General features: G+C 46.3%; 5 protein-coding genes across 9 annotated transcripts; 2 read left to right on the top strand and 3 right to left on the bottom strand.

Moving 5' to 3' along the window:
- The first annotated feature begins 763 nt into the window (after positions 1-763).
- SP2 (Sp2 transcription factor) lies at positions 764-23295 on the top strand. 4 transcript variants are annotated; one of them, XM_036756793.1, is made up of 8 exons: positions 764-831; positions 2102-2211; positions 13713-13792; positions 14842-15816; positions 18734-19046; positions 20329-20503; positions 20763-20956; positions 21963-23295. In XM_036756793.1, exons 3-8 carry the CDS (start codon positions 13730-13732, stop codon positions 22061-22063), a joined length of 1821 nt encoding a protein of 606 aa, XP_036612688.1. In that variant the 5' UTR covers positions 764-831; positions 2102-2211; positions 13713-13729; the 3' UTR covers positions 22064-23295. The 4 variants fall into 4 exon arrangements, with proteins under 4 accessions (XP_036612688.1, XP_036612687.1, XP_036612689.1 ...); XM_036756794.1 differs by lacking the exon at positions 764-831 and adding an exon at positions 1502-1743; XM_036756792.1 differs by lacking the exon at positions 2102-2211 and having other exon boundaries at positions 777-831.
- A 1816-nt stretch (positions 23296-25111) lies between these two features.
- Positions 25112-32942, bottom strand: LOC118848079. The gene is made up of 7 exons (XM_036756812.1): positions 32873-32942; positions 32127-32378; positions 29049-29686; positions 28228-28298; positions 27358-27606; positions 26733-26979; positions 25112-25861 (listed from the first exon to the last, which is right to left on the bottom strand). The coding sequence occupies exons 2-7, from the start codon at positions 32339-32341 to the stop codon at positions 25752-25754; spliced, it is 1530 nt and encodes a 509-aa protein (XP_036612707.1). The 5' UTR covers positions 32342-32378; positions 32873-32942; the 3' UTR covers positions 25112-25751.
- A 130-nt stretch (positions 32943-33072) lies between these two features.
- On the top strand, positions 33073-41590 carry PNPO (pyridoxamine 5'-phosphate oxidase). Its single transcript, XM_036756757.1, has 7 exons — positions 33073-33452; positions 33601-33725; positions 38408-38507; positions 38908-38961; positions 39235-39363; positions 39551-39621; positions 39995-41590. Exons 1-7 carry the CDS (start codon positions 33291-33293, stop codon positions 40158-40160), a joined length of 807 nt encoding a protein of 268 aa, XP_036612652.1. The 5' UTR covers positions 33073-33290; the 3' UTR covers positions 40161-41590.
- LOC118848030 (E3 ubiquitin-protein ligase RNF34-like) lies at positions 34905-35978 on the bottom strand. The gene is given in 1 exon segment (XM_036756756.1): positions 34905-35978. A coding segment is annotated over 1 exon segment (1062 nt). The 5' UTR covers positions 35967-35978.
- Positions 41591-43681: 2091 nt separating the features above from the next.
- PRR15L (proline rich 15 like) lies at positions 43682-49801 on the bottom strand. Of its 2 annotated transcripts, none has more exons than XM_036756328.1 (2): positions 49701-49801; positions 43682-44886 (listed from the first exon to the last, which is right to left on the bottom strand). In XM_036756328.1, exons 1-2 carry the CDS (start codon positions 49799-49801, stop codon positions 44550-44552), a joined length of 438 nt encoding a protein of 145 aa, XP_036612223.1. In that variant the 3' UTR covers positions 43682-44549. The 2 variants fall into 2 exon arrangements, with proteins under 2 accessions (XP_036612223.1, XP_036612222.1); XM_036756327.1 differs by having other exon boundaries at positions 49482-49730.
- Between the last annotated feature and the right edge of the window lie 5547 nt (positions 49802-55348).

Consider the following 55348-nt stretch of genomic DNA (forward strand, 5'->3'; position numbering starts at 1 on the left):
TTAAGTGACTTTCCCAGGGTCACACCGCTAAGAAGTGTATTAGTCTGAGTTTGAACAGAGGTCTTCCTCCCTCTAGACCCAGGGCCCTATCCATTGCTCCACTCAGCCCCGCTCGGTTCTGCCGCCCCACTCCCCGGGGACCGCCCTATTCTTGGGGGCGGGTCAGAGTAGTGCATTAGTTGGGCTCACATTTCCCCCCAGTTAGGAGTCAGAAAGACAACGGCCCACGGCAGGCCCTAAAGGTTCCCGACCAGGCCGTACAAGCACACCGACTGCGTACAGCAAAATGCGGTCTTCAACACACATCTGTATTGTGTGTGCTGTGTTTGGCCGGACTACTTGGCTTATTTGTGTGGTTTACTCATAGGGCTTCTGATTGGCTTTAGAACAGGTCAATCCTCTGAACTCCGGGGTTAGAAGTGAGGAGAAGGGTCACACATAACCAATAAGAAAGCACTTGGAAGATAAGTTCCACCCTCTCAGGCTTCCTGTCGCCGTCCGTCAACCTCATTAGGGGTGGGACTTTGCCTAGTGGATCGTTGGTTAGCTTCTCTGTCACTCATTCTCGACCTGACTTCCGGTAGGCAGGGAAATCTGTCCATCAGTGAAATTTCATGCGTCGATTGGTAGATTTCAGCGTCGCTCTCTAAGACTTTTGGCGACTGGCTGTGAAGGCTGTCGGTCCCCTGTGGGTCCGGTTCTCATTGGTAGGAGCCGCCGTCGCTCGGGCGGTGGCGGGCACTGGGATTGGCGGGCCCGGGGCGGGCGGTGTCAGGCTCTCGGCGGCGGCGGAGGCGGCGGAGGCCAGGGAGGAAGATGTCGTAATGAGCGGTGGGTCCCGGCCGCTGCCGGAGGGGTCTGCCTGGCCCCCGTGGCCTGAGGAAGCGGCCGACGGCCTTGGGGAGGGCGGGTCGGGGCTGGAGACTCCCCCCAGGGGCTGGGCCCGACGCCGGGGCCCGGCCACAGGGGGGGGACGGGGGAGGGAGGATTCCCGCCCGGAGGAGGAGCGGGGCTGGCCGGCCGGGCGGAGGCACCCGGAAGGGGGCGTTCGACTCCCCGCCCCCTCGGAGCCCGCTGGGCGGGAGGGCGGCGCTTCCGGAGCGGGCACCCCCGGGTCCCCGGGGCGGGGCCGGAGCGTCCCCTCGGGGCGTGGGGGGCAGACTCCCGGTTCAAGCCTACCCGCGGGGGCTGTGGGCACCGGCGGAGCCATCTCCTCTGGAGAGGCGGGGCTGGGCGCCCGCGCCGCCTCAGGGCTCCGAGGCTCTCGCCAGGCTTCCCCGAAGGGTCTCCCCCCCCAGGCCCCCAGCGCGGCTGTGGGAGCGTCGAGGCCCAACGCCGGCCCAGCGCCTGGGGCGTTAGCTGGGAGGGGAGGGGAGGGGAGGAGTCTGGAAGGAAGCCTCCGGTAGGGGCGCTCCCAAGGGGGCCTCGAAAAAATAAAGATAAAGCGGATGGTGCCTTCCCTTCCCCGTCCTCGGTTTCCCTTCCCGACTCCCTTCTCATTTTAGTTTACAAAACAAACCACCACCAAAACCCCCAAACCTGTGTCTTCTCTGGCCCTCGAGAAGCCGCCCTGCTTGCATTCCTCGGATTCGATGTCAGTGTGCTGTCATGTTGAATCGTTCCTTAATTACCTCTCCAGGGGGGGCACAGTCGGGCTTTACGTAGCATGTGTTTCCTGAAGCTCATCTTTCTTGCGAGGTCACTTGTTGCTCCAGCAGGGTTGTTTCCCGGTGAAAGAGACAGGTAGTTCTGCTCTAAACAATACCCCCACCTCTTCCTCTTGATGGGCTTTATTGAAGGACGAAGGGAGGCGATTGATGGTCTCAGGGAGTGCTAGCGTGCAGCCGCGTTGCTCCCCTTAAGGGGCTGCATGTCCGCGGAGGGCCAAACGTGGAGTTGGTATTTTGGCTGATTGCAAGGCTTCTTCCAGGGCAAGAAAGTTTAGGTTGTCAAAGAGAGGCTTTGAAGGAAATGGTGGTAGAGCCCAGTCCAAGGGAACAATTGTGCTTAGAAAAAGCAAAGAAAGAAACGGTCTTTTCCTGGAATAATGAAGATAACTGCGGTATCTTGTTTTGTTTTTAAATTCTTGTGCGCAATGAAGGGGGCGAATCTGTCAGACAACCTACCAATTGGGCTGATGTGAATGTTCCAGTCGCTTCTAACAGGAGTTAATACCTGTTGGAAATGGATTCTCATTGGCTGGGGCGATTGGTAAGTTTTCTAATTCTTGTTCTTCCACTTGGTTGTGCAGATGCTTACTTATCCTCTTTGGTTTTTTTGTTTTTGTATTTTTCGTTTTTGTTTTTCCACTGGGTTGGTCTGACCCGAGAGCAGGCTATTTGACCGTTAAAGGCATACTTCTGGCCAAGGAGACACAGTTGGGCTAGTTCATCAGTTACCTCATCTGACTATTTGCCTCCTGGGGGGAGAAGCCAAATCATATAAAAAATTGGCTCCAAGAGGAAAAGTTTGGCATCTCTCCTGGCGGCCCTTAGACTGGCTCTTTCTTTTACTCTTTTATGGAGGTTTTGGTCCTATGGAGATCTTTCAGTAAAGACTGAAGGAATGTTGAGGTGAGGCAACCAATGTAGAGACAAGGATGCCTGATGACAGCAAGAATGTCATGTGGCATTTCATCATTTGGCATGTGTGAAGTGTCCACTTCCATTCTGTCTCGTAGCCTTCCTGATAACCAGCTTGCCATCCCACCCTTCCTTACAGGGTCAATGGTAGTCGAATAGCTATTTTTTTTTCTACTGGCCTGTCCTAAATGGTTCCTCCTTATGGACAAGTGACTATTGGCAAACTTGCTTTAAAGCAGTGTTTCCCAACCAGCATGTCACAACACTTTAGAGTGTTGTAAAAGGGTCCTAATATTATTTCAGCAAACCTGTGAATTCGAACATCCTTAGCTTGGGCACAGCTGTGTTCCCTTTTTCCCCCTTCTCTGGTTCTGTCACAATCACCCTAATCAAGCATATGCTTTTCAAAGGCCTGCTGAATTCCTTGCTTATTCCAGGAATGCACACACCCCTACCAGATTTCTGTGATTGAGATTTCTTCCAACCACAAGATGTCATGGAAAGTTAAAATTAAGAACTTTTTCTCTCTCCCCACCTCCCTTTTTATTGATGGGTGGAGAAGACCAGAATGGAAAAGGTTGGGAAGCATTGCTCTAAAGTCTCTGTAGAGTATGTTAATAGTTTGAGACTACAGTGATAGAGTAGTCAGCAATCTCTGTTTGTGCGAGTAGGTGGTGGGCAGGACAGACTGTACACTCTGAAGCCCTCTGGGCTACAGGCTGGAAGTTAAATACGTGCACAATAACTCCAATAATTGCTTCAGAGTTTGTAAGGAGACATAATCTGGGGCCTCTATTTTGGCTGGTTAAAGGATTTGTTCCAACCAACCTATGAATCAGGAAAGCCCAGCCTCCAGACACAAGCAGTGCTGGAAAACAAAAACGATTATGGTGTATCCTAAAAGATATGGATCTTTCCGTAATGCCTCTACATCTGATGTAGAAGCTCTTTTTCCCTTTACATTTTTTTCTTGAAGTCTCAGTTTCCTTCTCAAACAAGAGCTCTTTTTTCCTTTCTGTATTTGTTAGCAGACCTATGGAAGCCAGCCATTGCCTGTGGGCAAAGCTTACAAACCCTAGGGTAAAGAGAAAGGATCTTTTACCACAGGCTAGTGAGTGAATAGGATGGAGGGGGGAGAAAAAATGGATGTTTGTAGCTCCTGGCCCTCACCAATATAAATAAGGAAGGGAATGAGAAATGGTATGAGAAATCTGACTCTTTCTAGGAGGTATTCTCAGTGATGGGGATTTTAGTAGATCTGTTCCAATTGACAGGCTCGCAGGGCAGAAAATGGACTTCCCTTTGCTTCCCCAGGAGACTGCAAAAAAACCCACCTTCCCTTTTTATGATGCCTGTGGGATGGTCCTTCCCAGATCAGGCAAAGCCAAGCTCCTGCTGCCCTCTGTCGAAAATGGCCTAATAAAGGATTCCTTCCAAGAGATTCTCAGATACTTCTGACGTGGGTGTTTAAAGTCACCACAGGCCCTTGGGCAGGCTTGCCATTGGATGATGTGGTATGCTCAGGGCAAGGGGTTTTGAAGTTGCTGAGTGTCCGGTTTATTTGCCTCTCAGTTCACACCCAAAGGGGAGCTGGAAGCAGTGTTGAGGTGCCAGAATTGTTTGAGTCATGAGAAGATCATGCAAACATAGCTATTAAAATCCTCTTTTCAGTTGAGCTCATATCCTGCTCTCACTTTGTTTCCTTCGTTAGAATCATCTGTGTATTCTAAGCAGAAGCTTCACTGCTGTAATTCACACACCGTGCCACAGACACTTAACCCCAGGTGACTTGTCTTCTTTATGACAGCAAATAGGAGCCACCAGGCTCTGAGATTCCAACTTTCCACTATGCATTGGCTTCAGCTACCAGAGCTGTATTCACCACATCCCAGCCACAAAGTTATTTATATGGCCAAGGGGTGTGCATGCACCTAACTCTTCTTTCCAGATCTCCTATTTCTTCCTTCTTTCTCAGCTGGTTTTCTAGGTGTCATCCTTTCCATAGGCTTCTGTGTGAGTTGGAGTAGAGTATTGTTCTTATTAGATACCTGATTTTCCTAGTTCATCAAAATGTAAATGGTAAATTAGCACTGTCTTCTGAGTAGATAGAATCACCCCTCATGCAGCATAAACTGATTCTTGCCATAGGTAATTGGATGAGTGATTATTACAAATCTGGGCAGTGAGGTAGGGGAACTTGGAAAGCCCCTGCATAATCCTAGTCCTTAGGAAAGGACTCACTCCTGCCCCTCAAGGAAGAAACCCAGTGGAGGCTTCCTGTTTGTAGTTTCCCAACCCCTTTGAGGGAAATGTTTCTGTGAGTGCTAACCCACATCTCTGGCCCAGTTTCTACAGACTCTTCTCCAATATGAGCAAAACCCAGACATTGTTTAAACCCACAAATGAGAGACTCCCATTAGCTAGAAAGAAATGAATGAGGTGGGAACAGATCACCTATCAGGACTCCTTGCTCTTAACTTACCTGGAAAACAACTTTCCTAAAACATATATTAAATGGGGGAGAGTGAAATAGATTTTCTGCTGTGTGAAAATGAGGCATATGTTGTTTCTCTAGCAGTGGGGTTGGGTTGCATTGAGTCATTCAGTTGAGTTTGCAAACAATGTCATTTGTGAGAGGGACTGACTAGGATAAGGGGGCTATTCATTCTGGGCAGGGACAGAGCCCAGTTTAACTGAACTATGTGGAGAGACAATCTCAGATACTAGGTACTCTTAGCCAGCTGAGCCAACCACTTTAGTTAACAGGAACATGGCTAGATAAATCTATTTCATTCTGTTTTTTTCTTCCTTTTCTTAAAGGAAACCTATCTCCCTCCAGAAGTAGGGTCTCACTCCACGTGGGAAGGTTTGACTTTGGGTTGAAATGTATGTCATTTACGAATGGTCATGTGCAGGGTGGCGTTCTGTTCCTTATCTTTGCAAAGACAAGATCTTTGTTATTTATTTACCGTACTTTCTGGGCCTGCTGCACTGAAGGATCAAAGCCTCTGCATTCTTATGTTTGGTACTGTAGAGTCTCCCGTTTTAGCATTTGTTGAAGAGCTTCTTAACTGATTGTTAGATTGAGTATAAAGTTGTCTCTAAGAGGTGCATAAGCTTGGTTTGGAATCTAATTACTGGTCTGACTGTTCTTTCCATTTAACCAGCCCTATCGATCCATTTCTCAACAGCTTTGGTAGTCCAACTTTATTCTAAAGAACCAGCCAGAGCTTGGTTCTCCCCCATTAGCCATGAATCCCTTCAGTAAGAGTCACAAAGAAAGCCTGGACTGAGAAGCTGCTTTGCTGGCATCAGGCCTGGCCAAGCTGACCAAAATATCCTGCAGAATGAATGTTGCAAGCAGTTGAAATTCCTCCAGAGGAAATGTCACACATAGGCCTTCTCTCCTGGCCCCCAAGGCATAACCAGGGTGATCAGTATACATGAGGGGAGAAAATCCACTTTAGGGGTATGGGTGTGGATTTGACCCTCAAAAGCAAAGCTGAGATTCACAACTTGAATTTTTAAAAATTTCTCTTTTTTATTATTTTACCAACATGTTAAGTACAAATACTCAAGAAACAGGAAAAAAGAATTGTATATGAAACTGAACTTTTGTTACATAAATTTTTAAATTTTGTATTAAATTTAACACATTAGTAACAAAACTGCCCTGTTTGTCTGTGTCTCCTTCTGAACTTCCCTCTTCACTCTCCTGTGTACTTTTAATAATTCCTTAGTGCCCTTTTCTTTTTATTTTATATCACCATCACTGTCCCTCGGTTCCTCTTGCCTAATCCCCTCCAACAGAAGCACCCTCCCATTTAACAAATAATTGTAGTCAAGCATAACAAGCTATGTTTGAAATGTATGTCTCATTGTCTGTTCCAAGAGGTGGAAAGTGTGTATCATCAGCCTTTTGAGACTCTGGCTGACTGACCATTGTATTGATCAGAGTTTTGAAGTTGTTCAAAGTTGCTTTCCCTTACATCACTGTGGTCACTGCTTCTGCTCACTCGACTCTACATCAGTTTCCACAAACCTTCCCAGGTTTCTCTGAATTCGTAATATTGTGAGCAATAGCCACATTCACTGACGGTCACTCACTTTGCTCGCTGTTCTTTTCTACCACCAAAAAAAGTGCTTTTGTTAATGTTTTTGTATGTAGGGGACCTCACCAGTTTTGACCTTTGGGGGGGTATATGTTTAATATTGATATATCACTGGGCATCACAGTTTAGTAAATTTGGGAACATAGTTCCAAATTGCTTTCTGGAATAGTTGAACCCCTTCACAGTCCCTTCAGCAATGGCCATTTTCCTTTCTTTTGCCCTCTTTGCTGCGTTGATGGGTATGAGATAAAATCTGAGTTATTTTAATTAGCATTTCTCTTTTTAGTAATGATTTGGATAATTTTTTCAAGTGGTTGTTGATAGAGTACATTTGTTCTTTTGAAAATTGTCTGTTCATATCCTTTGGCCCTTTATCTACTGAGGGATCACTTTTGTTTTCATATATTTGTATCAATTCCTTTATCCGTCTTGGAGAATAGACCATTATCAGAGAAATTTGCTGCAAAGATTTTTTTTTCCCCCAGTTAACCCAAGGGGTAAATTTTCTTACCTTTCTAGGCAGGAAAAAGCCCTTTCTCACACAGTGCTTTTTTTGTTTGTTTCGCAGTGTTTCCCTCATGTCTCTTTCTCTCTTATTCCTAAGCATTTTTAGATTTGGTGCCAGAGAAGGTTTCAAGAATGGTTTGATGAAAATGAAGCCAAGAGAGAAGATCTTAAATGCTAAATCTTAGAATATAGTGCCCCTTTCTTGGACTCTGCTCTTTTCCCCCATTACCTGTGACTTAAATTGTCCTAGACTGTGTTCACGGAATTGAAACATTAGGACCTTCAGGAATCATAAAGAGAGGGAGCTTTTGATGGATTGAGAATTAAATTATTGCCTAGTCTAGGGAAAGGAGACTCCACGGGGATGTCCCAGGAGGTATCCATAGCCAGGTATCCATAGTTTGGCTGCTACCATATTTATAGCTTGACACATATCGGGCACTTAATAAGTGTTAATTGATCTTCTGCCCGCTCAGTTCAATTAAACAGAACTATACTGAGCAGCTACCATGTGTAAGGTGCTATACTCAAGGGTTCCATCTTTAAACCATGGAAGAAAATGTAGGAGACTTAGCACTGTATACATATAATAATGGAGAAAAGGCAAAAGTAAACCGGTGAACAGTCTCAACTGCAGAATTCTAAAAGAAAGGTACTTTTGTTATTTCAAGATATAAGCACTAGCACCACTAATCAACACTGCTAAATAAACCTCTTGCTGGACCTGTTTTAGTAACTAGATAAGACATTGGTAATAGCATATTAATTGTTTGTCAGAAAATAGGAAGACCTGGGTTCAAATACTGCTTTAGGTTCACTGTGTGACCTTGGAGAGGTCACTTAAGCTTTCAGTGTCCCCAAGCAACTCTGTAAGACTCTTAAATTGCAGATTATTGGTAGGAGGAGTTTCCTCACTCTCAGTTACCTCTGATGATAAAATCACAGGTATATGCCCCCTCCCCCGCCCACTGCAAAACAAATTAAATGGCTGCCCTTGAAAAGTTTTTTAAAAGCCAAAGATCTTTTCTGTAATCATTAGCACCGTCTTGAAAAACAAAGCTTACCCTAAGCCCTCCTCAGGTCCAAATCATCTTAAATTCCAATTTGGGATTTTACTACCTATTCAAATACTTTAAACTTCTTGTGTCTCTCTTGGACCTTTGTTTCTTTTCAAATATCTGCAGGGAATGCCTTATTTTCTTCCTGTGGAATTTCAGATTGTTCTGTTTCCCTGGCCCTAGCTTGTGGCCTTAGGGGCCCCAAATCCCTGGCTGACTTAGGGAAATACATTCACAAACATTTGTAGGGTTATTTCAACTCACCTGCAGCAATTCTTTAAAGAACAAATTGGGGAGGTAAGGAAACTACAATGAAACAGTACAGCCTTGAGAGTGAGCAATGGGAGTTTGGTATCCAAAGAAAATTCAGCTTTTCCCCTGATTTTAACCCAGTCTCCAAACATTTTTGAGCACTAACCTATAGTGATAGCTAAGCAAGAGCAAAATAGGAAAAGTGTAACTGGGGTGGCTCAGATTATTTCTCATTGTCTTTTGTACTCATAGGATCATAGGATCCAAACCCTCACTTTACAGATGGGGAAACTGAGACCCAAGGAGGTTAAGTGACTCGCCCTAGGTCATACAGGCAGTACATGCCAGAAAGAGGATTTGTATCCAGCACCAGTGGTCATTCCACTGTGCCTCCTGGGACTCCTCTTCCTTCCTTTAACTGGATAGGAAAAGCCCAGGCTGAATAATTCCCCATTATTAACAAAGCAAGCAAGCACTACCTTCTTGTTACTCCCCTGAAGGCCAGTACAGTTGGGGGGGGGGTATATGTGTGTGTGTGTGTGTGTGTGTGTGTGTGTGTGTGTGTGTGTGTGGTTTATTAATGACATAGAAGTTTAGTATTGAAGGCAGTCTTCAAGGACCTCATCTGATCCAGCTTCCTCCCATTGCATCCCTTCTATAGCATCCTTGAGAGATGGTCATCTAGCCTCTACTTGAATTCACAGGGTGCTTACTACCTCGCAAGGCTGCACATTCCATTTTTGGATAGCTCTTAATGTTTAAAGGTTCCCCCTCCTACTAAGTTAAAATCTGCCTCCCTATAAATTCTGCCCACAAATCCTAGTTCTCCCAGAGTTCCACAGAATAAGTTGAATCCTTTTACATAGCAATCTATTACATATTTGAAGACATAACATATCCTTCCAAGTCTTCTTCTCTTTTGGTTAAGCATCCTTAATTCTTTCAACTATTTCCTCTGTGACATGGTTTTAGAACCCGTTCACCAGCCGTTTGTTAGTGTTTCTTTAAAAATGTATCTGCACGTAATCTCTTGAGATGTGGTTTGGTCAGTATACAGAGCATGATTAATAGCACCCTCCTTGTTATATGCATTATATTTATGTTAACGTAGACTAAGACTGCATTCACTGTTTCCGCACTGTCACACTGTTGGCTCATATACCTACCTTTAAACACAGGACTTTGTGTAGATCCCTGCTGAAGTTCCTTTTTGCCTTGGCATGTTATTCCAGACTGTTGAGATGTAGTTGAGCTTCAGTTATGTCCTCCCACATGCTAGCTATTCCTTCCCACTTGATGTCACCTGTAAATTTTATAATCATGTTGTAGATATGGACTCTGAACAGGACAGGACTGCATCCTGAACCCTGGGACATCATGATTACTCACATTTCTTGAATACAGTTGTTTAGTCGGCAGTGAATCTAACCACTGTACTACACCTCTTCAACCTCTATCTTGTCCATAATAAGATCATGAAAAACTTTTGTCAGATGCCTTGCAAAAATTAAGATATAGTACATCCATGATGTTCTTCTGATTTACCAGACTAGTAAGCTTGTCTTGAGAGGAAATAAGACCAGTGTGGCATGACTCATTGTTAATGAAACAAACCCATGCTTCAAAGGGCTTACAAACCATCTCTTAGAGAATTCGTTCTAACATTTTCTTGGGAATTGACAAAAAGGTCACCAGTCTGCACACTGGGGAAATCTACCTTTATTTACTTTTTGAAAACATCTGCTCATCTTCAGCTTTCTGGCACCTCTCCTTTTCACCATAATTCCTTAACGATTACTGACAGTGTTTCCATGGTCACATCCAGAAACTTTTTCAATCCCCTGGGTTATGATTCATTTGGGCTTGGAATCTTAAACCTACTTAGAGCAGCCTGATCCTCTTTTACCATATTCTTTCCCACCTTGGGCTTTAATTCCCTCATAATTATATTTGTTTTACCCTTTTCTGATCATTCTCCTTGGTGGAGAAGATGAAAGCAAAATAGGAGTGAAGCAGTTGTTTTCTCAGTCATTGTTCACATGCTTTCTCACCCCCAAAACAGTGTAATCCTTACTTGTTCTTCATGTTTCTTCAACGAACCATTTTTATTACATGAAGTGCTTTTCATAAGCCTTATACTCCTCTTCAGTTTGTGCACTGTCTTGGATTTGACTTCTGGCAGGTGCCCAGCTTGTATTTTTTTTGTACCGTATCAATTTTGTGCCTTATAAATATCTCAGCTTGTCAGAAAAAGCTCTCTGGGAAGTGCTTTAGTTGCTACCCCTTTCTTTCTTATGAGGATAATTTGTACTGTCAAGGAACCTGTTCCCTCTCAAACCTTTTCCTTGCAGGGTCTTTGGCCACAGAACATAGCTTTCTGTCTTTTTCTTTAACTTTTCGAAATAATCCTTACTCTGCCCATCATCCCTAGTTCTGACACTTATAAACTGATATGATCGGTTTCTTTGAAGGTTTCTTCCGCTTCAGTTTTGCCAGTCAGTTCTTCTTTATAGGAATTAAATCAAATGTAGTAGCTTGCTAAGAGAGAAACCCTTTTCTTGGTCTGTTCTCCATTTTATGAGATACTCTACTTTTAGGGGGGTAACAGTACCCAGCGGACACTGTTGTCTGCCGTAGTCTTAATCACCTAGAGCATCTTGGTCTGGCAACCGCCTAGGCTGGGCAGGGAACCTCAAAGTCTTGTTGGATCAGCCGGCAGGGCAGTGGTGTTTTCAGTGAAGGTCAGCGGGGAAGGAAGGGGACCATGTCATCATTAGAATTTGCCAGGTTGGTTTGGGTTTGTTTTTTATTTTGTCTTGGTATTTTGTTTGCTTCTGTTTAATAATAAAGGGTCTCACATCCTGTGGTACTTAAAACAAACCTGACATGGTCCCACAACTATAGTTGGAGGGAGAAGAGAATCTCACAGTGTCCTCACCCCTGACCTGCTACAGAAGAAACTTAAAAACTGGCTGTAAAATATACCACATCTACTTCTTCACCCATAGCCATGTCTGCTGTCCCCAGGGCATCCCTATCCCCTTTCTATCCCTTTGTTTTTCTTCTCCCAGCAACACCATGTCATTCTTCCTTTGACTTCCCAGCCCAGCCTGGCTTCCAAGGGTTGCCCGTCATATGTTCCCTGCAGACCCTAACCAGGGTCCCCAGGGTAGAGCAGTAGCCTAAATCTCTCTTCTCCCACTCTACACCATTCCCTTTAGGGCTAGGGTCTCAGCGTACTTCTTAAGTTCTTACTATGTCCCTATACTGTGCTGGGTGCTGGGGGTGAAAAGAGAAGGAAGCAACTCTCCGGGAGCTTACTTTTCCTGGGGAGGAAATGTACGCACATAAATCATTTAAAAAGAAGTTCCAAGAGATTGGCAGGTGGGGGGGGGGGTGGGACGGGACGCAGTGAGTCAGGGTGGAGCACTCACAGCTGTGGACTGTGGGAATCCGGAAATGCTCTTGTAGAAGGGAGCACCTGGGTTGAGAGCAGGATGTGGACTGTCATGTATGGGAGACAAGTTTGACTGGAACACAGACTGCAGGAGGGAGAGGAGGGCAAACAAGTCTGAACTAGGAAGAGCTTTCGGTGCCTGACGAGGAGTTTGTATTTTATTCTTGAGGCCATAGGGAGCCCCTGAAGCTTCTTGAACAGGGACATCTCTGTGGATTGGAGAGGGGGATGGGCTAGTTGCAGCAGTAGTCCAGCTGAGAGGCAATCTGAGCTTGAAATAGCACTGTTTGTGGTGCGAGCGGAGAAAAGACAGGTTGTAGAGGTGAAATTAGCCAGACCGGGTTAAGTGAGAGCAAAGTCTTGAGAATGACTCCTAGGGTCTGAACCTGGAAGCAGGAAGAATGGAGGCCCCCTCGACAGAAACAGGGAGGTTAGCAAGAGGGGGCTTTATAGCGGTAACAAGTACTGTATTGGAATACTGTTGGAGTTGAGATAGCTCTGAGGCACCCACACGGAGATGTCCATCCAGCAGTGGATGATGCTAGAGGGGAGCTCAGGAAAGGAATGAGGGCTGGCCCCTCTCAGAGGTCAAGGAATGAGCACCATCTTAGGCACAGTGGTGATGAGGAAGCAGGGGAGACCAGGTCATCTGGCTTGGCTGTTAGGTTGTCTTTGAAGTCAGTCTGTCTCCTTCAGTGTCCAGCATAGTGCCATTGTATGTGGTAGATGCTTAATAAATATTAGTTGTACGAAGTCCCCCATCGCTGCTTGATCTTGTTTTCTGTGCCAGGGAGGCCTCATGGGATGTGGGAAAGAGGGCCGAACTTAAAGCACAGGACCAGAATGTGAAACCCACTTCTGCCGTTTACTACTTGTGGGGCCTGGGGAGGTGACCTCTGACCCCTAGAGCACCTTCTAATTTGAGTTGTGTGGTCCTATGATTCAGCTTTGTTGTCTTGTTTTAGGAAAATGTCGTCCACATGTGCCCTTTAGTGTACGCCTGTGGCAACAGCACTGATGTCTTTTTACTTTTATTCTATACCTCCTTCTGCAAAATGTGTCATTTTATGCTCTTCTCTCACCCTTACTATTAGATGCTTCTTTTTGAACAAGATATACTCTTCCATTCCTGTATTCTCATCTCAAGCCCCTGGGTGATACTTAGGAAACTTGGTGTCAAAATGGCAAATTCACTTTTTTGTTCCCTTTCTTTATGAACTGTATTCTGTGCCCCATGCTGCCCTTATGGTACCATACAGCCAGAGACAGCTGAAGGCCCTTGGTGCACTCTGCCCAGCAAGAATCTTGACAGCATGGTCCTCTGGTACTTGGCCTGGCAGCTAGAGCTGAAGTCAGGTTTAGCAGAGAAGCAGTTTCCTCTATCCCAGACAGGAGCCGCGCTTCTGCCATTGTCCAGCAGAGGGAGGCGATGTCTCTGGGTAACAGAGCTGATCTTACAGAAAGAACACTTGGGTGTCTCCACATTGTCCTGGAAATCTTGTGAATCCCCCACACGTCCAGCTGTCCATTGAGACACAGGTTTAGATGGCAGATTTTGATTAGAGGAGCATCAGGATGGCTAGGAGAAGTGTTTGAACTGTCAGTACTTGAAAGTGGGGTGTAGTGTGAAAGGGTAATAAACACTGTCATGATTTTGGGGTGGTCGATGTGGATGATGAGTGAAACACAAAGGTGAGAACCCTCTCAAGGCCCTCTTTTTCACTCTTCTTTCTATTCCTTGCAGAAGATCAACAGACCAGTATGGCTGCCACTGCTGCTGTCAGTCCCAGTGAATACCTGCAGCCTGCTGCCTCCACTGCCCAGGTGAGCGGGCTCTGCATGAGCCCAGACATTCTTATTATGACTAAAATGAAATCCTGCCTCAAAGGGCTCCTCTTGTGCAGGGTGTCCCAAGAAGCACCCTATGGAATAGGGTCCATTTTCACAGTATTCATAGATGAGAACAGGAGTAGGAACAATTATCTCCATGTATTAGATAAAGCAGTTGAGACCCAGAAAGATTAAGTGAGTCCCTTAAGGTTGTAGCCCATATGGTAAGTGAGGAGTGGAACCAGGATTAAAACTCCAAAGTCCACAAAGCCCCACTGCCTGTTATAGGAGAATAGATCCTGGAAAAGTCAGTCCCAGAAGATGACTGTTCACTATAGTATGGGAGAACTAGTTCTACTCACTGGTTTTTGGGAGCAGGGTCTCTCTTAGACATTAGTCAGGAAAAGGTTGATTTCTCCCTCCACCCTCACCTGTTCCCTCCTGTGGTGATATTACTGCCATCCCTAACAGAGCTGAAGAACTAAGAGTGATGAGTGACCCATGTTAGAGACGAAGGCAGGAGGTAGCAAGAGATGGAGGAAACTGGGGGTGAGAGGCTAAGTTAGTTTGTTCTGAATTATCTTACCCCTGTGGTACTTCTTTAGAAGGATCCCTTGGATCTCTGAAGGCATTTTCTCACTTGAAAAATCTAGAACAATAGTTTTGAGCTTCCATCCCAGTCTCCTTCCTGATGGATAGCCTTCACTGTTCTGATTGGGGAGAAGCCCAGAGAAGAGAGAGGAAGGGGCCCTGATGGACTCTGCCTACCCAGACTAGAGAGGGCTCTTGCCAGGGATGTAGCAAAGAAAGAGCAACCAAAGAAGAATAAAAGACAAGTCACTCCACCTCTCTAGGCCCTAGTTTCCTCATTTGTAAATTAAAGGGTTGAACTAGGTGACCCAAGGTCCCTTCTAGGACCTGTGCTTCTATGAGCCTAGGTAATAAGAGAGGCAAAGATCAAGGAACAAAAATGGGTAGAGGGAAGGAGGGAACAACAGTAAGCTTTTTATTCTCACTCCTTTTCTCCTCTTGGGTCTTTGCAGGACTCCCAGCCATCACCCTTAGCCCTCCTTGCTGCAACATGTAGCAAAATTGGTCCCCCTGCAGTAGAAGCTGCTGTAACACCTCCTGCACCCCCCCAACCCACACCACGGAAACTTGTTCCCATCAAACCTGCCCCCCTTCCCCTCAGCCCAGGCAAGAACAGTTTTGGGATCTTATCCTCGAAAGGGAACATACTCCAAGTCCAAGGTTCACAACTGGGCACATCCTATCCAGGCGGTCAACTCGTGTTTGCTATCCAGAACCCTACGATGATCAACAAAGGGGCCCGGTCCAGTGCCAACATTCAATACCAAGCAGTTCCTCAGATTCAAGCAGGCAATGGACAGACCATCCAAGTCCAGCCTAACCTCACCAACCAGATCCAGATCATCCCTGGCACCAACCAAGCCATAATCACTCCCTCCCCATCCAGCCACAAGCCTGTCCCAATCAAGCCCGCCCCCATCCAGAAGGCTGGCTCTGCAGCACCTCTGCAGAGCCCAGGTGGTGTGGTGAAGCTGACGGGTAGCGGTGGCAATGTGACCCTCACTCTGCCTGTCAACAACCTAGTGAGCACTCCGGACACGGGCACCCCAACCCAGCTGCTCACTGAGAGCACCACTACCCCGCTGGTCAAGCCAAATAAGAAGATGAGGAAAAAAGGTCTCCCGGCCTCCTCACAGCCGGCTGTGGCAGTAGCTGAACAAGTGGAGACCGTGCTGATTGAGACGACAGCGGACAACATCATCCAGGCAGGGAACAACCTCCTCATTGTGCAGAGTCCTGGAGGGGGCCAGCCTGCCATGGTACAGCAGGTGCAAGTGGTTCCCCCTAAGGCAGAGCAGCAGCAAGTGGTGCAGATTCCCCAACAAGCCCTTCGTGTGGTGCAGGCAGCCTCAGCTACACTCCCCACTGTCCCCCAGAAGCCCTCCCAAGACTTTCAGATCCAAACGTCTGACCCAACACCAACTCAGGTACCTTGCTGACGTTAGGCCATTTTTCTGCCCCCTTTCCTGCCTTTCTCACCTTTGACCTTCCCTAGGGAATGTCAGAGTTACTTTGTAGTTGGGGATTGAAAATACGAGGCACTTCCCTTTCCAGTTGGGCTTTTATGAGCACAGAGCATCAGCTTGACTTTTGGGAAGTGAGGCCACAGATGGTCAGAGTAGTCAGGCCTTGAGGTTTTGTTGTGATGGCCAAAAAGTTTAGAGGAAGTTTTCTAGTCCTTGGTCGGTGAAGGGAACTAGACAGGAAGAAGGGACATGACCTTAGAGTGGGAGGACTTGAGGTTAAATTGGGTTCAGTTCAACAAGTATTGAGTATCTACACTGTCCAACGAGTTCCTGGGTACTGTGCATGTATTTATTGGCAGGTTAGTTAAGGAAAAGTGTACATAGTTCTTACCTTCAAGGAGTTTACAGTCTAGTTGGATCACAGAGTGAGGCATTGAACAAGTGAGCAAAACTTGCTGCTGCTGCACATTGGCCATGTCTTTGTCCCTATCTCTGTTTCTGCTAGGAAGCAGCAGAGCAAGTCTCTGTTTTAATGAGGAGGGAGAATCCAATCCCAAAGGTCATTTTTATCACACCTTAAACTATGTTCCATTATATTTTTTGTAGCAGAATTGGCAGCCAGCATTAAAGTGCATTTACTTGGGGAATTTTATTTCAATGATTGACAGTCAAGGAAATGAATGAATGGGAGGTAAGGGGGAAACAGCCCTGAAATATGCTGGGGATTCGAAAATTGGTACAAATAGTTCACAAAGTGGAAAATCTGTAAGATGATCAGGAAGAGTTGACCATGTATGTCAAGATTAAGGCTGGTCTAATGTCTAGGAACAGGAAACAATGATAGGCAACAGCAAACATTTATTAATCATTTACATGTGCAAAGTACTAAGAAAACAGAGAAAGGCAGAAATGGTTCCTGTCTTCAAGGAACTTACATTCTAACGAGGGAGAGACAACATGTAAATAATTAGGTATCCACGAGATGCACACAGAGTAACTAGAAGGAGGTATGAGAAGAAAAAGGCTCCTGTAGAAGAGAGGATTTGAGGTGAGTCATAAAGGAAGCCAGAAAAGTTGTAAAGACTAATCTTTTGAGAATTCTCATTCTGTAAAATTATCAACAGAGGGATAGGATCCTGCTGATTTAAGAAGGTACTTAACACATACACTTGGAAAACTAACAAACAGTTCTTACTGACTGCACAAAAAAGGCTCTAGCTTCATGTTTATCCTTGACGACAGAAGGGTAAGCATGACTCTGAGACTCTGAGATATCAAGTCCAACAACTAATAAATGAACTTGCTAATGGTGGTTCCCTGACTACTCAGGTTGGGTCCTGATAGGGCATGCCACCTATAGCACCTTGACCTCACATGTTACCACTTGAACTGATTCCATTAATGCCTGTGGTTGTAAAAACACAACATGGCAAGTGGAGATCTCATTCCTGAAAATCCAAGGAATGATGATGTTTTCTCATAAAATTAGACCTGTACTAGCAATCCTGAGCTGAATGTTTTCCACCCTTTGTTGCATACTCAAGAATTTGAGACCATCTCGAGGAGGATAAGCTAAAGCCTTACTCTTGATTAACTGAAGATACGGACCCTGAGTGACTTGCTCAAATAAGATAGAACCTAGATAAAGGACATTTATGTTTTCAGCCCCTTCAGTTGTACTGTTGTATGTTTCAGCGTTTAAATATCAGTCTCCCAGGAGAGGATTTGTAGGTGTGCTGTATCATGTTTAAGTATCTACCAATTTGAATTTATAAGTCATTTGTGTTAGAAGCATTTATTTTGTGTGAGAATAAACTGCCATCCTATATATAAAAACATTAGACCTGTACTTCAGAAGGGCTTTCCTTTTTCAGAATAGAAAATTAGTTTTGTTTCTCAGTTGAAAATGAAAAAGACAAGATTTTAGAGTGTCAGTACTTGTAAATTTCAGCTCAGACTTGATTCTTTTGAAAAAAAATTTATTATCAAGAGGGTTTTTATTTTAAATTCTTAAACATCAGGGTTAGTGATCATAACAGCTGGTATGTTACACTAAATAGCATTTAATCCAACCACCCTATTCCCTGACCATCTGTGAGAGCACAGTAGCTCTGGTGCCGAGCAGGTGCTCACTTTGAAGTAAGATCTCACCTCTGACCCTTCCTGGCTGCATGGCCATGGGGGAGTCACTGCCCTTCTGGGAGCCCCAGTTTCCTCTTCCATAGTAACCCCCTCACACCTGGTTAGGGGAGGCTCAAATCAGCTCTCCCTCATAAGGTGCTAGGTGTGTATCTGTCATTACTCTATGTGGTTGATGTTCAACAGCGAGACATAAGCCTCCTATAAATTCACATGCACGCGTATGCACACAAACACCACCACCACCACCAACACACAAAAAAGAACACAAAAAATGCTCAGTTGGTGTAAACATGGCTCTCATACTGCCACTGGCTTGTGATGGTCTTAAATAAGCCTGCTAACCTCCTTTGGCTTCGGTTTTCTCATCTCTAATAATGAATAAGTTGGACAAAAGGACCTATAAGGCCCCTTTCAGCTGAAAAAGTTCTATAATTCTTTGATCTTTTGTTTCTGTTTTTTTTAATATTGATTAAGAACGTTAAGCTGTTCAGATCAACAGATAAATTGTTCACCTACAACATGCAAGGCAGTGTGCCAGGGACTGTTCACAGCAGAGAAGAGAGATTATGATTTCCATTGAATATTCACCATTAGCTAGGCTGAGGAACTTTTAAGGTATATGTCCATCTGTGAGCTAGTTCAAGAAAGGGACTTAGACTAGTCCTGTCCATGCCTCTGATTCTCAGTGGGTTCTGTGCTGGGGTGGCTGACCCTCTTTCCTCTCACCCCCACCCAGATCTATATCAGAATGCCTTCAGGGGAGCTGCAGACAGTCCTCCTACAAGAACCCCCTTCAGTGACGGTGCCTGCTGCCTCCACCACATCTTGTAGTAGTCCTGTAACCCGAGGCCCCCACTTGGGAGGCACCAGTAAAAAGCACTCTATTGCTGCTTCTCGAAAGGAACGGCCCCTGCCAAAGATTGCTCCTGCTGGAGGCATCATCAGCCTGAATGCAGCCCAGCTGGCAGCAGCTGCCCAAGCTATGCAGACCATTAATATCAATGGTGTCCAGGTCCAGGGTGTGCCTGTCACTATCACCAACACTGGAGGTAAGAGGATTCTGTCTGCCTTTCAGTCTGCCAACAGCACTGACCAGGTACTCTTTATGTGTAAAGTCCTGTCCTTGGTGCTATGAGTTTCTCCTTTGATGGAGGGATGAATGAATGAAAAATAATTTATTCAGCATTTACTATGTGCAGAGCACCATGCTAAGCACTGGAGATACAGAGAGAAAAGGGGAGACAGTCCCTCCTCTCAAGGAACTCACATTGGAGGAGACAACACATATGGGAAGGTTTCTGCTGTAAGGCCCTTGAAGTGCCGTGGCAAATATCGGGATTGAGGCAGGACACTTGAAAATCTTTAGAAACACTTCTACAGTAACACCCAGACCAAAGCAAATGCACGTGCTACAAAGTGAGGCTCTAAGTGCTGGGGAGAGCTGGGATAAAGGAGTCTGGTGAGGCTAATTAGCTGAATAGGACATTGGAGATGAAAGGGGACTCTTACTCAGCAGACAGGGTTTGGGCAAGGCCTAGCGCTGACAACTGCAAATAGGTTATCAACCTTGCAAATAAATCACTGCTATGTGATGACCCACTGGCCAGGACATTTTTGACTGTGTTCAGTAAACTAAGCAAAGAACTATTTTCAGGCTATGATAGCTTTTTCAGTCTCTCTACATTGTTTTAAGAAGTTTAGCTAGTGCATTTTAGTCTTCCCATCTGCCTGTGGAAAGGTGGAAAAGGGGCTATGCTTCCTTTTGTTCCTGATCAGTATGGCTGGTTCCCCCCAGCCCTAGGATGGTGCAGTTTCCACAAGGTCAATCAGTTCTTGCATCACTGCCTTAGAATCGTGGTGTCAAACTGAAATAGAAATGGGGTGGGGGGGGCACTAATCCGTACATAAGGATCCATGCCAGTGACATTAGTTTAGAATGTAATTGTATCTCTGTTTTATTATGTTTTTATTTCTTTAGTTAAATATTTCTCACTGACATTTTAATCTGGTTCAACTGCATTCAGGAGTATTGTGATACCTCTGCCTTAGAAATTCTTCCAAAGTGCCCTGATTGTTATAGCTTGTTTCTTACTTATATCCAGGGATATACATCCCTGAGGACTTTCCTGCAACTTGGGGGTGGTGTGTTGCTACAAAAGATCTATAGGATGGAAGCTCCTGGGAACCCATACATTGATGGCCTTTCAAGGTCCATATGGAGGGGTCTAGTGAAGTGGTTTCACTGTCGGAGGGTACCATTCTCTGAACCAGGCCTCTGTACCCACTTCCCATTTCCTTCACCCTGAGTCTTTTTTCCTTCCCTTCACTCAGGGCAGCAGCAGCTCACTGTACAGAATGTTTCTGGGAACAATCTGACTATCAGTGGCCTGAGCCCTACACAGATTCAGCTGCAGATGGAGCAGGCACTGGCCGGAGAGGTGCAACCAGGGGAGAAGAGGCGGCGCATGGCTTGTACTTGCCCCAACTGCAAGGACGGGGAGAAAAGGTGATCCTAAGATAAGAGGGCCTGTGTCCAGGAAGGCTATAGACCCATTGCCCTTTGTTGTACTACATTTTTTTCATCTTACTCCATTCTGCCTGGTGCAGGCCCTCTGCCTCATCTTTGTCCCCATTCTGTCCTCCTCTTCCTGCAGTTTTTCCCATCTCATCTTCTTCCACCCATTCCATGTTTCTCCTAACCCATCCTATCGTTGTCTCATTTTCTCTTCATTTCTTCTACTGCTCCCCTCCAAATCCATCTCTAGGTCTGGAGAGCAGGGTAAAAAGAAGCATGTGTGCCATATCCCTGACTGCGGAAAGACCTTCCGAAAGACATCACTGCTGCGTGCCCATGTGCGCCTGCACACCGGAGAGCGGCCCTTCGTCTGTAACTGGGTCTATTGTGGCAAGAGGTTTACACGTAGTGATGAACTCCAGCGGCATGCCCGGACCCACACAGGTCAGACCCCTGCCTAGCCAGTGCTCACCATTTCCATGCAACCCCAGGCTTAGTATGTGAGAACATCAAGTGAGAGCCAGAATCTTGGGAGGAAGGGTAGGACAGTGGACAGGGTGCAGGATCCAGGGTCCAGTCCCACCTCTGATCTCTGCCATTGTGACCTTGGACAAATCACTTACCTTCTGAGCCTCAGTTTCCTCTTCTGTAAAATGAAGGGGTTGGACTTGATGACCTCTAAGGCCCCTTCCAACTTTGACCTATGGTCTTGATTCACTTCCTGATTGGGGCTGGAACTCTGTAATTCATCCCTTTGTGCAGAGCACTGTTTTCTAGACCACAAAAAATGGGTGGTATGGTTCTTCTGCCCCAGTCCCGAAGGAATTCATTATCTTTGGGGTAAACAGAGCATCCCAGCCATTGGGGAGGGAAGGGCGCCATCATTGTTGGAGTGACAAAATGCACATTCATGAAACAACTTAAAAAAACCACTTGCACAACACCATGCCTAGAATTAGAGTAGCAGCCGAGTCTCTCAGTGCTGAAGAGATCAGAAAGGGCTGGCATCAAACTGGATACATTTTCCTCCTGTTTGGAAGGAAGAGATGTAGACTGGTAGGAAGCAGTTAATAGGGCATCATCTCGAGGGTAGAGAATAATACAAAAGCATGGAGTCAGAAATGAACAAATCATATACAAGGGAGTAGGGAACAGATGAATTTAGTGACCCCAAAAAATTGGGTTGGGGACTAATAAGAAAGGAGGCGAATTGAAGTGGCCTCGGTGTCTGGATTTGCTATGATAGGTGGTAGGGAACTGCAGGGAGTCTCTAAAGCCAGTTTAACATGTGGCCTGAGGTGGGACCTGATTAAAGTAGTGACATCTTCATTTGGGTGTTTGGTCCTTCTCCCTTCCTGCTTTTGGGGGATGAGTTCTTTTGAGCAGCTGAATGGCCAGGGTTGAATCTGGAACATAGGGTGCAGGGATGACAGACTTTTCCTCTCCCCAGGTGATAAGCGTTTCGAGTGTGCTCAGTGTCAGAAGCGCTTCATGAGGAGTGACCACCTAACCAAGCATTACAAGACCCATCTGGTCACAAAGAATTTGTAAAGCCTACAGCAGTTGGAGGCCCTGCAGATTCAACTCCAATTCAGCCTGGTGCCCCCAGAGTCAGAGGCACCATGGCTGACTCCTTGCCCCCTTATTCCCTGACTGTGGCCCTGCAGAGAGGGGCTTCAATAACCATGTTTCCTCCTTCCTAAGCCATTTGGCTGCCACAACAGCCCCTCTTCCCTCCACCATAAGTCCTGGCCCAGATCCTGGACATTGGCCATGTACAATGAGACGTTCTAAACCAGGACGAGTGGGAACCTTTATTTCCAAAGGAAAAACATGAATTTCACTCCGTCGAGGAGCCAAGTGAGTCCCCTTCCTTTCTCCTCCCCCATCCCATAGCACTGATGTGGCCCAGGGCAGGGGAACCAGAAAGGAGATGCATCCCCTTGTGCCACCCCCTCTCTTGTGGGCCTGTCATACCCTACTCCCACCTGAGGGCAGCATGGCAGCAACATAGCAAACACTTGGGACCCAGTCCCAGAGCCCCCATCCAAGGGCCACCCACAGAGGAAGTGGGAAGGACACCTGCCTCCCCTCCCCCCCAAAACAAAACACTTTCTTCCAGCACATTCCAACTTTATATTTTAAAAGTATATATAACCACAGACTCCTTCTGATCTTCCCTGTTTTTCTATGAAGAACGTTGCCTTATACTCTACTTCAGATAATGAACACTGTGTATTGTGTGCGCTTTTAAATAATTTTATTTAATTGCTTCCTTCTTCCTTTCCTTATCTTTCCCCTTCCCCCATTCCTCTTTTTCAGTTTGGGGTTGGGATTTTGTTTTTTGGACAATGATGAACAGAAAAACTTTTTTTTTTCCCCTCTCCAAAGACTTTTCACTTCTAAATAACGTAAAATTTCAGTTTGAATCCGGAATTTGATTTTTTTTTAAAGAACCTTCACACACACACACAAACATATTGTCCCTCTCCCCTTTTTTCTCATCCCATACCCCCACTCAGATCCCATTTGTGTATAGTGTATATTGTATAATAGACAATATTGTGTCTACTACATGTTTAAAAACATATTGCTTGTTATTTTTGAGGCTTTTAAATTAAAACAAAAATCCACTTTATTTTTAGTTGTAACTGCTTGAGGTATGTTTTTTGAATTAAGTGACAGATTTGTTATCCTTTATTAACAATGTACTTTGTTGGTCAGCACAGAGCTGACAAAGAATTTTTTCTTGCTAATAAATTTAGTTGCCTGAGGCAAAGTCAGCAGCTTGGCAATGAGGCTTCCTTTGTCTTTTACCCTGGAGAATTTTCACTGGGGAGGAAGCAAGGTGGGGATGGAGCCTTGAGCATCAGGATCTTGGAGAAGGACCCCAGGGGAAAGTAGGGCCCAGCCTCCTTTACCTTTCTTACCCTTAGCAGGGATTCCCAGCTGAACTTACAGAAAGTTGGGTATTCTCATTCATGCCTGTCCAATAGTGGCATAATCCCATAGGGGACCCATTTGGGTAGTTGCCCTCATTTTTTCCTCTGTAGGCCAGTTTTCCCAGAGGAGAAGCTGATGCCAGAGAACTAGACTCTCCACAAGCACTCTCATCAGCCACAGTGCTGGCAGAAGTGTGCCTCTGAGGAGTGCAAGTCTCCTCTTGGGTAGTTTATTTCCAATAGGTACTTGTGTGATAGGGTGAAGGTGGTGAAAATAAGGAGCAAGCATCTCTGCATTTCTTTCCCTAGGTATAGAGACGAAAGGGAGGGACACTGGGAAGAGGCCAAAGAAAACTCCTTTCAATGAACTCAGCTCCGTGATGGAGCAGGGAGGTGCTTAAGGAACTAGACTCAGGGTCAAGATACAAGGTGTTTTCCTTGTTGATAAGGAATTCTAATTTGCTGGAAGGACATGAGCCCTGAAGATGGGGATAGGTTATCCTGAGCCAGCCACGCTTTTGCTCTATTCCTTTCATTACCAGTATGTGCTAGACAGCATGGAGGCTAAATGGTATATAGCTGCTGAACTTGGAGTCAGCAGACGTAGGTTTGAATCCCAGCCTCCACTCCACTAGCCAAAGACAAGTCACTTTAACTCTCAGTTTCCTTATCTGTAAAATGAGGATAACACTTATCACTACCCTGTCTTGTAAGACTTAGTGTAAGGAAAGCGCTTTCTAAACATTAGGGCACTTCTGTTTGCAAAGCTAGGTGGCCCCCGGCACCTGTCCTCACGAGCTAGAGCAGTGCCCAGTCCTACAATATTTTGTATGGCAGAACGGAGAGGGTCCAAGCACACTGGCCGTGAGGTCTGATGCCAACTAAGGCAGGGTCCATGTCCTTCATCTCAATGCTTGCTTTATGACTAGCAGTGAAATCTACACTACAGCCACCTGGAGCTCAGGTCTTAAGAACAGGACGTTACCCAGACTCGGACAAAAGGGCAAAGAAAACTTTGGGGATTCAAACACCGGCAGACTCATAGGTTGTGTCTGGCAATTCAAAATGATAAGCTAGAGAGCAGCTGCCCATCTGTATTAAAAAAAGAGACTTTCCTCACTGGGAGCTCTCTACATTGATGCAAATCACAGGTCTTAACACCATTTCCCCAGCTCAAATAGGCTATATTGGCAAACAGTATTTTGTTTTAAACACTGCCAATCTCTAGCATTAATTAACAAATTAGCCTCTTTTCTGCATCAGCAGAAGGCCCCTGCTCCCATGTTTTTCTCCCAGGTAGCAAGAGTTTTTCCTTTTCCTGGCAACTGTTTCTAGGGAATGTTTCAAAGCTCTAAATGAGGACAATAACCAAGTATCTTCCTCTTCATTCCCCTAAGACAGGCACTCTTACCAAGAGGCAAAGGTTAACAGTAGCTCTGCATGTCCTCCACCTGTGTTCTGAAGGGCTACAGAGAACAGTCATGGCCAAGAGGCCACTCTGGTTTGCATCTTAACTCCTCTATTTAGCATAGCCCTCAGTTTCTCAATCTACACAAGGAGGTGCTTGGACTAGATTTCTCAAGTCCTTTCTAGCTCTAAAATCCCATGATCTAGAAAGAATGGAAGGATGTGGTGGTAATCAGCAGCAGTAATGAGCTTGGTTTAATCCAACCTTTATTTGAAATGTTTCGGCTTATGTACAAGAAAGTCTATGAAGTCTTTTGGTCATGAATTTTGATCTCCAAGAGGACTGCAGAAGTCCCCGCCTGCTCTACAGACGGAGCCCTCCTCTGGCAGGAGAGACCAACCTAGATGGAGCTGATCCTTCACTACCCCAAATCAACACTGCTTGCTACCTGGCTTCCAGAGTGTACATGGATATAAGAGCATGGAGTTGGAAAACAGCCAGAGCACTGTCCTAAAGTGGGGACGGTACAGTCTGTGGCCTCCTAGTCCTCAGCTCTGGTTGCCCTTTCCAAAGCCATCAGTGCCACAAGGAATGGGACAAGGAAATCATTCCCTAACTTTTTTTTTCCTCTTCTCTGCCCAGCTGACCCTGGACCCCATAGCTCACATGAGATCCTAGATACTAGGATTCAATCCTATAGCCCTCAGAACAGGAATATGCCCACAAAAACAAAGGTCAGGGGAAGGATTATCCATCCCCACTACTCTCCTGAAGACAGATCCTGATGGTACAGTGCTTGCTTGGAGGTGCTTTTTAAAAATATATAAATATATGTATGTATCTGCCAGCAGATTGTAGGACCTGGCCCACCCAACCCCCCTCACCCCACTCACTCCATCTTAACAATCATCTTCTTGACTGCCCTCCTTGAGGTCCCACACTTGCTGTTGATGACGGCATTAAAGTTACAGCCACGACCACACACCTTGGTGACATATTCTGGGGAAGACAGAAAGGGGGCTGCTCAGATCTAGCTCCAAGCTAGGAATGGGGGATGGGCAAGAGTGCACTCCCAAGCAGTACCGTTCTGATCTGAGTTTGCAAGGGAAAGATGGCATTCAGTCTCCCAGACCTTTGTCACTACCTATATCAAACCAAAATGCCTTGAGCCTCAGCCATGCCAAAAGCCAGAACTGTCAGGAGGCCACCAATCAGGGAGAACCAGCATACAAATGGAGAATTATGTCTCCTCCCTGTTCCCTAAGGCCTGGCCCAGGTCTCTCCATCATTACTAGAACCATAGATGGAGAAAAGAATCACGGTGGGGGGGTTAGGGAAGAGAGGTACATCGGGAAGACTGAAGAATGCTTTATAACCTTTCAATCCTACAGGGTCCCATCCCCTTCCTCCTAACCCTGTATGGACCATCAGGTTCCTATCCTTAAAAGATTTACATCTTTCATCTGTCATTCCTGATATTCCCATCAGCTATTCCTCAGCTTTCACCTCAATCTTTCCTGCTTCCTACCTCATTACACCTGATGCATCCCCTCAATGTAGTCAATGCCCCCTTTTAACAACTCATCACTGAACTAGAACTCTACCCACAATGCCCCTCAGCTTTTTCTTCTCTGAAAGCAGAATTGCACCTACTGCCAAAGCAAAGATCTTAAGAGTTACCATTTCAAAAAGAAAAAATGTTAGGGCTCAATAAAATAACCTTCCTGAAGCAAACTGACCTAAAAACCTAGGCCAGCCTTCAGGCCACTACCGTGTGGCCCCTTGCCAGAGAAAAGCCAACAGTGCATAGTACTTCATCCCTCCTGCCCCAGTCACAAAACACTGCCCTTGGGAATCTGCCCCTGGGTACCTTTGATGGCGTTGACCACGGCAACAGGCAACCGGATGGGCTTCTCCATGGTGGTGTTATTATGGGCAATTCGTTGACCAGTGGCAGAGGAGCGGGCCAGCGTCTCCCGAGAAAAGAAGTAATCCAACATACGCCTGGTCATCAGCTTGGGTTTGTCTGTTGACACCTGAGACAGGTCATCTAGCTGGTGGTGAGTAATGTAGACCCCTGAGTTGGGGATCAACTCCAGTTTGGGTCTCCCATTCTCCTGTGGAAGGGAAAAAGACACTGGCCATTAGCCTGCTCCTCATCAGCCAGCCCCTTCAACTTGATGCATCTTTTCAGGACCAGTGCCCCTAACGTGTCTGGTCCTAGACCAGACTCCTTCAAGGGCTCAAGGTTCATTTTTAGTACCTGGGGAAGCCAGAGCAGCAGATGTAACTTCTTTATTTATAAATTTCACCCCAAATTCCCTCCTCCTTATCCTTCTAGATGCCTTGGAGGCAGGTTTGGAACGAGTCTGCTAATCTAGAACTCTCTAATGGGCACTAGTTGACTATTCTCGCTCTCAACCCATTCATGAAGGCTGCAGGATTATTGGGGAACCAAGACTTACCCCTCCCACTGAGTTCTATGCAGCACCCACCTCCACTGGTGATGCCCATACAGGGGTTCCATCGGGTAGTGTATCCTGAACATTCTCCTCCCATAGACAGGTGGCCTCACTCAGTGTAGCAGGACTGCCCACCCCATCTTCAGAGTTCAACCATGCTGGAAAGCCACTGGGGAGTCCTGCTCGTAGCCTACGAACTGGTGGGGACCGTGGAGCCTCAGCAGGAGTTCCCTTGGGTTCCACAGGTGGTGATGTGGGAAGCGGTGCAGGAAGGCCATTCACCTGCAGAAGGAAGGGGGAGCAACTCTAAGCAAGGGAAGTGGCAGCATCTCAGCTTCCTGTGGTAGCCCTTACAGTGAAGGTTGGCAACTTCCTCCAAAGATACTGGAAATGTTCCTACCAGTGCCAGGCCATTGGTGACCCTCTCTCCTGTTAAAGGACAAACAAGGCAGGTAACCTTCCTGGGAACATGCCCCTGACTTCCCTGAGGTTATCCTACCCAAGGCTAATTCTAACTGACCCCTTTGCTTCCAATATAAGAGTTGTTGAATCATTCCCAAAGGGTTGGATGTTCCCCCCTTCCCTTGTGCCATATTCTCCATGTGTGGGCAACTGAAATCAAGAGTTTGTGGTGAAAGTGTGAGCTATATCTTCCTAGAGAGTAAGACCACCCCTGTCAACTCCAAAACCAGAATGGACAACACAGTCTATGTTCAATAAGCATACAGAAATGAAATGCATATGCTCTATTATACTGTATGTTTGGGTGTGGCCTTTGGGAATTCTAGGCATCTAGATAATTGTCTTTGTCAGAAGCCTGTCTTAGCATCCACGCACTGCCCAATCTCTGTCCACGTCCCTCTTCCTTGGTCCCTAGGAGCTACTAGGTTATCAGGGACCCACCTGTAGTGCCATGTTGCTCTCCAGTAGCCCCACCAGGCCCTTGAGGAACTGGACATTTCCTTCGTTGACATCTGAGGAGAGAGAGGCCATACCTATGGGGATAGCTAAATGTAGACAGAAATGTTTCCAGAAGGCTACAAGTGGATCTTGATGGGGCTATGCAGACCTCTTACACTCTGGACTTACTCTCCCCACTCCCCAGCACGAGTATCCATAAAATCCCTCCCCCTTTTCTAATCTCTCTCTGATGTTCCTTTTATTATTGGTCCTGGACCCACTGTAAGTGTTCCTCCTGTTTCTGGGAGCCCACTGCTGAGATATGCTAAGTCATGGGTTCTAGGGAAGAGAAGGGATAGCTGTTCATCAAGACAGAGCCACCAGAGGACCTTTGAGGCCAGGATGACAAAGGATTCTATATGATGGAATAGGGAGGAAGGATAGGAAAAGGTGGCAACTCTTGGATGAAGGGCTCCTTGGGGAGGATGGGCAGAGACTGAATCTGGGGAAGTGTAGTAATGAACAAGGGCCTGAATAAAAAGGAAAGAAAACCTGGGGTGAAAGGAAAAGGCAGAACTGGTCGGACAAAAATGGGTCTACAGAAAAGTTTGCTGCCCAAAGAGCTCCTGAGTAGGAGAGGGAAAATGATTGAAAGGGAACCAAAGGCAAAGCTGGCTGGAGATCACAAGTCATCTCCAAAGGCAACTGAGGAGGGGCCAGAACATCCCCCTGTGGACCCTGAGGGAAGCAGACAGCCCAACCCGAGGGATCCCCATCCAGCCACCTCCTGTCCATATCCCAGAGAGAAGGACAGTTCCCGTTACCAAGGCTACCGGTCCCAGAGCTGAGGCTGGTGTTGGGAGAGGATGTCTTGAGCCCTGCACCACCACGAGTGCTAGACAGAAGATCATTCTGTTCCTCTAGACTCCGAAGCTGACCCTTAAGCTGCTGATTCTCCAGTTCCAACTCCCGGATCCTCCTCTCTTGCCGTAGTGCTGCTTCTTCCCTGGAGACCAGCAGCCTCCGAAGCTCCGCCATCTGTAACTCCAACTCTTTCACCAGTTCGGCATACAACCCCGTTACTTTGCCCCCTCCTGTGGCCCACGGGCAGGCTCCTTCTGAGGCTAGGGGCTCTAGTGGCTCTGTGCTCAACCGGCTTAGAACAGGTGTGGGGTGGCACAGGCGGGCAGGAGTGGGGCGGGTAGCCCGCAAAGGTTCCTGTGTCCTTGGAAATCGAGGAGTGTCCTGGAGGCCCCCAGCTCGAACGTCCAGGCTGCTGGTGCCACCACTTGGCAAGAAAGGGGCAGCTGGTAGATCTGGGGCACTTAGCCCTCGTGGAAAGGGAGGACCAAGGTTTGGCCCATTGGTGGGCCATGGTCGCTTCCTGTTCTTGGCTTCTTCTTCTGGTGCCAGCAGTGGTGGGGCAGGCCTCCCCAGAGTCAGTATCCCCCGTGCCTGCACACTAGAAGCAAAACACAAACCTGAGCCACTGTTGTTTGCAAAGCCCCAGCCCAGGGAGAGAAGAATAGGAGGAAGTAGGGTGTGGTAGGGAACACCTCCATTGGCTATTTCCACCTCCGGATTTAACCCAAGCTAAAATAAGGTACCAAAGAGATGCTAGTTCTAGCTCCTGAGGCAGTTCCCCCAGGATTTCAGGAACCCAATGTAGGGTTAATGGAATATAAGATCTTCCCCATCCATTAATAGGCCTACATGACCACATGTGTCCCCTTTTTTCCTCTTAACAGGGGCCACGTTCCCAGGTCTAAAGGTACACAGGTATTTCAATCATGGACGTCTTTCTGGTTTGAGCTCTGGCCCAGTTCACAGCTCTGATACATCCTGATTCACATAGAGCCCTCTGGGGGAGGAACTTGCCTAAGGAGGGACTTGCCTAAGAGGAAGCTTCCTAAGGGGAAGCTTGCTTGCAGGAAGGCTTTCACACCTTCTGGCACTAAGCTAATTAGACCCTGAGTCATGAGGGTTGTGATGCCTTCTGGCTCTGAGCCTATTATACAAAAGTGTGTGTGTGTGTGTGTGTGTGTGTGTGTGTGTGTGTGTGTGTGTGTACTACCCTGAGGTGAGATTTTGCTTTGGGGGCTTGCTCGTGAGAAGGACCTTTGGATTTCCTGGATGACTCTGGGTAGCTTTTTGTTACAGAGCGCCCCCACCCCTTCCCCACTGCTCCCTGGTCTGGTGATGTATGTAAATGTTAAAAGTGTATACCTCAATTAGTAGAGAGTTGGAGCCCTATCTATTGGATCTTTGTGCTAATTTCTCCGCTTGTATTTTCTCCATGGTTATGGTGCTGACCTTTCCCCTGAACTGGTGAATGATGTAGTTTAATTAAAGTAGAATTGTTAACCCCTTTTGAGTTGTATTTCCTTTAGAAAAGCAGATCAAAGAACCTGTGCAGGCAAGCCATCCTGGATGTGCTAGGGGCTTGCCAATATACCCAGGTATCTGGAAACAGGTAGGATGTCCATATCTCTGACTCAGAAAACATATCTAAGCCTAATCTCTCCTGGTACAACTAAGAAGCTAGACCCTAGTAACAAGAAAAATAAAGCCTGGAAGCCCCAAGGACAAGGATTCCATCCTCCATCCCAGTACCCAGCACAAAGGAACACTTAACAAAAGCTGCATACAGATAGCGTCTTTTCCAAAGTCAATTTTTAAAATAACTCTTGATGAGCAAAGCCTAGAGCTGGCAGCCGAGCAGAAACCGAAGAGGGAGTCTTGGTCCCTGCCCTCAGGGTCCTCTCAGTCAAACAGAGGAGACAGTTGTACATGTCAAAGTAGTAGACAGAGCCAGAAAGCAATCTACCAAAGATCTACATTTGGTACAGTGTCACCAGTGATGAAAGTAAGAAAGGAGGAATAAGAAATCCCAACACCAAGGACAGGGCACTCAGCTTGTGTTAGCCTTTCCTGGGTCCCATGTAGGCCAAGACCTAGAGTTATATTCCTGGGTCTTCAGAACTTCCATCACCAGGGCCCAGGCTTCTCTGTTGACATACCAAATAAGAGTCTGCCCTGCCACTATACTGATGCCATTGACCTTGGAATGGAAGTAAATGGTTGGCCCAGAATTTAGAATCAGGTCTAAATCCCCCAAACCTTCTCAGTACTTAGGGCTGCAATCTAGCTCTCTTCCATTCTCTGATAACCATCTTCTGTGTATTGTATTTTACCATTGTCCTGATTCTTCAACTCTCTTGACTAACCTCCCCACTGGGCTTTTGGCCTCTAAGCAAACAGTTACATTTCTCTGTCTTTCTCTCCTTGACAATCCTCAGGTCTCATGATCCTCTCACCCCAGAATGTGCTACAGCCCAAGGGGGGCTGATCAATGTGGCCACAAGAATATAGAAGTGTGTCACCTTGAGGTGTGACATCAACATATTGCTTATATCAGTGCCTGTGGATTTTACAGGTGGGGAAATAAACACAGCAAGAAAGTTGGTACAGTAAACTCTCACCTTATCACACTGGCAGGGAGCTGTTTCACAGAGAATCCCAAACAGCACATAATCCATTCATTATTTCCAGTGGAATGAGCACTGGCTCTGAAGTCAGAGAACCCTGGTTTATATCCCAGTGTTGACATTGCCTATGTCACCTTGGACAACTACCTGGGCCTCAGTTTCCTCATCTGCAAAATGAAGGGGTAAGACTATATGGCTTCCAAGGTCTCTTCCAGCTCTGTGACCCTTTGAGGCTTTGATGTGAATATATGCATACACGAATGTTATTCGCAGGGATTTATTTCCCAAATTGTTTTTCTTCTGAAAAGGTACGTACCCCTGAGCACACAATGATGGCTGGGAGGAACCCGCATAAGATGGACGCTGGAGATTTGACTATTCACTGCCTCAAAGAACTAGCAAGGGGTCCCTTACCTGGCACACTCCAGGGGCACCTGTCTCGGAGGCTCTTGCAGCTCCAGTTCCTGATGTTGCTGAAAACTGGGACTACACAGAGGGCCCCCACCCAGGGCTGCTTCAGCCAGGTCAAAGGTGGGATGGGCATCAGCTGGCTCTCCATCACCCAGTCCTGGGTCCACAGTCTGGAAGTGGCCTTGCAGTGCCACCCTTTCCCCAGCCCCCTCAGCCATCTGCTGGCACTGACAGGGGGACCAGCCCCCGAGGCACCTGGGAAAGGAGAGAAGCGAGGAGACTCAGCCCAGGTGGGGAGGTCAGGGCAGGAAAGTCTGCTGCACCACGGAATAGAACCCATTCTGAGGAGCACGATCTCAGAGTCAGCGAGGAGCAAGCGCAAGCACCCACCTGGCTTAGGGATGCCCCCCGTCCCCGGAGTCTCTCCGCAGCCCGCACCGACTCCTTCTCGAACCCCGGCTCAGTCCTCGGTACTACAACTAACTTCATCCCCGGCGCCCTCCCGGCGCCAGCCCTCCCTTCCCCCCGCCCGGCTCACCCCATTACCCTGCCCCTGTCCCGGTTCTCCCCTTTCCAGACCCCTGAGCTGCGCTCTGCGGCTCCCTCTTCCCCTCCCCTTCCATGGGACGCCTAATCATCCCAGCTGGCCTGATGATTGCCGCCCCCCACCACTACCACGCCGTGTCCCCCCAAATGTCCTATCCGCTCCCCCCTCCCCTCCCCAGCGCAGACTCTGGCGGCCCCTGTACCTTTAACAACACCTCCATGTGCGTATTGACGGCAGTGACTACATTTCCTGGTCTCTTTGTTCCCGCCCCCGTCGGCGCTCTCCATTGGTGCTGAAGCTCTGTTGTTCCCGTTCCGATTGGTCCCGTTCCCGGAAGACTCAAGCCAATGACCTTTCCATATTGTCCCCCGCTCCCCCGACCCTGGGCTCCCATTGGGTTCCAGAGTGGAGAGGGCGGGGCCGGCGGGAGGTTGGACGGAGAGTCCGGGCTCCGCAGTTTGGGAGGAGGCGAAGGTTAGGAAGCTGAATCAGAGCCGGGTGCTGGGATGGGAGAAAAAAGGAGGAGGACAAAGGAAAGGAGGTAAGTAAATAGCGAGGACGCGGGGCGGGCCACTCTCGCATGCGTGTGAAGAGGCAAATCACGCGGCCTCGCGGTCGCCATGGCGACCCGACGGGTGGGGGCAGGCAGCGTGCTGCTGGGCGTTGTGACGTGGTGGAGCAGGCAGCAGGCGGCGCAGACGGTTTCCCTGCGAGGCAGGCGTGCGGTCAGAGCTGTCATGGACCTGGGACACATGAGGAAGAGTTACCTCAAGGACCAAGAGGTGCCAGCTCTGAGGAGTCGGGGGGAAGGGGTGTCTGAGTAGAGGGGGGGGGGCCGGAGGGAAGGTGGGAGGGGGCGGCCGGGGGATCCCGGGAGCGCAGGGACAGGCCCCGACTCTGCCCTTCACCTTCACCTTCACTTTCGCCCAGGCCTTCGAGGAGGCGCACCTGACCTCGCTGGACCCCATCCAGCAGTTCTCCGCCTGGTTCGAAGAAGCCTCCCGGTGCCCGGAGGTGTATGAAGCCAATGCCATGTGCCTGGCCACCTGCACCAGGTTAGCGCTGCCCCCCTACCCCCGCTTTTTACAAATGGGGAAACTGAGGCCTGACCACCTGCACAGTGTTGTCACTGCCCCTCCATCCTCACACGCACTCTTTTTTAAAATATAGTTTTAGTATAACAAAAAAAAGATGATTGCACGTGAAACTGCAAATCTATTCTGTACAACTTGCTATTCCTTTTAAATATATAATAAAGTTATCGTGTAAATTTCTTTTTTTCCCTTTTTTGTCCCTTTCTCTCACTCTAGAGATAGCTGCCATTAGACATGTCTATGTATGTATGTGTGTATATATGTATGTGTATATATATGTATATGTGTGTGTGTGTGTATATACCTATACACACACACACATACACAAAATCATTCCATACATCTATTCATCAGTTCTTTTTTTTTTGTTTGAAATTTGTAATTTATTCCTAAACTTGAAATGAGTTAGCAGGATAGCACTGAGGGGAAAACAAAACAAAAACACCTTTACTATACAAGAATGTAACAGAAGAATGTTACAGGCTAAAAAAAAAATCCTTAACATACAGACTTCTGTAATGACAAATACTCTTGATGTAAACATTGGTAGGAAATGCTTAATCAGAACATAAATTGACATGTTTATTCTAAGGCGCTGGCAGTTTTCTATGTAGACTCATTTGTCTCCAATTATATTGAATTTAAACACTAGAAGAGCAACAATGTGGAAACTTACATTTATCAATTAGCATTTTAAACACATTCGATTAAAAGGGTAAATAATCTGCATGACCACTGCTTAGAATGCACAGTGTGCTCTGCTTACTGACACTGATCTTGTTGAGAAGGGGCAGCAGTTAAGTTAAAAATAATGTCGAGGCAGTGAAAGGGAGGGTCAGTATTGTTAAGAAGAGAGCAACAGGAAAGCTGAAACAGTTTATGAACTCATCTGGAAGCTCTCGTCAATGGGAAGGTCCTGGCATCCTTCTACACCCCTAAACTCCCTCCCAGATTGCCAAAGGAAATGTCACAGAGAAAGTGTTTCCACATTAAACTGAGCAAGATGAACTCTTCTTTCCACAATTCATAATGAAACTTAAAAAAAAAAGAAGTCCAGCCTTTGAACAGTAATGGTTTCAAATCCTGTCTGTTTATTGAAATGCTTTTGAAATCAAACTATGGGGCTGAATAGGAGACTTTCTATGATTTAAACACATGCACAGCTCGAACCACGTACTGCCGGCAGATGGGACACTCGCTCATGCGCTTGCCACATTTGGTGCAGGTGACCATGTGGCCACATTCCAGAAGAACACAATCAATGACGGCATCCATGCAGATCTGGCAGAGGTTGTCGTCTTCTTCATCATTGAGCTGCATCTTATCTCCATATGATTTTTGATTTTCCTCATTTTCTTTGTATAGTCTGTTCACTCTTTCTACCAGCTCCCACTTTTCACAACAGCCAGAATAGTTGACAAAATTCCGAGCAAGGATTTCCTTCAATTGTCGGACACTCATCCCTTCTACATCTTCAAGACTTGACAGATTAGACAACGAAGCTCTCATCCGCTTTCTCGAGAGTCCAGGGGTCTCTTTGGCCTTTTCTTCATCATCTTCTGTGTTGGTTGAGGGCGTTTCACCTTGTCCCTGTGAAAGTGCTGCAAGAACTGAGTTTCCCCTGTGGCTTGCAAGGTCTTCCTGCGATGAAGACACTGTTGGAGAAGGAACTGGGTATGTTGAAAAAAATGGATGTGTGAAAAAGCCCAAAGTCTGTGACCTTGAGGAATTCAGGCTGTGCGTGTCCACGTCTTCCTCTGAGCCCAATCTATGATGGCACAGTACAAGATAAACCAAGTTTGCTTTCTCTCGGCAAGTGTCTATTGGTATATTTCAAAGAATGAGATACTGCCTCAGATCTTTGACTTTTAGTCGCATTAACTGAGGGCGCTGAAAGGCAGTTTCTTGTAACAAGTGACAAGTACAACATCTTTGGAAATTTTCTTGTATTGCTGAACAGACAGAACAAAAATCCTTCTTGCAGTCACAACATACATGCTTTTTTCTAAAAACTGAAAATGAAAGTCCACAGGCTTTGCAAACTGTATTAGCTCCTCCTGTAGCTGCTGGTGGGTATGTGGAAAAGTCAGTGTTTGGTGCAAATCTGAATGGGCCAGTACCTCCCCCAAAGCCAGACTGTTGGCCTCTTACTGCTCCAGTCCCCATGACTTCATTCAGCAACCCACAGCATGAAGCCCACATAGATGTGGCACCCGCCTTTGGGGTCCCGGAAGGCTCTGGCTGCCTCGTGGTGTCGCGGGGTCCGGTGCGTCACCGTCCTCCATGGGCCTGGCCTCACTGTCATCAGTTCCTTCTTAGGATGCAGATAACATCTTCCTTCCTACGTCCTTTGTAGTTAATTTGGATACTTATAATAATCAAAATGACTTAGTTGTTCAGAGTTGTTCTTGAAACAATATTGCTGTCCTCTTGGCTTTGCTCATTTCGCTCTTTGTTATTTCACGCGAGTCTGTGTTTTTCTAAGATCATTGAGCTCCTCCTTTCTTACGGCACAATAGTATTCCATCACAATCATACCACAACTTGTTCAGCCATTCCACAATTGACAGGCATGCCTCTAATTTCCAGTTCTTTGCCACCACAATAAGAGTTACTATTTATATTTATACCCAGTTTTTATAGATTAGGAAACCAAGACCTGACTATATGGCCACCTGCCTTACTTAGGTCTGTTTCCTTGACAGTGGGTGTATTGCTTTATTTGGCTTATTTACTTGGCATAGTGGTCAGCACACTGGAGTTGGAGTAGGGAAGACCAGAATTCAAATCTTGCCTCAGATATTATATCTATAATTAGTTATAGATATATTATATCTATAACTAATTACAGATATATTATATCTATATAGATATATCTATAATATCTCAGATATTAGCTTTGTGACCCCGGCCACTTAGCTGCTCAGCCTGGCCTATTGTAAGGATTAAAGGAGACAATGTATGTGAAGCATTTTGCAAACCTTAATAACGTTAATTACTAAACATTATTTCCTCTCGTTATTTTTATCCTTTTCATTGATCACATGTGTTGCTTAACTTTTCATACATTTATATCTTCCCCTAATAGATGATATAAACTCTTTGGGGGCACATACATCCCTTTCATGGCATATTGTGTATAGTATGGTGCGTAATAAATAATTGACAGACTTTGATCCCTGGTTTTTGCCCTTGGAGAGTATAGTTTGTTTCTTGTTTTTTTTTTAATTTAATATATTTAGTTTTCAGCATTGATTTTCACAAGAGTTTGAATTACAAATTTTCTCCCCATTTCTACCCTCCTCCCCACTCCAAGATGACGTATATTCTGGTTGCCCTGTTCCCCAGTCAGCCCTCCCTTCTGTCACCCAACTCCCCTCCCATCCCCTTTTCCCTTCCTTTCTTGTAGGGCAAGATAAATTTATACACCCCATTGCCTGTGTATCTTATTTTCTAGTTGCATGCAAAAACTTTTTTTTTTGTTTTTGAACATCTGTTTTTAAAAACTTTGAGTTCCAAATTCTCTCCCCTCTTCCCTTCCCACCCACCCTCCCTAAGAAGTCAAGCAATTCAACATAGGCCCCATGTGTATCATTATGTATAACCCTTCCACAATACTCATGTTATGAAAGACTAACTATATTTTGCTCCTTCCTAACCTATCCCCCTTTATTGAATTTTCTCCCATGACCCTGTCCCTTTTTGAAAGTGTTTGTTTTTGATTACCTCCACCCCCATCTGCCCTCCCTTTTATCATCGCCCCTTTTTTTTATCTTCTTCCTCCTTCTTTCCTGTGGGGTAAGATACCCAATTGAGTATGTATGTATGGTATTCCCTCCTCAGGTCAAATCTGATGAGAGCAAGATTCACTCATTCCCCCTCACCTGCCTTCTCTTCTCTTCCTACAGAACTGCTTTTTCTTGCTACTTTTATGCAAGATAATTTACCCCATTCTATCTCCCTATCTGCCTCTCTCAATATATTCCTCTCTCATCCCTTAATTTGATTTTATTTCTTTTAGATATCTTCCCTTCATCTTCAACTCACCCTGTGCCCGTGCTCTCTCTCTCTCTATATATATATACACATACATATATACATACATACACACTCACATAAACATATATATACATAAACACACACACACACACATATATATATGTACATATATGCATATTCCTTTCAGCTACCCTAATACTGAGGTCTCATGAATCATACACATCATCTTTCCATGTAGGAATGTAAAGAAAACAGTTCAACTTTAGTAAGTCCCTTGCAATTTCTTTTTCTTGTTTACCTTTTCATGCTTCTCTTGGTTCTTGTGTTTGAAAGTTAAATTTTATATTCAGCTCTGATCTTTTCACTGAGAAAGCTTGAAAGTCCTCTATTTTATTGAAAGGCCATATTTTGCCTGTAGAGTGTAGTTTGATTAGAGAGACTGGACACACAAGGACAGAACAAGACAATGACTGTGATGTATTTCAGGCTACGTTTCTAAGGGCCAAGAAAACATGGAGGTAAGGCACAATCAGTGCTGCCTGAAGTTAATCGAGTCCCTTTTCTTCTTTGATTTCCTTTACAGGAGGGAATTAAGGGCGTGAGGATTGGGTACTGACCACTGTTCCTATTCTTGTGCCCCCTAGGGATGGAAAGCCTTCTGCCCGAATGTTGCTGCTAAAGGGCTTTGACCAGGATGGCTTCCGTTTCTTCACTAACTTTGAAAGCCGAAAAGGAAAAGAGCTGGTAGGGTTTCTATAAAGAAAAGAACCAAAAGCTCTCCCTCTGTCAATGCCAACGTGACAGGCATTTCACATCTCCCTTCTCATGCCCTTCCATAAAAGTGAGGAAAGAGGAAACTCTGGTATGTTCTTTCTCCCCTTTTACCCCCTTTACAATCTCTCCATTAGCCAGATATAGAGGTCTGGATTCCCAGGCCAGAGGAGAAAGAGGCTACTCTGCTGAGCCCTTGTACTCAGCAAGTGAGAAGTGTGAGAGAGATAACAGCTGCCCTTCCCAGAAAGCATCGTTCTCATCTCTCTTCTCCCCTCCTGCCCCATGAAACTAGGTTGGATTTCCCCCTCGTTGGGAGGAGGTTCCATTTTTCACCCTGTCCTTATGCCTGTTTCTGTTTTCTTATCCCCAGGATTCTAACCCTTTTGCCTCCCTCGTCTTCTACTGGGCGCCCCTCAATAGACAGGTGAGCAGTGTTTGAGATAAGGTCAGAGATGGACTAGGGGAGCTGGTGAGCAAAGATGGTAAAAATATGGGTGCCCTGGAGAGAGATTTCCCAGGAAACCTCCCCTTGTCTTTAGTGTCAGTCCTCCAATATAGAAAGACAGAGGAGCCAGCCCCTGCATCAGACTAGATTGTGTTTCAGAGGTGGATGGGGAAAATGAAGAGGAGTGGGTCATCAACTAGAAGAGTTGGTCTGAAAGGCTCCATCCCTCTCTACCTGTGGCTGTCTGAGCAGGTGCGTGTCGAAGGGCAGGTACAGAGGCTGCCAGAGAAGGAAGCTGAACGATATTTCCACTCCCGCCCTAAAAGCAGCCAAATTGGTGCAGTTGTCAGTCACCAGAGCTCTGTTATTCCAGATCGGGAGGTGAGTAACATGGGGAAAGAGAAGGTAGAGAGGAGGGGGCACCTGTCCTCTTCCTCTGTGATCTTTATTCTTCAAGAGTTACTCATACACACTTAATCAGGCAGAGTTACCACAGCTCTTTGAGGCCTGGGCTGGGATTTTCCCCAGGGGTCCAGGTACTCATTACGTTTCTCCTCCTCTTGAACAGTACCTGAGGAAGAAGAATGAGGAGTTACAGGGGCTGTACCAGGAGCAGGATGTGCCCAAGCCTAAATATTGGTGAGTGACACAGCTTCCATTGGATCATAGATGGAAAAGACCTTAGAGAGCATCTAGTTTAACCCCAGAGAGGTGAGGTGATTTGCCCAAGTTGCACAGTTAAGTTGAAAAGCTAGGATTTAAACCTGGTCTTCCAACACCAAATCTAGCATGCTGTGTACCATCTTGCTATGAAAATGGGAAGTTATCAACCCTTTGATTCTGGCCTGCATGATGGCAGTGCCCATCTCTCCCTCAGTGCCTCAGGGACCAGCAGCAGTGTCTTGGGCCTGAGATGAAGCCTGACCCAGACACTTCTAACAGTGGCTTTGAACCAAATCTGTAAAAAGCAGCCCCACAACCATGAAACCTCTCCCTCTCCCTCTCCCTTTAGGGGTGGCTATATTCTCTACCCAGAAGTGATAGAGTTCTGGCAGGGTCAAACCAACCGTCTGCATGACCGGATTGTCTTCCGGAGGCTGCAGCCCGGAGAGCCTGCACCAGGGCCTATGACCCACCCTGGGACAAAGGACTGGCTGTATGAGAGACTCTCACCATGACTGACTGCTGATGATTGGACCCTCTCAGCCCACAGTGCAACCTGGAACAGAGTGGTGAGCAATTCAAGGGAGTTTCCATCAGGCTGTAAGCCTAGCCCACTCAATTCCACATTCAAGGCCTTGCCAACTTTGACATCTAAACACTTTGTACTAAGTCAGCTCTTATTTATCCCTGGTTTATGAACAGGTAATGAAAACAGAACCCCAAAATCCAAAATTGGATAATCAAGAAATCATTTAGATTTGGGTTTGAGTGTTTTCAGAACCACAAGATTACACATGTACATATTTTTTGGAAACAAAGTTGCTGTCCCAATAACTGACTTCAAATACTTGAATGACTGGCATTCACAATGAAGGGAATATTTATTGGCGTATCCCTAAAAGGCAGACCTAGTGGTTAGAGGTCACATGGAGGTGAATGATCTTCCGTAAGAATCTTCTAGTAGGAATTCCAAAGTGGAGTAAACAGTCAACTAGATGTGCTCTAGAGGCCTGTTTTTTCCCGTTCTAAGATTGACTTGAACCAGTAGTAATTACAGAAGCGCACAATGATGAAATCAGTTTGCATTGTCCAGCCATGTCCTGGTTGGAGTGGGGCCAGTGGGCTGGGAGGATTCCAGTTTGGGATTAAACATTCACTGTGACTCATCTGTGTGTGAGAGAAAGTTGATTGCTGCTTGAGCTGTCCCTTGTTGTCCTGACTGCTTTGTGAACTTGTATATGTGTTTCTTGATAGCTGAGCCTGCCTCGGTCTGTCTCCCCACCTTGATGACAACTCTAGAGCAGGAGTCATCGAACTTCAGACCACACTCACTCAAGCCTGTTTTGGTTAGGGCCCCAGGAGCTAAGAATAGTTTAAAATTATATCGTATCTAGAAAATGTAAAAAATACTCTTGGGGCAGCTAGGTGGCACGGTGAATAGAGCACCTGAGTTCAAATCTGGCCTCAGACACTTGACACTTACTAGCTATGTGACCTTGGGCAAGTCAACCCCAATTGCCTTACCTTCCCCCCCTCCAAAAGAAATACTCTTAGCTCCCAGGTACTTGGGGTCACATTGGCTCTTCAGGCCATAGTTTGCCCCTCCCCTGCTCCAGAGCCCAGAGTAGAGTTTCTCTGGACCCTACATGGCTGTGCACACGGGAGCGAGAGCTGAGTTCACTTTTGTGACTGATGGCGGGACATAGGAGCCTAATCTCTGTTTCTGTACCTGTATTATGTCATGTCGAGTAGATTACCAGCTGAGCTGGATGTGTGTGGCGGGGTGTATCTATCTAGACGTGCAATATGGTCTGGTTGTCAAGGCACATTTGATCCCTCCTCACCCTGGTCTAGTCCCTGGGTGCCGCTCTGTACCCTTCTTACATCCTGTTACCTCTTGTACTAGTCCTGAAATAAAATCTTCAGCTGTGCTGTTTAATGTTCACCTTGTTGTGGCTGGCCTGCTCTCTGCCCCTGTGGTAGTGGGTGGGGAAACAGTGAGTCATTGTCCTCCCACCTCTTTTTTCGTTCCTGGTCGAATTGAGGAGGGTCAAGGCTAAGGGAACCTCCCTCCCTGTCCAGCAGGGGGAGCCAGCTGCCCAGGATTGGTCTATATCTGGTGGATTCCAGTTCTAACTGGTCCCCTTCCAGTAGTGTTGGGTCCTGTCCCAGTGAAACTGCTGCCCAGATAACCCCTGGCCTCTCCCAGTTCCAGCACATATTTGCACTCTCAGTTCCTCCTCCTCCCCTCCTTCTTCTTGCTTCTTCATCTCCTTCTTCCCAACTTTGTGCCTCTGATTTGGCCCTCCAGACTGTCACCCTGTCCTCAAGGAAGGGCTCACTGCAGGTCGCACCTGATGGAAGACAGGATGGCAGAATAGCGACAGGATGGCAGAATAGCAACAGGATCTATTACCTCCTACCAGAAATGGTGCCTTTCTTCTTGGAGTCCAGTGACTCTCCATGGGAGAAGGAAAGGCAGGACAGGTAGAAGGCTGTAGATATCAGTAGGAGCTCAAGCTAGTGGTGGGGCAGGATCCCTACCTTCCCTGTCACCATCAGCAGCTGGGCTCCAGGTTGGGGGCCCAGTAAAGGGTAGGGCTGGTTTCTCTTCTCAGGAGTCATCTCTGCTTCCTAACCTGGCTTTTTTCCAGCACCCCAGAGGAAACAGAAAACAAAGCTTCTGTCACCTGTTCCCATACAGAACCCATTCAGTCAGGAGAAGATAACTCATCTGCAAGAATTCCACTCCCTCCCTCCCACCAAAAAAAGCCACCAACACAGACCCCTGTAGTGAATGATTTAAATGTATGGTTTTCTTTTCCCTCTGTTAAATTTGCCCCCTGAAAAATTAGGGGGGTCCCCTTTTAGAGTAAAGAGAATGAAATGAGTAGTTTCAGGTGTGAATTCAAATGAGATGTTTGGCAATCCTCCAAAGGAAGCCCTAAGGTATGCAAAGAAAGGGGATGTTAAAGCCACCACGGCTAACTCCTCCCTCTACCTCCCATCACCCCCAAGTTCCCCACTGACCAGGGTGAGGCACCATGACAAAGGTCTCCTTGTACCATAGGTCCCAGTTTGTTTTGATAATAAATTCCCTGGGAAAGGCTTCTGAGCAGCTATTCACCAGGGTAGGGTGGCCCTGTAGGCAGTGAGGTTTGAGTGGAAACTGCAGGGTGTCATTGTTTGGTCACCCTCCCTGCTGTTCCCTTTCTCCAAGCTCCAGGGATATGGCTCATTCTTTCTTATCCCTGGCTCCTTTCCATTTATATGAGCGAAGCCTGGGCCTGAGAACCTGGTAGGAGAGATTGGAACACATTGCTGGGCAGGGTCTTTGGATGTTTCTTTGTTAAAAGTGATGAGAAATAACCTCTGGAGATATTGGAAGTGAGAAGTGGAACTTATTATAGAAGGGAACCTCATCTCCCAAGATCTAGCCTTCCTTTTCCAAACCCAGCTATACCCTCAGATTTGTTGTGAGTGGTAGAGGGGTATGACTTTAGACACTTTAGCTTCCATTATGGTAGCCTATCTCCTGTGCCCCCATAGGCTGTGGATAGTGAAAGTGGAGTTGGTCGCCAGATTGGAGGACATTAGAACTAGGCTCTTCACAGCCTAATGTTTTAGAGCAAATGAGAGGAGCTACCACGTAACAAAGCCAAGAGAAAACCTCTAGCAATCCTGTACATATACATTAACACGAAGACCCAGGCCATGGTTCATGGCTTTTAAAAAAAAATGGGTTAGTGAAAGGCCCATAATAAACCATGAAGGGTAAGCAAAAAGTGCTGGCGCTGCAGATGTTCTTCACTGGGAAGGACTGTGTAGCTCTTGGGGCCACCACCACTCTCAGAGCCAGAGCCCCACATAAGGTAAAATTTGGTACAGATTGTGGCAGTTTTCTATATTCTTCCATCCCAGTTTCTCCTTTTCATCTAAAGTTGATGAATAGTCCCCCCAAACCCCAGACCAAACATATTAAGAGACCATAGTCTGCCCACCCTTCAGTAATAGTAGTGACTGCCATCATGAGGAATTTCCACTTTCAAGTCATGTTTATTACCAAAAAGAAATTTATGACCAAACTTAAAAAATAACAAATTCAGGACCCAGGATGTCATCCAGGGCATTTGTCTTAACTACGTATTCTGGCAGGGAGAGTAGATAGGTGGGCCATCTTGGTTTCCCTGAGAAGGAATCCTTAGAGCCATGTAGTTCCCCCATTGTCACTGTCTATCTTGACACACCTAGAAAGGAGTGTCCCTAGCAGGAACTGAAATCTACCGATCTATCTCTTTGGAGTCTTGTGGAAGTTTGAGGGATCCTCCTCTGGCCACATTTTTTAGGCAAAGTTCCAGGAAGTGCAAAAGGAGGTGAGGTAAGGAATTGACTCTCCCTACTCCTCTGACTCTTGGGGAAAAGACTATGCCAGCTTCATTCCGTGTAGCTTCTAGAAAAAGTTGCCACAGGGAAAAGGCTATGGGTGAAAGTGGAGGTGAGAGCAGCAATTCAAACTTAATCCTGATCCTTATTCCTGGGGTACAGGAATGGCACTCCACTTTCACCCACCACTCCCAGTAGGAACTGCCTAGAGCTGTATTGAGGATTAGCCCTCCCTGGGTTGTTGTCCTCCCTCTTTCCAGGGATACAATCCTTGAACTAAGGAGGAACCTCCATGTGAGGGTGGGGACAACCCCAGACCTCTAGGGCCAGCCTTCACCTAGGAGAGAGTCATGCATCTATAAGTGATAGAGACATTTCCTTGCCCGCAGGTATAGAGGCCAGCAAAGGACCCTCTGCAAAGCTTGGGCAGTGGGCAGAGAGGCTGGAGTGTCAGTTTTCCTTTTCAGAATCCAGCTGATGGTAGCAAAGAAGGAGGTACTTAGCACCCCCCTTCTCACGCTTCACTGTCCTTTCCCATCTCCATCATCAAAGAGGTTGGGATTTTCCCCCAAAGTGGCTCGAACCTTTTTCTTTTCCTTAAATCGGCCAGAATTGGAGACCTTGACATGTTTGCCCTTGGTGTTCTTGTCCACAATTTTCTCTAGCCGGGCATTAAAGTCGCTGTTGGGACTCACTCCCTCAGGCCGGGCGGGCTCAGTACCTCCATCTAGGTGGGCATAAGTGTCCGGGCTCTCATATAGCACCCTGGGGGTTGACTTTTTCTTGCGCAAAAAGGTCAGCTTCCACCAGCCAACGTCTGCCATGATTCCCTGGTGCAGAATATTCAGAGGAGACCTCCTGGAGCCAGTGTAAAGGAAAGATATGGACATCGTCAAGAGACAAGATTGAGAGCAGCTCCCTATCCTCAGAATCCCAGTCAGTTTTAGCACGGGCCTAAAAAATGTGCCAACCTGAATGTAATACAGAGAAGTAAGCATTTGAGCAAAAATGATAAACATTTCCAGAATGCTTTTCAAACTCAATACCATTGTCATGGTGATTTCAATGAGCAGAACATGACTTGTTGGCCAGCTGAAAGAACTGGCCCAAGCAAACAGGAAGGTAAGACGGAAGCAGGTAGAAAAGTAGTTTGAGGTAAGAAATACAAAGAGAGTCAGCTCATGTAAGAGTTGGAAAGGAGGTCAGAATCATCTAGTCTTTTTTTGTAACAAAGACTGCCTGGACACAGTCTGATGAAGCCTATGGACACCTCAGGATACTGTTTTTAAATGTGCAAAACAAAATGCATAGGATTACAAAGGAAGCCAATTAAATTGAAATACTATCAATGCACTTAAAAAAGAAGTTCATGATCCCTGAGGTAAGGATCTCTGATGGAGTTCAACTCTCTCTCTCTATCTCTTGTCTCTCTCAGAGCCAAAGAAGTCCAATGTCATATAAGACCTGTCCAACATCACATTAGTCAATATTACAGTTGCATCTATGTCAGTCTCCTTTTCAAGGCTCTTTCCAACACATTATCTAATCGACCCCTATGGGGTAGAGACCCACAGTTAAAGAAGTGCTGAAGGGGTGGCGAGTGAAAAAAGTTTTAAGAAGCACTGAATGTAATAAACTGCTGGAGATGGGCACACAGTGATGGAGGCTCGGTACCAGCAGGGGGTCAGAGAGTCGGACACCACATGGATAGATGTTATAGCTTGTATCATAGCTTGTTTTTTGTATAAATTTGTTTTACTTTAATTCCTGTATAAGGGACATGGACCAATAAAGAGGCAAGAAGCCTTTTGCACAAGTGTCTGTAAAGTGCCATCCAGGAGAACTGGTGGTGGTCTCCATCCACTCCCTGCCCAATGACACCTCTTTCTCTCTTTCTCTTCTCTCTCCCTTCTCTTTCCTCCACATCTAAGCTTTAGGCCTTTCTGTGGTGAGCTCCTCAGCTAGAAGAGGCAGTGTCTGGTCCCAATGACAGCTCCCATAGCCAGTATTTCTGACCCCTGAGCTAGGAGTCAAGTGACCCTGGCTTTAGCCCTACTCCACAAGTGACTCTGTGTGACCTTGGGCAAAGCACGTCCTCTCCTTGTGACTCAGCTTCTTCCTCTGTCAAATAAGGGGAATGAGCCCTATTGCCCAATCCAACTAGGGCTAGATCATTCTCTTAAGTTCCTCAGTAGACATTTCTTAAGTGCATCCTCTCTCCTTCCTTGAAATGTTCCATGGTAGGCACTAGGGAAGATAGAAAAGCATTTATCTCTACAATCTCCCCCAATACATTGCAGCATTGGTGCTAGACTGGGGGCTGAATGAAGGAGAGTCATTTGAGGTTTTGGATAGACTAGTATAATGGAATGAAATCTTGTTGGTGGAAGTTTAATTCAATTTAATTAAATAAAGCATTAGACAAACTGTTGGGGGGTGGGGTTTAAACATAGTCAAAGAGCTTTTTGGTTGTTTTTAAAGTCTATCTGTCCAGCCAGCCCTTTTCACAAGATACAATTAGATAAGGCAAGAGGATTAATGGAGAGAGTGCTACGCTTGTGGTCAGAAGAAACCTGGGTTCTAGTCATGTGACTTTGTGTTAACCTCGCTGAGCCAAACTGCCCTAGAAATTTGTTATATTTGGAAGTGCTATGAAAAGTAATTATGGATAATAATGATTATTAGATTTTCTAAAAGGGCTTTGAAGAGCGTTGGGAAACTTGGGATCTTTAAAGGATGGGTCGGCTAGGATAAGGTTATCCTGGACAGAGATGATGAGGGCTGGGGTGAGGGGCATAGAAAGATGAGATGGGAGAAGGAAAAAGGAGATGAAATAAACTGAGAAACAGCCAGGCTGGGAACAGGCAAAGAGGCGAGAGATAATAGCACAGCATGAAACCCAAGGATCCAAAAGGAGAAATTGGGAGTCTGGTGTAGAAAACACCAGGGAAAAGTTGAAGAAGGGCTGGGAGGAAAGCCATATGGTTTGACCAGAAAGGTGTACTCCAGACTGAAGAAAGCTAATGGGTCCTCTCCCATTGAGACCAGGAGACCCAAGTATGGTCTAGGGAATCAGCTGACCCATGTCTGTCTGCCAATGCTGAAGCCCTCCAGCCAGTCATGATGCTGACCCTCTTCCCCACAGCACAGATCCAATAGGTTCCCTTCTGCCTGTTTGTCTAGGGTGGGTGTTTCCCATTTTGTTGACTATAGTCAACCTCAGGTACCAGGAGGTAATTTGAGGTCTCAAGCAGCTTGGCAAGGAGTGAAAGGGAAGGAAATAAAGGGGGCCTGTCCTTGGGAGTGACCAAATTAAGGCTTTCAATGATAAGTGCCCACCTAGGAAGGAGGGTAAGACCAAGGGGACAGTCTGGAAGGCTTACTTTGGCAAATTGCCTCAAAATTTGAGCATAGTACAGCCTTATACAGGACTAGATGTTCCAGAAAAACTCCCAGAAGGAGCCTGAAAGGCAGGAAGGGCAAAGCACCTGGGATCCATGGGCAAAATACTGTACACCTTTTCTTCCCTTGCCATTATGGGACCAGGGACAAATTCTAGTGTCCCAGTGTTGTGAAACAGAACCCAGACTAGAGATGGAGGATCTGGCCCATTACACTGACTTTTTCCACTAAATAGTCCCTACATCCATTCCTCTTAGAGGGAGCAGCATTTTCCTGCTGCTATGAAAATTAAACCATTTGGTTGGTACTTTGTATTCAGTGCCTAGCTCATATTCATGTGGTCTCATCCCTGGCAAGAAAGGAGGCAAGGAACAAAATTCTCTTTATAGAAGTCTGCAAGAGGTAAGCAGAATCATCTCAAATGTTTCCCTGGGGCTCATCAAGGTGGCACCTCAGTTGAAATGCCCCCTGTCCTATGGTATCACTTTTTGTCATGCCTCCTGGAGATGTCCCCTCATGCCCAGCCCCATCTGTCTTAAGGGTAATATCTGAGCATCACAATACAAGTGAATCTTGATTTAGCAAGCCTGAAATGAGAAAATCTACATCTACAAAATCAATAAATTTAGGAGGTGACCCTATGCTCTACGTTACAAGAACAATTCACAAGATTCCTTTAAATAATAGGCTTTAGAGGGGTAGGTGGGATTCTGCCAATGTCCTCTGATGCCTCATTCTCCATGGCGGTAACTCCGGGTTCTTGAAGGCTATGCAAGTTCAGCTCTGGTAAATTGTATGACCATTATCCGAGGACCAGTCCAGCTAAGCCCATCTGTAGTAGTGACTGTAGAGTGATAAACTTTTTGACCACAGTGACTCAAGAAAATCTCTATTAAAGCAGAGGGGGTTTGCCATCTGCTTTTTGTGGAGGGAGTACTCAATGACAAAAGCATATTTCCTTACAGCATTGCAGTGAGCTACATAAGGGCAGTTAGACTGGGATTCAGTTTCCAAAAATCTGACAGCTCTATAGACTGTACTTTCATATAAGCTCACATCTAACACACCTACACAACAAAGGATTGAAGTACATATGTCTCTAGGACCCAAAAGCCTCATGTTTGTGGGTCTAAGCTATTATGCAACACTGAGGGACCATTCCTGAAGTGTGCAGAGCAAAGCAAAAGGCTTGGCCCCTGCCCTAGGGCCCTGGAATCCACTTCAGAGATGAAAGTTATCCCCATTAAGACAACTGTTTTCAAAGCCCCAGGGGCGCTGACACAGCCTACAGGGATAACCCATGAGGGAACCCATCCATAGATAAAGAGCAAGAAGAAGCAGGACCCCCTGTCCTCACCTCTCCTGGTAGCACTTACCACTACATGCCAAGAATGCCACACAAAACACATACCCAAACAGGCCTTCATGAAAGAAATGACTTCAGGAAAGGACCCACAGCCCACCAAGATGCTCCAGCAGAATCGATCCAGGCTCTGTCCCACCCAGTTGAGTTGCTCGATCCTTATACCATCCACCCACCCTCAAGCCTAGGCACCAGCTCTCCTTACATATTGCTGGCCATAAGTAATAAGTTAACCATTGACTAAAATGGGCCCTCGGAGTGAAGGTGAAGGGTGGGGCTGGAGACAGGATGTATAACTTTTCAGGGTTTGAAGGACACCATGCTTTCTTCCTGCACCACCAATCTGCAAAAGTCCAATTGCCCCTCCCTGCCAAGAGTAGTATGAACAGAGATGTCCTGCAGAGGGGAATGGTGATTACATCCACTCATGTCTGAGATACCCAAGCAAAGCAAGAGTTAAAAGAGAAACACTTCCTAGTGAAACTCCCAGAGGGAAAAAAAAAAACCGTGCCAGAGACCTGGAACAACTCCAAGAACCCAGTAGACTGAACCTTGTGTCTGCCCGCCTGCCCAAGGAGAACTGAGATGCCTGAGTCCCCTTTAGAATTAAACTAGGCACTCTGGGCTGTGAGATGGCGACGTCCCTGGTTTCACCTGATCCGCCCACCCACCTGTCTTCTACCTGTACCTGTTAATCCAGACTTCTCTGGTGGAGACCTTTCCCAGGGAGTGGGTGAGGGCAGGAGAGTGAGAATGGGGGAGGCAGGAGTATCTCTGAGGCTGTCAGGCAAGGCTTGGAGCCCAGAACGCAGGGGAGCTGAGTGGAGAGGTGGGCTGGGGCAGGAGCGATCGCAGGGACGGCAGCTGCATGTCAGGTGCAGGAGAAACAGGTGCGGGAGCCAGGTACCTGCTCCGGCTGCTTCTTCCGAGCCAAGGTGAACTGAAACTCAGCTCCTCCCGGCTAAGTAAACAGGAGTCGAGGCTGGGTGCAAACCACTGAATATTCATAACCCAGGAAATCCAATCCCGGTGCTACTGGCACCCACTGGAACCAGGGACAAATGGGGATGAGGTGGTGATCCATGGTGGGAAAGAAGGGACCCCAAAGGGGGATCCTTGTAACAGGAGCAAGGTCCCAACCCCGCCCCACCCACCTTTAGCATGCCTGGCTTCACCACAGCCTAACTGCATTCCCCCAAGATCTACCATCACCTCTCTCCTATTACCCTCTCCCCCACCCCCCACACAAAGGGGACTGGACAGAGTTGGCTCAACCCAACTCTCCACCCACCCCACCTCAGGCAACCTAAGCTCTGGCCGGAGCAAGGCTGTGAACGGGTTAAGTTTGTTATTCCCTTTTGCATGTGGTGTACTCCAGCTGCCTTTGAACTCACAAAGTCGAAACTAGTCCCTGGTTAAACTGGTTAGCGGACCGGTTCCCAGGCTGTCCCCAACTCCCCTGTTGCCACTATTGCGGGTGCCCTGATAGCCAACTTTGCCCGACCACTCCCCGCCCCCCTCCATCTTGGTTTTCCCCTCTGTAAAATGGAAAGGGCGCGCGGTGCCCCTTCTCCATGCCAATCTTTCCTCCCGCCTCAACTTCTGATGTCTTACACAACCCTACCCGGGTTGAATTCCACTTAGCAACTGTCTCATACACCTACGGGGTGTTATTTTGTGTAGTTATTAATGCCTATGGCACCCCCATAGAGAGGACAGGAACACATCCAGTGTTTGGTCCCCCAGCACTTAGCATACTGTCTTACACACAGTAGGCACTTAAACTCTTCTTGGTTTGGATTCAGCCTTTCTGATCCCCTCCTCAGCCCCACCTCCCAGTGCTGTTGACCTCTCTGTCTCTCTCTTTCTCTGTCTCTGTCTGTCTTGTCTCTCTCTCTCCATATCCTACTGTAGGACTGTACTATGAATTACTGCACTGTTACATGTACTGTAGCATGTAGGATGTGCTGTACTGTAATTTGAATTGCTTCTCATCACCATCTCTCTTGGGTCCTACTTATTTACCTCTTGATTTTTTTAATCTCAGCCTCCCACCCCCTTAGATTGTAACCTCCTTGATGACAGTGACTGTCTTATTTTTATCTTTGTATCTTTGACCTTTAGTACAGAGCCTTGCACATAGCAAATGCTTAACCAATCTTGAAATGAGTGGAATTAAATCAACACCAAGGTCCTTCTGCCCTCTGTCTGGCACCTGCTGCTAACTCCCAATGCCAACATTTCTTCTCCATCTCTCTTTTTCTCATCCCTCCAACTCCTGTTTTATTAGGACAGACATTAAGGCCTGCGCCACTTGGTTAAACCCCTTGGGACATAATAATCCTTAACATCTGTAACTGCGGCACCTTCTGTTTCTCAAATTATCTGCCCTAGGGCACATGCAGGTCTGCCTTCCTCCCTTTTATCTTTAGCTTTTTGCCTTTAATACTGAGACCTTGGGGGGCGGGGGAAGGGTTGCCAGGCAGTGACCACAGACGTCTGATTTGCGATGAATGAAGGGAAGACTTATTCCAGACCACCTGAATGAGGCTTCTGAGGAGAGGAGTGCACACCACAGGGTACCAGCTTCCCAAAGTGTCTTCAGCTGATAAGACCAGAAGACTGGTCCACCTCTCAGCACTTGCCTGGGTTTCTCCTGTGCTTCCAGTTAACTAGTCTGGGACTCAGAGCTGAACCCAGAGCACCACTGCTCCCCTCTCTATAACTTGCCTGTTTGAAAGAACGTTCTGGGATTGTCTGACCAACCAGTAAACTCTAGGGGCTCTTTTTCACCTCCATAATCCTCTGTTGGGCTTTCACAGCCCTCCACATCCTGGCCCCATTCAGCCTTTTCTGTCTTTTTATACCTTACTCTGCTCACCTGCTCTGTGGTCCAATGACACTGATCTCTTTGTCATTCCTCCCACAAGACGCTCCATCTCCCAGTTCCAGACATTTCCACTTGCTGTCCCCCATGCCTGGGATTCTTTCCCTCCTTATCTCCATCTCCTGGCTTCCTTCAAGTCCCAGCTTCAAATCTTACCTTCTATAAAAAGCCTTTCCCCTTTCCTTTAATGTCTTCCCTCTGAGATTATTTCCAATTCATCGTCTGTCTGTCTTGTTTGTACATAGCTGTTTACATGTCATATCTTCCATTTCACTGCGAACTCCTTGACAGCAGGGATTGTCTTTCACCTTTCTTTGTATACCCCGAGTTTAGCAGGGTGCCTGGAACATAGTAGGTCCTCAATAAATGCTTAAGGCATTTCGATGTTGAAGTGGATGGAGTGCTGGGCCTAGAGTCAGGAAGACTTCTACTTCCTGAGTTAAAATCTGATCTCAGATATTTAATAACTATGATCCTGTACAAGTCACTTAACCCTATTTGTCTCAGTTTCTTCAGGAAATGGCAAACCAATCCAGGATCTTTGCCAAGAAAACCCCAAATGGGGTCACAAAGAGATGGATATTACTGAAAACAACTGAACAACACCAACAATAAATGCTTGTTCATTTAACTGATAATAACAGCATTGAAACTTTTTTCCTCTTGAATCTTCACTATGTTAAATAAACTACATGGCTCCAGAAAGTTGAGTGGCTACATGATATAAATATGGAGCAGGAGATCTTAACCTGGGGTCTATGAACTCATGGTTTGGTTTTATTTTTTAACATTTTCATAACTATACTTCGATAGAATTTGTTTCCCTTATAATTCTATTTATTTTATTTTATGCTTTTAAAAACATGATGCTAAGAATCATGACCAGACTGCCAAAAAGGGTCTATATTAGAAAAAGGTTCAGACCTTCTTCTGTAGAGGATTGCTGTTTGAGGAGGGAAGATTCTATAAATGCAATGTGGGAGTTGGAGCCGTAAAATTTTCCTATTTGCAATTGTAAAATTGTGAACAATATTTTACATCAACCCTTAGGCTAAAATCCACAACCTGGCCAGCATGGATTTGTCACTGACTGCTTGCATTTGAAACTAATGTTGGGAAGGTTGTAAATGTGCCCCAGAATCTGAAGAAACTATTTGAATGGTGGCTTGTGTGTAGCGCCACCTATTGGAGAAATTAAATATATTTCCTCCATGAGGCAGCCAGTCAACCTTGAAACAACTCCTCTCATATGCGACCCCTTCTCCTCTGATGCTGCCACCATCTTGGTGCAGGCCCTCATCACCTCATGCCTGGACTATTGCAATAGCCCTGATGGTTATTTTCCCTGCCACAAGTTCCTCACCACTCCAGTCTATCCTCAACTGAGCTATCAAACAGATCTTCCTAAAGCTCAGGTCTGACTCAGATTCCCCCCAGTTCAGTCAACTCCAGTGGCTCCCTATTGCCTCCAAGACCAAATATAAAATCCTATTTGGTGTTGTTGGGAGGCAATTGGGGTTAAGTGACTTGCCCAGGGTCACACAACTAGTAAATGTCTGAAGTTAGATTTGAATTCAGTCCTCCTGACTCCAGGACTGTCACTCTAACCATTGCACCACCTGTCTGGTATTTAACACCCTCTATAACCTGGCCCCTTCCTATCATTCCAGTCTTCTTACTTCTTACACACAACCTTCCCTACAAGACTTACTCTGATCCAGACATACCCACCTCCTTGCTCTTTCTTTCACTAAACACTTCATCTCCGACTCTGGTTCACCAACATTTTCTTTTTTTTTTATTAAGATTTTTTATTTTTAGTTTACAACACTCAGTTCTGCATATTTTTGAGTTCCAGATTTTCTTCCCCTCCCCCTCCCCCCACCAAGATGACATGGAATCTGATAAGTTCTACATATACTTTCACATTAAACTTATTTTACACAATAGTCAAGTTGTAAAGAAGAATTATGACCAATGGAATGCACCAACATTTTCACTTGCTGCCCCCAAAGCCTAGAACTTTCTTTCTCTTCCTCTCTGCCTCCTACCACAGTTTCCTTCAAATCTCAGCAAAAATGCCACCTTATCTAAAAAGCCTTCCCCATCCCCCTTAAAAATGCCTTTCCTCTTTTGATTCTCTCCAATGTGTCCTGGATAGACGGGCAGCTTGGTGACATAGTGGTTATATTGCCTGGCCTGGAAAAACATCTGGGTTCAAATCTGGGCTCTAGACACTTACTGACTGTGTGACCCTGGGCAAGTCATCTAACCCTGTTTGCCTCAGTTTCCTCATCTGTAAAATGAGCTGGACAAGGAAATGGCAAACCCTTCCAGTATCTTTGCCAAGAAAACCCCAAATGGGAGCACAAAGAGTTGGATGTGGCCGAACAACAACAAGCCCAAGCCACTAATGGTAGAGGGGAGGGTCTTCTTTGTATATTTTCAGGGCAGCATTTTATTCTATTTTTGAGGCAATGAGAAAGTATTTAATTGCATGGGATGGTTGTTTTTATTCCCTTCCCATTTGGGCAGAAGGAGGAGAAATGGCTATTTAGTCAATCATACTGGCAACAAAGGTTTCTGACTGTCTTAATTGAGCCTGAGATTATGGGATGGGCAAATGAGTTCAGGCCAGAGTGACCAGCTGGCTCCCTCTCAAATAGGCCTAAGGAAATAGCTGAAAAGAATAGCTCAGAAAATTTGAGTACTGTTCTGTCTGGGACTGCATTATTTGACTTTTTTTTTTGAAGGGAGGACAAAGGTCCTCTGTACCAATTCTGAGGGAGAACTGGGATTCTCTGGAAATTAACTGAGATTTACAAGGATTTAGGAGTAGGGATAGATCTGTTTGTGGGGAAGAATACCCATAAAATAGAATCTTAGACCTGGAAAGCACTTTAGAGAGGTCTACTATTCCTTATTAAACAGGTAAGGATAACATAATGGCTTTCTATTCCAATAGGGAATCTCCATCTATCAATGCATATGCTGAATACGATACATACAATACGATACATACAAATGCTGAATTGCAGCTTATGGGGTGAGAGGGTTGCCTGGAGAACTGAGAGGTTATGCGATTCGCCCAGGATCATGCACCAATATGTGTCAGTGGCAGAACTTGAACCAAGGTCTTGTCTCTAGGGCCAGCCTTCTATCCACTATGCCTTGAAGCCCCTCAGTGATGGGAGCGTAGGGGAGTGCTACTTCTGCCATTGATGACGAGGATGAGGATGAGGATGGTGGTGGTGATGATGATGATGATTGTGATGATTCATATCTCTGGGAAGATAAAATTGAGGTGCTCACTTGCAAGTTAGTATCTTAGAATGATGGAATTTTGGCACTGGGCTCTGGCAGGCAGGTTTGTACTGTGCTCATCCCAGACAGGTAACTGTGGACCCTATATACATAGCTTGCTAGGCCCAACTCTACTCCGGAATCCATCACAGCCTGACTATGGACACCAGAACGGAAGTGAGAAAGTCTTGAAGTAGGCTCTTCCAGCCTGGTGTGGCAGGATCAACGAAACCAAGATTAGAGCAATGTCCTTTGTCAAAACTTATAAATCAGTTATACAGCCTCTATATACCTTATCTATTTTGTCCTGACCACTTTGAGAAGCAGGCCAGATAGGGAAGGATGAAGACTCTTATTTTATAGAC

The sequence above is a fragment of the Trichosurus vulpecula genome, chromosome 4 (genome assembly GCF_011100635.1).
Source record: "Trichosurus vulpecula isolate mTriVul1 chromosome 4, mTriVul1.pri, whole genome shotgun sequence".
NCBI lineage: Eukaryota > Metazoa > Chordata > Mammalia > Diprotodontia > Phalangeridae > Trichosurus > Trichosurus vulpecula.

What these genes read in the sequence shown, in the direction of transcription:
- SP2 (XM_036756792.1), top strand. An exon ending in CTGCTGCCTCCACTGCCCAG is followed by an intron (nt 13,793 to 14,841) that starts GTGAGCGGGCTC and finishes GGGTCTTTGCAG; the next exon opens with GACTCCCAGCCATCACCCTT. An exon ending in TGCAAGGACGGGGAGAAAAG is followed by an intron (nt 20,504 to 20,762) that starts GTGATCCTAAGA and finishes ATCCATCTCTAG; the next exon opens with GTCTGGAGAGCAGGGTAAAA.
- LOC118848079 (XM_036756812.1), bottom strand. Translation starts at nt 32,341, where the DNA reads ATGGCTGAGGGGGCTGGGGAAAGGGTGGCACTGCAAGGCCACTTCCAG. An exon ending in GTGCCCCTGGAGTGTGCCAG is followed by an intron (nt 29,687 to 32,126) that starts GTAAGGGACCCC and finishes TTTTGCTTCTAG; the next exon opens with TGTGCAGGCACGGGGGATAC. An exon ending in CTCTGGGACCGGTAGCCTTG is followed by an intron (nt 28,299 to 29,048) that starts GTAACGGGAACT and finishes CTCTCTCCTCAG; the next exon opens with ATGTCAACGAAGGAAATGTC.
- PNPO (XM_036756757.1), top strand. Translation starts at nt 33,291, where the DNA reads ATGGCGACCCGACGGGTGGGGGCAGGCAGCGTGCTGCTGGGCGTTGTG. An exon ending in CTGTTATTCCAGATCGGGAG is followed by an intron (nt 39,364 to 39,550) that starts GTGAGTAACATG and finishes CCTCTTGAACAG; the next exon opens with TACCTGAGGAAGAAGAATGA. An exon ending in GTGCCCAAGCCTAAATATTG is followed by an intron (nt 39,622 to 39,994) that starts GTGAGTGACACA and finishes CTCTCCCTTTAG; the next exon opens with GGGTGGCTATATTCTCTACC.
- PRR15L (XM_036756328.1), bottom strand. Translation starts at nt 49,801, where the DNA reads ATGAATATTCAGTGGTTTGCACCCAGCCTCGACTCCTGTTTACTTAGC. An exon ending in GGAAGAAGCAGCCGGAGCAG is followed by an intron (nt 44,887 to 49,700) that starts GTACCTGGCTCC and finishes CACTGGCTCCAG; the next exon opens with GAGGTCTCCTCTGAATATTC.